The sequence below is a fragment of the Echeneis naucrates genome, chromosome 5, assembly GCF_900963305.1.
Source record: "Echeneis naucrates chromosome 5, fEcheNa1.1, whole genome shotgun sequence".
NCBI lineage: Eukaryota > Metazoa > Chordata > Actinopteri > Carangiformes > Echeneidae > Echeneis > Echeneis naucrates.
The window spans coordinates 19,470,850-19,539,689 of NC_042515.1; the positions used below are offsets into that span (position 1 = coordinate 19,470,850).

General features: G+C 42.3%; 8 protein-coding genes and 2 non-coding genes across 16 annotated transcripts in view; 7 read left to right on the plus strand and 3 right to left on the minus strand.

The window, feature by feature from the left end:
• gata2a (GATA binding protein 2a) overlaps positions 1-1,063 on the minus strand; it is a 13,098-nt gene extending 12,035 nt beyond the window's left edge. The window contains exon 1 of the mRNA XM_029501874.1: positions 791-1,063. The gene's annotated coding sequence lies outside the window, so the exon portion shown is untranslated. The remainder of the gene's footprint in view (positions 1-790) is intronic.
• A 9,006-nt stretch (positions 1,064-10,069) lies between these two features.
• rpn1 (ribophorin I) lies at positions 10,070-15,628 on the minus strand. Its single transcript, XM_029502299.1, has 10 exons — positions 15,285-15,628; positions 14,518-14,582; positions 13,738-14,044; positions 13,436-13,645; positions 13,142-13,334; positions 12,843-12,942; positions 12,612-12,750; positions 12,099-12,218; positions 11,435-11,680; positions 10,070-11,346 (listed from the first exon to the last, which is right to left on the minus strand). Exons 1-10 carry the CDS (start codon positions 15,522-15,524, stop codon positions 11,164-11,166), a joined length of 1,803 nt encoding a protein of 600 aa, XP_029358159.1. The 5' UTR covers positions 15,525-15,628; the 3' UTR covers positions 10,070-11,163.
• Positions 15,629-15,864: 236 nt separating this feature from the next.
• On the plus strand, positions 15,865-15,937 carry trnaf-gaa (transfer RNA phenylalanine (anticodon GAA)). Its single transcript has one exon. It is a non-coding gene; the product is annotated as a tRNA-Phe (tRNA).
• A 3,241-nt stretch (positions 15,938-19,178) lies between these two features.
• LOC115043052 (ras-related protein rab7) lies at positions 19,179-24,321 on the plus strand. Of its 2 annotated transcripts, none has more exons than XM_029501127.1 (6): positions 19,179-19,495; positions 21,082-21,144; positions 21,410-21,536; positions 22,204-22,422; positions 22,579-22,707; positions 22,860-24,321. In XM_029501127.1, exons 2-6 carry the CDS (start codon positions 21,092-21,094, stop codon positions 22,953-22,955), a joined length of 624 nt encoding a protein of 207 aa, XP_029356987.1. In that variant the 5' UTR covers positions 19,179-19,495; positions 21,082-21,091; the 3' UTR covers positions 22,956-24,321. The 2 variants fall into 2 exon arrangements, with proteins under 2 accessions (XP_029356987.1, XP_029356988.1); XM_029501128.1 differs by having other exon boundaries at positions 22,863-24,321.
• Positions 24,322-25,014: 693 nt separating this feature from the next.
• Positions 25,015-31,817, minus strand: hmces (5-hydroxymethylcytosine binding, ES cell specific). The gene is given in 8 exon segments (XM_029501126.1): positions 25,015-29,343; positions 29,470-29,561; positions 29,564-29,661; positions 29,758-29,912; positions 30,271-30,438; positions 30,525-30,668; positions 30,978-31,315; positions 31,670-31,817. Coding segments are annotated over 7 exon segments (1,035 nt in total). The 5' UTR covers positions 31,167-31,315; positions 31,670-31,817; the 3' UTR covers positions 25,015-29,154.
• Positions 30,691-39,026, plus strand: LOC115043048 (tubulin monoglycylase TTLL3-like). 5 transcript variants are annotated; one of them, XM_029501123.1, is made up of 16 exons: positions 30,691-30,748; positions 30,918-31,836; positions 32,297-32,444; positions 33,250-33,324; positions 33,496-33,599; positions 33,706-33,877; positions 33,979-34,025; positions 34,111-34,239; positions 34,325-34,439; positions 34,516-34,617; positions 34,697-34,895; positions 34,986-35,134; positions 35,213-35,456; positions 36,208-36,467; positions 36,663-36,838; positions 36,944-39,026. In XM_029501123.1, exons 3-16 carry the CDS (start codon positions 32,354-32,356, stop codon positions 37,373-37,375), a joined length of 2,295 nt encoding a protein of 764 aa, XP_029356983.1. In that variant the 5' UTR covers positions 30,691-30,748; positions 30,918-31,836; positions 32,297-32,353; the 3' UTR covers positions 37,376-39,026. The 5 variants fall into 5 exon arrangements, with proteins under 5 accessions (XP_029356983.1, XP_029356982.1, XP_029356984.1 ...); XM_029501122.1 differs by having other exon boundaries at positions 30,696-30,748; positions 30,943-31,836; XM_029501124.1 differs by having other exon boundaries at positions 30,696-30,748; positions 30,943-31,836; positions 32,300-32,444.
• A 221-nt stretch (positions 39,027-39,247) lies between these two features.
• Positions 39,248-43,997, plus strand: uqcrc1 (ubiquinol-cytochrome c reductase core protein 1). The gene is made up of 13 exons (XM_029502287.1): positions 39,248-39,368; positions 40,357-40,497; positions 40,617-40,703; positions 40,783-40,912; positions 41,102-41,300; positions 41,433-41,512; positions 41,627-41,742; positions 41,982-42,125; positions 42,566-42,726; positions 42,959-43,044; positions 43,131-43,219; positions 43,333-43,408; positions 43,497-43,997. The coding sequence occupies exons 1-13, from the start codon at positions 39,306-39,308 to the stop codon at positions 43,559-43,561; spliced, it is 1,437 nt and encodes a 478-aa protein (XP_029358147.1). The 5' UTR covers positions 39,248-39,305; the 3' UTR covers positions 43,562-43,997.
• Positions 42,230-42,350, plus strand: LOC115044353 (small nucleolar RNA SNORA26). The gene has a single exon (XR_003840819.1). It is a non-coding gene; the product is annotated as a small nucleolar RNA SNORA26 (small nucleolar RNA).
• A 5,853-nt stretch (positions 43,998-49,850) lies between the features above and the next one.
• On the plus strand, positions 49,851-56,056 carry cidec (cell death inducing DFFA like effector c). 2 transcript variants are annotated; one of them, XM_029502686.1, is made up of 6 exons: positions 49,851-49,916; positions 52,198-52,250; positions 52,346-52,499; positions 52,813-52,962; positions 53,557-53,747; positions 54,669-56,056. In XM_029502686.1, the coding sequence occupies exons 1-6, from the start codon at positions 49,854-49,856 to the stop codon at positions 54,847-54,849; spliced, it is 792 nt and encodes a 263-aa protein (XP_029358546.1). In that variant the 5' UTR covers positions 49,851-49,853; the 3' UTR covers positions 54,850-56,056. The 2 variants fall into 2 exon arrangements, with proteins under 2 accessions (XP_029358546.1, XP_029358547.1); XM_029502687.1 differs by lacking the exon at positions 49,851-49,916 and adding an exon at positions 51,891-51,969.
• A 1,436-nt stretch (positions 56,057-57,492) lies between these two features.
• The window catches only part of LOC115043872 (G-protein coupled receptor 22-like), an 11,391-nt gene continuing 43 nt past the window's right edge, over positions 57,493-68,840 (plus strand). The window contains exons 1-2 of the mRNA XM_029502632.1: positions 57,493-57,524; positions 66,431-68,840. The exon at positions 66,431-68,840 is cut by the window's right edge and continues 43 nt beyond it. Of these exons, the coding sequence (XP_029358492.1) occupies positions 66,542-68,089 (1,548 nt within the window). The 5' untranslated portion in view covers positions 57,493-57,524; positions 66,431-66,541 and the 3' untranslated portion in view covers positions 68,090-68,840. The remainder of the gene's footprint in view (positions 57,525-66,430) is intronic.

The window sequence follows — 68,840 nt, forward strand, 5'->3', positions numbered from 1 at the left end:
GAGAGGTTGGTATAAAAAGGTTGCCATGTATTGACTCCAGCTCCTTAATGTGTGTGGAGACCCCAGCCTGCCCCTGTCGCCGCTCCACCATTGTGGTGATGTGACTGCTCTTTCTACAGATGAAAGAGGATTGCTCTACTCATTATGCATTTTAAAGCCGTGACAATTGAATACTTTTGTCGTCACTAATATCATGCTGATGATACACTAATCCATTTCGTGATCGAGGGTTTATTCCTGGAATACTGCACCTTGCCCAAGGCAACACAAAGCGGGGCACATAAAAACTGATTGTTGATGTGACTGCGTGAAAAGAACTACTCTATTCTGGTGGGCACAGTAAAAATATTAGTCCGTGCCGGGTTTTTTTTTATTGGTTGCTCGTTATAATTATAAATAATGCTGTTTCCAAAAATAAGATCTTACAAAAAATTAAACAGTGAGGCTGGCTGCTCCCTGATGCTTCGCACAGTTAGGTCCATAATGTGCGGCTGTGAAATCAGTTATTATCTGCACAGCTTAACCGAGAGTAAAACCCGCGTTTTTCTATTTCGTTTATAAAGGGTATCTCAAGCAGTGGTACAGAATATAATCTTTTATTTCTTTGTTGTCAACAAATTAATGTTCATAACAATCTATGGGGGTCTTGACTTTTAAAAATTAAATTGTAAAAATTATTATCGCATACACCTCAGGATCATGACCACATTTTTACTGTCTTAAAAAACATTTTCTACACGATATATTTAATAACAGATGAAAAAATGTATTAATATAAACACTGACTGACCTGCTTCGGTCTTAGTACATGTGAGTTCAGGGGACTTTCACAGTCCAGCCGGTGAAAGTGGCTCCGTCTGCCTCGCTGCGCAGCTTCGGGGACTTCTCTCCAAAATAACGGCGCAGAAATGAAGGAGCGCTGTGCAGGGGAGAAATGTCCAGACAGACGAGTCCTGTGTGTTACAGCCTCTGTCCAGACACCGGGAAAGAGCCGGGGTGATCACCTGACAGGGAGCGGAGCCTGTGTGCGCTCGGTGTCTGCCTCCCCTCTCGCTGTATCCAAACCTCAGTGAATATGAGCTGAAACTTCAGTGGCCGTAAGAGGCTGCAGCTGCCCACCAACGTAATGGCACGTCAGCCAGCAGCAGCCCATCTTCCGGGTCCCGGTTAAATAGACAGATAGTGGGCAGCAATACCTGTTCCCAAAAAGTGATCAGTAGAGTGCAGTCTGCCCATTACAAAAGCTCCCAGCATTTTATCTTTTTTTTTTTTGTTTGTTTGTTTGTTTGTTTGTGTGTGTGTTTTGTTTTGAAAGACAGTGCTCGTTTCCTCAGCTGCTCAGATCTTTACATCCAACAGACTTTTAGTGCTGGTTATTATTTAATGCATAATAACAGCCCAAACATGTTCGTGCTGGCAGCACGAAGAGAAACTATAACATTTTTATTTCTCCAGACTGTGAATTAACGAAGAAGCTTAATAGCTGATCATTTTTATTTGAACTTCTTGCCTCAGATGCAAAACAACACAAGCACATGCAGCATGTACAGGCTTTGCGTTATTAACCGGCTACACGTGTAAAAGCGTCATCTGTCGTCAGTGACAATGGTCCGGTTCCGTGTATGTCGGTGAAAGGCCCAGGTAACCTCCGCTACATTTCTGTTTCCCCCCTTCATGTCCCCTTTCTCTCTCTCATGTTTGTAAGGAAAATTAGACAGACTGACTCGCTCCTAATTGACTTACTGAGACTCTGCCCCACCCCCTCCTCGTGCTTTCTGTCCCACAACACAACAACAACTTTGTAACACATGCAAAGCCCCTAAAATCTCCTGCACGCGACCCGGGCTCGTGCGCGTCGCAGGAGCCGGGCAGGTGCAAGAGGCGCGAGGATCTCTGCAACTCGGGGCTCGTGCTCCCCAGAGTGCACACGCACACAAAAAGAAGAGAAAGAAAAGGGACGTGAAGTCTGACAGGATTAATAGCACTTTGTTTCAGTGTTTAAAATCACCAGAGCAAAGATGTGAGAGCTAAGCATGTTGATATTTTGAGCATAATGGTCACCATTGGAAACACAGGTTAATTTTGTGTCAATAACGAATACACACAAAAAAAAAAAAAAAAAAAAAACCCAAAAAAACAACAGTCCCTGAAAACAAAAGTCTCCTAAAGCTTACAGGTAGCGTGAAGATTTTTTTTAGATAAAATCTCACGCTTTTTATTTAGGCCGTTATTTTCTTGTGTGGTCGGCGAAGGAAAGAAAAAAACACGGTCTTCCAAAATAGCACTATTAGTGTGTTGCAGTTATATTAGGTTTACCTTACAAAACGTACAATAGTTTATAATTAAAATAAAATTGACTGGCTATGCGAGTATAATACACAAGTGTCAAAATTCATGTCGTTAGAATTGGAACTAGAGATGAGAATTAAGAAAATATGATCTGACAGCATTTTACGAGATTATATTTTTTTATCACGTTAAGAGCGGATGGCCAAACAAATAAATAACAGTTTTGAATCAAGAGTTTTATTACAGGCAGCAACAGGAAATAATTATTAGACCCAATTGAAATGGCAATCACAACATGTACGCTATTATCATTATTATTGTTGTTGTTATTAGTATGAGTGTTAGTAATATTACTATTGTGTTAACAACAGACAGATTATCTCTAACAATAAATCAAATTCCCAGCAGTATATCTTGGTGTCATATTTGTGTACATTTGTACTTGTTTTGTTAATCAATTTTCTGTATTTTCTGCACGAGACAGTGTGCGCGCGCACGGTTTTGGTCAGGGATAATATTATATGCACACTGCATTAGATGCCAGGGCCCTTCTCCTTCTGATTATTACCAGGGGTAATATTTCATCGGCACCACGCAATCTTTGTTCTCTGTGAAGATAATAAATGGCCTAATCGTTATCAGCAAACTGCTGGGGGTGTCAGCACCGACCGAGGCTGGAAGCGGGGTCCAAAGTGCTGCTGAATAAATTGGTGTTCCTTATCTCTCACTCCCAGATTATCGCCGCCTTTTCAAACTTGCACAACAAATACATTCAATGCATCTAATGCATCATTTGTGGGGAGGGGGGGCTTGGGGGAGGGGGGGGAGCTTTGGGAGGGGGCGATCCCGCAGGTTGATAGAGACAGATAGGCGCAGCGAGTGAGAAATATTTACACGTTTTACGCGCTGCAGCGGTGCAGCCAATATAGGCTGTATTTGGGACAGGAGGGAGTCTACTGGCCAGGGCACTGGTACACACACTTTACATATCAATACAAGCTAAATTAAACATATATCACTGTGATGTGATGACTATCTGTCTGATTAGTCCCATTTACAGCTCCAGGATAGCTGAAGCCAGGTTTAAATTTAGGCCGTCTTTTGGGAACTCATATGTCTTGTGATGTAAGATAAAGACACAGCGGTGTCGCCCTTTACAAACTTAGAAAACTTTCAGTTGCTAAGGATATGATTTTTTAAGTATGATTTTAATAATTTTAGGTTATCTCCATTTTAGCGGCATAAATTACAGATAACGCGATAAGACCAATTTCCATCTATAATTGTACATGCGAAAGTGTTTCCCCTCCTAATAAACACGTCGAAACATGATACCATTGTCTTCAGTTCTTCAACCGCTTTTCACGCACCGTTAGTTTTGTCTGGTCAGTAAAGGCCTGTGGGACTGTCCCCAGGACCAACGGGCCCACATAGGCCTGTGTTATTATGGGAGCGGATTGGTCCGGAGGTCTGCGTCAGCTATTATTCAGTCCGTAAAGGAGCCACTACATTTTATAATTTATGTCAGACCGATGGAGGTCATTTACGAATAAGGCGACTGAACAAGAGTGGCCCTTATTCACCTTTCTTTTCACTGACCTTTTCGCATGTCTTCAAAATTGAATTTATATATTCAACAGGCCCTATAAGGTAACGGTGCTGCAGGACGAACGTGGCAGGAACATAAAATAGTTGTATGTCTATAACTGAGCACGAGTTATAATTCAGTATTTAAGAGTGACACTTACCACAAAAAAGAAAACATTTTCTGTCACACACACACACACACACACACCCTTTTTAATAGCGTGGCATCTCCACCGGCCCCGGTGCTCTGATGGTCTCCTAGACAACCGAGATAACGGTGCAGCAGTTTTCCATATCGGTCCCGGAGTCTATTATAGCTCGGGATTAGCTCTCTTTCCGAAAAGGTCACATACAAAGTCACCAAAGCTGGCTTTTTTATTCCATGTGAGCACACACCTCCGCCGAGGTACATAATAAACATGTATGCGCTGTTTCTTTTAATGTCATTAGACTAATAGCACTGCGCATTCCCCGCGCCAAAAAACACCAGTAATATAAATGAGCGTCTTCTGTGGATTTAGAGGAGCCCAGCACCTCAGGACTAGGAGGGAGAGTTTCACCCTGCAGGAGAGGCGCAGTCAGGAAATTGTGCTGTTATGTAGCGACCTCTGGCGATGAGGAGATGCTGTAGCACCACAAGAGCAGTCCTGCAGGGCGTGTGTGTGTTTGCGTGCGTGTTTGCGTGCGCATGACACATTTGCACTAGGATCTCCGAGGGATTCAGCAACTAAGAAACTGTAATAATCACACAGCCCAGAAAGGGAGGGAGACTTAGCGCACAGCTGGAATGTTCCAGCTGGGATTCCCGGTGGTTGGACAGGAAGTTAGAGAGCCCTGACAGGAAGTGTGTCCTCAGCCAGGGCCAGCATCAGATGGAGAGAGAGAGGGGGATGTTTCCTGTTGGCTCTCTACGTGTTTAGACGCCTCGATTATGCCTCACTCTTTTTCGGCTTAAGTCACACCCAACATGGCCACATTCTATAATACAAAAAATGCTTTTTAGAGCGTCTGCCTTTGCTCACAGTATTAAATTATAGGAATGCTCGTAGAGGACAGTGGTAAGCCAAGACAGTAGATCATGCACGCAGGCCAGGATTGTGTCACAGGATGCAGATGTCACCACATAAAGTGGAACTTCCTGCCCATCAAAGCAGTTAGTGCCACTTTAATGGACTCACAATCTGCAGCCCGCAACAGAAAAAGAGTATGGGTCCATGGAAATAAGGCAAAAAAATTCAAGAGGGAGAGATGGCAGAGGACAAAGCAAGTAGAGAGGCAGATTGTAGGTAGAGATGTGATGGAGCGATATGTGGATTGCAGGAGGAAAAATCTCTTTGTCTCTCCTGAGCTCAGTGGACAATCAAAGTTTCCTATCAGCTCTGGAGTAGGGGAAATTGGCTGCCCTGGGAAGGAGAGGGCCACTCTCACAGCCAATGGGAAGTGCCCCTGTCACTCTAATCAGGTCCGACAGAGAAAGTAGGAAACGTGTGTGTGTGTGTGTGTGTGTACACTCAGAAGAGAGTGCTTTTTAACAGAGCAGCTTTGTTTCACTTGCCTTCATGTGATTCAAGATGATACAAAGTCTTAAGTAGTGTTAAACCTTCATCTGCTGCTGATCCTCTGCACTGACGGGCATATTTGAGCCACTTGGGTGCGTTTTCTGGCAAAACTTGCCCTGAGAGGCATGACCATCAGTGCTTTGATGGAGTGCCATGTGGCAGAGATCAGTGGGTCTTAGTGGGAGCTGTGGACAGTTGCACACAAGAGCAGCAAGGGAAGAGGATTACTGTCTCATCGATACAAATCCATACAGGGAGGGAGGTTGACATCAATATGCAGAGATATAGGCAGACTACAGAGGCTTCGAGCAGAAGTGTGTGTGTGATGTAAACATCCACACAACACTAACATCACAGTGGACTTTGATGCTTGCCTTCTTTTATGCCATCCGTCTTTCCTGCTCTCCCTCCGTCCCCACCTCCTCCATGCCAGACAAGAATGCATCTCTCTGCACCCAGGGCCCAATCCTCTGTTTGAAGTCCCATCAGCATCTTTGCTCTCACTGCACTGTCTTTCCCTTCCTCCCTCTGTCTGTCCGTCTGTCTGTCTCACTGTCTTATCTGTCAGCCCCGCTCCTCTCCGCCTCCTGCAGCTGCAGTAAGGGCCACAGACGCCTTCATTGTCCTTCTCTTCCTCACCCTCACGCTTCTGCACCCGGCCAGATCACACCTGCCACCTGCACAGGACGCAGGGTCCCGGGACCTGAGCCGCAGGGCTTTCATCCACCCCTCACTTCACCCCATCAGAGGTCACATCCCAGCACCCTGTCATTGAGGAATGGCTGGTGCAGAGGTCTAGGCCAGAAGGGGACAGAGCTGCTGTTGTAAAGTTATGTGTTTAAAGCAGAGCCAGAGCAAATCAGTACAGGTGAGGTGTGTTTGAGGGCGAGTTTTTATTCTGGATTTGCCTCATATTTCTACGTTTCAATCATATCCCTTTATGGCTGGGAAGCAGGAATGACTGAATTGAATGAATGTATGCTGTGAGGCACGTGGACCTGAGTGTGTGTCCGTATATGTGTGTGCATGTGTGTGCGCACACATAATAACATGCTGACAGTGAGGGTGGTGGCTCTGTCGCAGTGATTTATGAGAGTGTGCTGTGAAGGGTCTTCTGAGCAGGATATTGTTCTGTGACTGGTGACTTCTGCCTCTCTCTTTGTGTGTGTGTGTGTGACTGTGTGTATTTTAGAGCAAGAAAGATTAAGAGGAAGAGCGCTGCAGGTGAGCCCTCAATGTAATCAATCACCGCCAAGTCACAAGGCCCAGGGCTTGTGGATTACCCCCTCAACTGATAGCTAGTTTGACTCCACATTTTTTTTTTTTTTTTTTTTGCATATTCATTATTCTTCTGGCAGATAAAAGAAAGAACATCCTCTGCATCATAACTATACTTCAGGAAAGGAAGATAATAATCAACTTCATGTCTGAGGGGGGTGGGGGTATGACAGCTCAACCACATGGCCCAACCAGTCCAACTCCCTGCACATACCCCACCATCCACCTCAAACACACACACGGTTTGCCACATCAGGATACAGTGCTGCGCATGAATTCCGGTTTAAACAGTATTTTGCTCGGCTTACACCAACAGATAAACCGCAGTTCTTCTGCGACCAGTAATCACATCCTGGGCCAGAGGACAGGGCTGGAACTGAAAAGAGTGGAAGGCCCACAACATCACGCCAGACAATGTGCACACCGAGAGACAGCAGCCATGCAGGGATGCAAATGCATCAGCAATAATTAGGGATGGGATGATTAATAAAGTTCAGTAATATTAATTAATGTGTCCTACTTGGCAACAGCTCTATTCACTCACCAAGCACACCTTTATTTTGTTTAAACAAACACTCAGTGAACAGCAAGTCTGTAGATGGAAGCAGCTTGTTGATGAGAAAAATCACTGACTGGTTGGAGCTGAGACAAAGCAAACAACAACTCACTCTTTACAACTGTGCTGACTGTGCTGACAAGAAAATCATCTGAGGAAGATCACCATGTCCACCCCTTAGGTGGCTGAGATATAACAGCAGAAGAGTACATCAGGTTTTACTGCTGCAGCCAAAAACCGAAATCTGAGGTTGTAGTGGACACAGGCAATAAGTTTCCCTTCACAGCCGCATTTTACCATCTTGTAAAGGCTACGTCCAATATGGCAATCTACCATGTGACGAAAGACATGTCTTCTCCCTGACAACTGACCAGAGGTCAGCAGACAGCTTTTGGGGTGTAACAGAACAGGAGATTGCCCATTTATGCTGCGAAAGGAAGTTTTTAATATCTTGTGAAGTCTCTGGCACCAAGAACTGAACTTTTTTAAGAGCAAAGAGAGGCCATACATAGCGTTAATAAAGTGCTCTGTCAGTGTCCAATCTATTAGGGTTTCAAAGGCTTGTTGAAATTTAAGGGGCCAAATCAGACCTCTCCGAGTCTTCAGTTTGGCATGTCGAAGGAATTTCTCTTCAGCCAAAATCCAAATAAAAATTAAGTTGAGTATGTATCCGTGAATATAAAACGCAGATATAGAATCAATTCCAGTTGCCCTCAGTTTTCTTTGGATAACTGACCTGGTTGAATGAGAACATTTACAGACACTTTGGCCAAAATCAACAGCCAATTTAGTAGTTGTAATGTTTAAAAAGTGAAGAATGAGAAACATTAGTCAGGAGATTTCATCCTAATGATTACATGATAACTGACATGAGCAGGAGTTTCCAATCCTAGAGGCAACAGCCTCAGAAACCGCTTGAAAATTTTAAGCAAACAATGTCATGGCTTTAAAAGTTTCTGACTCATGAAAACGTGAAGGGGAACCTGTTGAAGAAGGCAAAGGGCTGTTTTCAAATTCTGCCTGTTCACTTGATGTCAAGGCAACGTCAAGAGAAATCAGCCAAATTATAAGAACAAAAATCCTCATCCTTCAAAATCATCCAGGGGAGCTATTTCAACTGACGTTGATAAGGTTCAACATGCATCCATGCAAACAATATTATACAAGAATTAAAACCCTGGTTCAGTCTCCATGAAATGACTGTGGTGCAAAATGTCAAAGAACAACATCAACAGCCTTGGAAATAAGGTGAAGTAATCAGTTTGAGAAGTACCAAAAAAAAAAAAAAAAAATCCTATATTAACATAAATTAAAACATAAAGTATAGTGCGTATATTAATAAAATAAAATAAAAAAGGCTAGATCAAAAAAAGAATGCACGTCACAACTGCGTATGGGGGCAGACATATTTCTGTAAGAAATGTTCTGTAGTCTGAGGAAACAACAACACTACAGCTGCAATAACCATCATATGTTAGGAGCAAAAAAAAAAAAGCTTGCAAGCAGCAGAACATAGTCCCAGCATGAGCATGGGCTGGCAGTGTGACTTTGCTGCAATAAGGGCCGATGTTCTACACAAAAAGCAGCATTTCCACAAAAATTATGTGGATAGGTTAAAACATCATATAACATGCTGACAGTGAAGGACACTAGCAAAATTTCAGTGCAGGAGTAGTAAATATTAAAACTATGAAATAAGTGCAGGAAATAGGAGACTGCCAGGATTCAGGATTTAGCATCAACTAGTTAAACCTTGGCTTCCCATGGGTCTTCCAAATGAGTAGTGTCCCGACAAAAAAAAAAATTCAAGAAAATTATGCATATATAAACATTTCACACATCTGCAAATGTGATGAAAGGAATAAAAGCTGAAGTAAATCTCTCAACCATTATTTGTCATAATAAAGCTGTGAGCCTAACCGATCTGGGATGAGGAACATTCATTTGGATTAAACATCGGGTATGGTGCAAAACTGAGTTTAAATGAATTTGAGTGATGTGTAAACTACAGACTTTATTTGGTTAAAACAGAGTTAAGATCAGAAGCAGACTTTTGACATCTGTTATACCATATGAACTAAATGTTAAAATCCTGGTGATGCATTTGGGTGTTTACTCTGAAAGATGTGTGAAAGGTGGGGGGTTTAGGATGGAAAGCAGGCCAGCAAGCTCTGCCTTACTGAGAACATCCAGTTCAAGAAAAAGTATTCCCAAATGCAACAATCTATTCCCCAAAACCTCAAATGTTTTGATTCAATTTGAGCAAATCCACATATTTGCCACTCTCGTAATCTTTCCATCTTGCTCGTCTAAAATTCAAATTTGCAGACGTGAGGTCAGTGGCTCACGCCACACAGTCCGTGAGGAGGACGTGAGTGAGCAGCAGCAAACTGCCCTCTGTGTGCAACTGTGAGAATGAGACTGAGCGGCTCTCCACTGCCTCAACTCTCAGGCACAAACACACAAACAAAAAGAAAGTCATTGTGTGGCCTTTCACCAGCATTGAGCATCAGTGCTAACAGACATTGTCTTTGCTTTCCCCTGCTGTGTATTTTCAGAATGATTATTGTATAGCACATACAATATGTTAACATTATCATTGTGAGGGGAACAGGGTCTGTTATTATGGAACAGGAAATGACCTGCCAAGACCCTTGATGACCTCAGAGGGAAAGTGATGACCTTGGACTGACCCTTATGTTTGTCCTGAGTTCAGACTGTAATCGAAGCAGGTCAGTTGTCACAGAGTGCTGGAAATTCCCTGTGAGGTGCCAGACTTAAAAGGAACACTAGTCATAGCACACATGTGGCCTCTTTTTATTTTGGGATGCTACAATGACATACTTTAATTCTCACGTATCAGCAGCATTTTTAACGGCATTAACAAAAGTTCAAATGCAGGGTGGTATTGTTGATGACGGTTGGTGATGGTTAAGTAGTGGCTTTTGATACAAGTGTGCCCTCTTTTGATGAGCCATGGGTACTGTCCCTACACAGAAAAAAATCCTATCCATCCATATATACCCAGTGTCTAATCTGAACAAACATTTTCCATGTCTAGTTTCTTCACTTTTTATTTGAAAGTTGAAAATTTTCCACATTATTGCCCATTTTACAAACATTTGTGTCTCATTTCTCATGTCTTCGCTCACATATCACCTAATCTCATGTATTCACTAATCTCATGGTTAAAAAAATATGCCACTTACAAAAACAGAGTCATACAAAATATATCAAATATGACTAAGGGAAATCAAAAACAAGCATTTGTGTCATTTTTAGATGACACAGAATCAGAGCTTTTTTCAAATATAAACATTAGTAAGGGCGAGTATAAAAAAATGCTTTGTAAGTGCAAGAGCGCTAAGATTGGAAAATGGAAAATCACCTCAATCCTTAAGAATTAGAGATGCTCAATCAGAATATGGAATATCTGAGTAAAGACATGAGACTGAAAACACTTGGGCCTCCCAGCTATTTATAAAAAAAAAAAAAAAAAAAAAAAAAAACAGTCATACATACTTCAAAATGAGGAGGACAAAAAAAAAAAAAAGCACAGTCCAGATCTGAACATGAAAATGAAGAGTCATGTCTGAGCAAAGTGTAGCTCAACAGAAACAAAAAATCTGAACTTTGTGATGTAGCTGCAGTGGAACTGAACATGCAGTGACCTCAAGTTTATCACAAGGCACGAAGGCACAAGTGTTTGGACAAACCCTTCCCTACTGAAAGATGAGATGTTAATAGTCCATGTCTGGATTTAAAGATGGTACAACAAAAATTATGTTTCAAGAATTGTGTCACATTTGTTTTAATTCTTACACATACAAACAGCTGGTGATGTAGCAGATGCTGTATGTTTGTGTTTTGGTGTGCTAGTGTGGCAGGAGTAATTTAGAGAGCGTCCAGCAGACTGTCGATACGGCTGACGAGTTCCTGTCTCCTGCTGGTCAGAGTCTTCTCACTCTCAATATAAGCCTCCTTCTTCACCTTGCCTCCCACCAGACGCTCTGCCTCAAGGCAGGAACGACAAACAAGTTCCTTCACCTGGCCGTCCAGCTTCTGCACCTCCCCAACCTGGCAACAAGTAAAAGAGTAAATAAGTGAGCAGAAATCTTCTAACTTCTTTTGGCATTACAATATTGAAAACACAAAAGCCATTCACCTTATCAGCCAAGTCAGAGCCCTCAGCTTTGAGGCGGGCCTGCAGGGTGCTGATTTCATTAGTCAGAGTACGATGGTCAGCCTCAAGCGTCTTCCGGCCGCTGTTAAGTGCACCAGTATCACGGGACTGCTTGTAGCGATTGACCACTTCGTCCATGTGTCTGTACAGACCCAGGCGTTTGTTAACCAGAGTCAGCACCTGCTCTGTAATGGAGGCCACCTTCATGCGCACCTCAGCAGCAGGGTCCTGAACAAAGAAGAATTAAAATATAAGAGTCAAATTTGACCAAAAACATATTTGGCTGATATGAAAAGTAAACATTCACAATAGCAGCTAATAAACTGAAGATGAGGATGCCAACTGCAGCCAATCTCCTTAAAGCAGTGTTTTTCAACCACTGTGCCACGAGATACTGTCTGGTGTGCTGTGGGAAATTATCCAAAAAGACGGTTAGCAAAGTCTTAGGCACAAGGCAATACAGCAAAAGCTATCTTTCATTTGGATATACTTTCACCAGGGATGCAATGAAAAAACTCAGTTGTGCTTGGTGTGTGGTGAAAAGAACGTTAGTTATATCAAAGTTATATCAAAATTATAAAATAAAAGCTATATTTTATTTTCTTCAAAAAAAATGCCTTATAGAGACACTTTAACACTGTCATACCTTTGTAATGGCAAAGTCAAGGCGAACATAGATGATGACAGTGAAGAAGAGAATGTAGAAGGCCCCAACAACCAACAGAGGCTCCTGCAGCATCAGAATCTTATTGAAGTTATAATGAACCTGAACAAAGGAGAAGAAATATATTAATTTCACTACAGGAAATGTTTTTTTTATATGAATTGTAAAATAAATTGTAACATCTAGACTTGATGACCTAATGTCTAGTGCTGAAAAAGACACTGTTCCAAATCAAAGCTCTAAACTTATTGGGTACTGGATTGGTGTGTACTGAACAAATTCATAAATCCCTCAAGGCAAATTCAGGGTGAGTTCTCACCCACATAGAAACAAAAAATAGCTAGTTCCAACTTGTCAAATGTGAGGAGTGGGTGAGCTTTGAAGGTCGAGGGTAGCTATGCAGTTAATACTAGCTAAAATACTAAAAATACTCCTGAAAAAAAAAAGAAAAAAAAAAAAAAGAAAAAAAACATGCATCGTCACTGGTAGCCTTACCACAACATCCTGAATGTGCTGCTCCACCAGGTTGTTCTTGGTGGCGACAAGAACAGGTCGGCCAAAGGTATCCAGATATGTATAGTGCAGCTGATTTGGCATACGATCGATTCTGTAAGGTGTGTCCACATGGATGTGTCTGATCGGACAAGACAGAATTTGGAGAAATTACCAATTGTAGAAACATGCCACTCTTTCTGTTATATTGTAGACTTCCTTAAAAACACTGACCTTGCACCCTCTGGCAGAATGATTTTTACAGTCAGGGAGTCAATGACCTGGTCATCATACACATGGTCAACTAGTCTCATCTTCAGCGCATATTGATCACCTAGGAGATGAATTGATGCTTAAGATTACCACACACCCTAAGATACAGTGGTTAGCAGGGATCAGTCTCTTAATCAGGAAGGACATTATAGTTTAAATCACAATGATATCAGTCATCAGCAATGTTGCTTCTCTACACTGACACACCAGAATTCAAAGTTTCCATTTTTGTTTGTTTAAGTTCTCAACAATCGGCTCACCAAGGGTGTAGAGGTACTCATAGCTGGGCAGATTGTAGCCAATGATGTAGTGGGTCTTCCAGCCTCCAAACAAGGGGAAGCGAGGCCTGACCTCCACTTCCACTGAGTCATCCAGAACCTGAAGGTGGGACGTGGAGATATTTCCAATCTCATCTCTATAGTAGACATCCTGAGCTGAGGCAGGAAGGATCGTCTGTGGAGGACAAAAGACAAATTTAACATTGATATCACATAAATAGCAAAAAAAAAAAAAAAAAAATGGGCATAAAACAAGGTTTGCGATTTATAAAACACCTTAAAGGATTTGACAGATGAGATGCCGCTGTCTGACTGACGCTGGTAATCATAACGTGAAAAGGGGCCCTTCAGAATGGCTCCTGTGTGCCTCAGGTCAATTGTTTCTTCCACAGCAATGTTGCCCCAGTGAGACACCTCAATGGTGCGAGTGATGCTGCTGATGGTGAGGAAGGGTGTGTTGTTTTCATAATGGATCTTCATTGTGTCCTGAACAGTAGGGAACACAAAGGACATGTAATGTTTTGGCAACTATGCTTACAGTTTCACCTGAAGCCCATCAAATCTGGTCAGAGGTGTACCTCACTGAACGGGGCCACATCACGGAAGGGTCCGTACTCAATGATCTCATCAGACTTGGTGGGATTACCCAGCTTGGTGTAGCTCTCAACAGTCTTTGATGCAAGGCGGACACGTGTGGTCTGGCTGCGGGTGGGGTACGGTGAATACAGGTAGTGGTTTCCCTGAAATACCACCAGCTGGCGCTCGGCCTGTGTGATGTGTGTGGGAAATGGCTTCAGGACATGGCTGAAAGTCATCTCCACCTTTGCTTTGAGCTGGGCACCAGCTGCCAGACTGGAGGGAAGCTGCACTTTGTAAAAGTCCCCACTGTACAGGAGCAGATTACAAACACAAGAGTGTATTAGTTAAGATGATCTTCATAATTCTGCGGTAACATGTCAACAAGTCATTTTTTATTTTATTCACATACACATAAGAAAACTTGTGATTCTGTAACCAAGTATGATCATTATCTATATTCCCTATAAATGATTGCTCTCTGATCCGACTGGTTGTGAAGCATAGTAGTATAATCACTGATATACTATATTCTCTCTCTCATGATATGATAAAAATGGATTTGTTTAACTCTTGATTTTGTGTGTGCCAGTCTTAAGGCAACAGTGGAGGGCTGACGAGGAATCCCTCAGTAACTAGACTAATATAGAAAAAGTGATCGCCACGGACACAATAGACTAAATGCGCTCAAACAAAACATTCCAAATACACTGAGGTATGTTTAGTGTCTGTTTGTTTAGTTAAGAATCTGAGAGATGATTTTTTTTGGGAAACTCTCTCACCTTTGACCCTGGATCGTTGTTTGCTGGAGTTCAAGTATGCCATCCTCCTCTTCCTCACCCTTCACCTGTGAAGACATGGTTGTCAGAGCGCACCTTCGTTAAAATGAATACATTTTGGGGTAATGTGCAGACTATGCGAGTGCTTTGTAATGTTATTAAAAAACGACCCTTCCGAATGATCATATTGTATATTGTTGTGCACGCACACAGCAGCGCTGCCGTCTCATTCATAAAGGGGCAGGCCTGCGCAGTCAAACGCGGAAGTGAGCTCTGCAGCGCATACGTGTCATTCAGCCACTGAGAGAGCGTGCAGGACTGCGGAAGTCAACGTTTTTATATCCACAGGCTGCCATTCAAATGATTTTCTCTCATCAGAGCTGTTTGGGTCATGCATTTCTGCTCACAGCTGCAGTGCTGCGCTGAAAGCCTTGCACTAAGCAGTAAACGCGTCGAGGTAGTGGCTAAACTGTAGCTTTAGCTCTAAGTGCCCACTGACTGACGGCAGCTTTACAATGAATCATGTCCGTGTGGCTGTGATTGAGCTCTTTCACTCAAGATTGTTTCACCGCATGGTAGCGTGCCTTTATTCACCCCTGCACCACCTGTTCTCCCCCCAAAGCAAAACAAATAAACTCGACAGCTGATTTATCAAAGGATTTAGCAAAGCTAAAGTCCGTGTAGTTGCTAGCAGCTAACAGGCTACAGCTAGCTAGCCGGCGACAGGCAGCGGTGTCGGTGTCGTATAATTCCCTGGTGTTTAGGCTCACCGAGGCTCCAATGTAGGCCAGGTTTGGGGCCAGATCCGCCTCTACCGCCAGGACAAAGCTGTGGACGGCAGCGTGTCCCTGGTTGGACAGCACGATCTCCGCGGTGATCTTAGCCAGATGGGTGCTCAGGTCCACCGTCCTCTTCACCTCCTCGTTCACCAAACTGTCCGCTGAGACCCCGGAGCCGGCGGCAGCCACAAGCAGCAGACAGGCGGCGAGAAGTAGCGCCTTCAAAGCCATGACCAAAGAAAATGGTGCTGGAATTCCTGGACTTCGGTGGAAAGACGAGGGTAAAATGTAGAGCAGCAAAGAAAGGCCGCCGTGCCGCTCTACATCAGAAAGGATGACGCCTCATTCGGCCCGACGCGATGACGTAACGGCGCGCGCTTTACGACGCGCTGTACGTCCGGAGACACGAAACGATCAGTTATTTTTTTGGAGAGGGCAAAACGATAAAGGTATTCATCCACGTTCAGTCTTTTCCCGCAGATGTGTCTGTTAGTTTGTCCTCAACATTAAGTGGAGCTAATCACGCAACGCAACTGACTAATCGTGAACAAGTTTAGGCACTTTCTATCTGGCCGAAATAGCTCAGTTGGGAGAGCGTTAGACTGAAGATCTAAAGGTCCCTGGTTCGATCCCGGGTTTCGGCAGAAGTCGGTGACATTTTAACTTGAACGGCGTTTTTTGCCATATCACACTTTACAGCAGAGCTGAAAACCTGCAGCCTAGCTACTGCTCACCTTCTGCTGAAGTTCATGTGAAGTTGGATCAACTTCGCACTTGATTCATCACACCAGTAAACAATTTCTTACTAAGTTCAGTGTCTCTATTTCCAGATCATATCAAATGCAACATGATCGTTTTTAAATTGTGCTCCCGTTTATAAGAAAACAGAGCAGAAAGTGGTGTGTAGTGACAGATTGTTCCACTCATGCCGGCCTGGCTGACAGTCAGGATAGAGTCCAGGACAGGTCAAATCCGCCAGTCACGACTCCTGCACTACCACCTTCTCCTCCAAATATCGTTTCTTCAAGTTTCAAAAAACCAAGATGATGGTGGAAAACTGAAAACTCTACCAAAGAATTGTTTCCAAATTTGTAAGCAAATATTATCAAGGCCATAATTGTATAAAACCAACATTCACAATAAATATTTTGCCAAAAAGTGCAGAAATATAAAATGACCTTCAGATTGTATAAAGGTTACTTTTTGAAAAAATGTCTGGAAGAAGTTGCCGCATCAGCAAGGCTACATGGAACATAGAGTGTAATCAGAGCTACTGATTACACATTAAAGGCAAGTGATTTGAACCTGATACAGTTTTTCATACTCAGATAGCTGTTCAGTGTGGGCTAAAAAAATTTTTTGGTGCTCCTATGCAGTTGTTTATGCTCATGAACAGGACGAGAGAGAAAAAAAGGGGAGATGACATTTGCACATATTAGCAAATGTCATATATAGCAAAATGATTAAAAAAGGACAATTTCTTTGTGAAGGGGAAAAGGCCCAGTGAGGAGACAGAAGAAGAGCCTGTGACTTCCATGAAAAAGAAAGCTGCATTTAGGTTCGGGGTTAGGGGGCAGAGAGGATGTTACTCGTGTTATGTTGTTGGCGTGATGTTACGAGGACGCTGCTAATAAAGTTGCATATGAGTGCACGATGGATTCACGTTTATTATGATATTTAGAAAATAGCACAGTTTTTATGCCGATCGTATCATTTTATCTTGTTGCATTTGTCCGCCACACCTTAAAGGCCGGTCTGAGGAAATATTGTCTGACATTAAACCGGTCTGTGGCGCAAAAAAGGTTGGGGACCGCTGCCTTAAAGCATTTGACCACAGTGAATATAAAATGTATGAGATTGACAATGACCACTTTTATAACCAAATAAATAGGAACTGTAAATACTACACAGATGAACAATGTTGCTCTACTGTTAAGACAGGAGGGTCCTTTTAACTTCACTTCAATAGTAGAAGCCTGCATAGAAATTATTTCAAAATGAAGGACTATTTAAGCAAATTCAATAAATTTAATGTAATAGCAATGTCTGAGACCTGATTAGATAATCAAATGGATGAGTTGTTTACAACTAATAGGAACAATAGAAAAGGGGGAGGCGTTGCCTTGTATGTGGACAATACTCTAAGATGCAGATCAATCAAAAGCATGTTCAATACTGTAGAAAATGTTGTTGAATATCTAACAATTGTAATCGCTGAGGAGACGCTGAGGAGACGATATAAATATTGATCTATTAAACCCACATGGTAACACAAAAACAACAGATTTCATCAGCAATAGTCTTTCTCCTGTCACCTTAAAACTAAGTAGAATAACAACTGATCCTGCTACATTAGTAGAAAATATATTTACAAATACACTCTGAAATAACTGCTGGGTTACTGATGAATTACATAACTGATCACCTTCCTGTGTTTGTTATTTTTCACCATCTCTTATGGACCAAAAAAGACAGTAGTGTCAACACTTGTAAGGCATTTTGACACAAAACATTGGGTGTGGTTGCTGCTCTCAACCAAAGCTGGAATGAGGTCTATGCTAATGATGATCCAAATAAATCACATGATGTCTTTCTAACCCCATTACTTGAATTATATGACAAACATTGCCTTCTAAAAGAGATGAGTAGGGAAAAATAACAGAAAAAACTTGGATTACCAAGGGAATTGCGAATGCATCCAAAAAGAAAAATAGCATATGAACTGTTTTTAAAACATAGAACTAAAGAAGCAGAAAATAGATATAAGACTAATAAAAATAATTTAATAACTATAATTATTGGAACCGCTTCTGAGTGCAGTGGAAAAAGAGCTGAAAGTTCTTAAAAATGTATTTGATATCAACAACTAAACATTTTGTGTTTGGCAGCCAAAAGTAGCTTGTTGAGTTAAGCTCAAAATTAATGATGTTGAAATCGAATGAGTGTGTCAAACATATACTGCCTAAGGGCTGTTGACCCACATATTCATGAATTTGGAGGGTTGCGAGTCTAACGGAGCACTGCATTTTTAATTTGAATTGTATTGTTTTTAATGTTGAGTGCTGTTGCAGTATGATTATTGTGGGCAAATTAAATGTGATACAAAACAAAAATGTAAGAATTCAGTTTGGATTTGTAGGATGTAGTTTAGAACACATGGCTCAAAACTGAACAATTTAAAGAGCACGATAAGGAGGCAAGCAGGACTACAGCATCAAATGACCTACTTCAAAAACAAATATATTTATTTATTACAAAGAAAGGAATTCCAGAAGAAATACATTTGCCATAGTGGTTGCCAGCAAATACCCAGCTTGTGAGATAAACTGGCGAAAAGAGATGAAAACTGCTGATACATCAGAGGATACCTGAGTAGTGTGGATCCCAAAGATCAGCTAAGATATCAGCACAGCTGCAGACCAGACATGCAGTGTTAACTGAGAGCAGGCAGAGCTGCCAGAGCAAAGTCAGGACTTATTCTTGGGTGGCACCGCAGGGAGACTGCAAAGATGGCTGATGTAAAGCAATGTAGTAAATGTCTGGAGTGAGGGACAGCAGTGAGCAGCAGGGGGAAGAGGGGGGCAGGTCACAGATTAGCACACAGAGCTACATACTTGCAGCAGCAGGCCTGGATATTAGCTATTGTGTGATCATCAGATTGAGAGCTTTATTTTTCTGTATAATTCATAACATCATTGCTGTAGTTTGTGGAGCAAAAATTCAGCATTTGATCTTTGCGCACTGTAAAGGTCCTTCTGTGAATACAATCTGGCATGAAGAAATAAGTAATTGGAGACAGTTGTGTTTGGCCGAATCCTGCGCAGCCAGGCGTGTCCTGCGCGTGACGTCAGCGCTCGGCAGCAGAGCTTGTTTTGGAGGAAGTGGCTGGTAGCAGTTAGCTGTTAGCTCGGCATCGTCAACGGGAGCGCGGCGGCACAGACAGCTGTAGGGAAGCGCTCTTCTGGCACAAAGGGAGATACACATCTGCTGTGGCAGTGTTGACTTCGATGGTCGGAGATAGTGGCGAGGCGAGCTGCCGGGGATAAATTAGCTGTCGTCGCTCGAAACCTGTTGTTTTGTCCACGGCAGACATTCATAGGAGCCGTTAGCCTGTTAGCTAGCCTGCGCCTTAGCTAACGACCCGACCGAGGCAGAGGAAAAGTCCCCGTTTGAGGTTTCTTCCCCACAGGATCTTCGCCCAGGTTGGTGTGTTGCGACTTTTACTTTAGTTTTTCCCCAAGATGTAAGTTAACGATCCGGTTGTCGTTCATTTAGTTCCGCATTTATTAATGCACCCTGTTTTGCTAAACGTTAGCTTAAATTAAGAAGTGTCACTGTAGGTATGTGTTGCTATTGGAGGAGTTCGAAACCTTTAATGTCAAAACATACTAAATAATGTCACTGTGTCAACCAAACTACCTTTCACTGTGTTCAGACATTCACTCGGCGCCTCTTTGGGATTTGGTGCCCAGGTCCACTGCTCATTCTCCTTTGCTAACCACTTGCAAGTGTATTCCGTATCTTTGATATTGTTGGATAAAATGCTGGGACGGGACACTGCACAGGTCATCCAGTCCACCAATGAATATTACATGTCGACAAATCGTTCCCGTCTATGGGTTGTTCCTACATGTGTGTTGAATTTTGTAACTATTGTGGTCGCCGTGCTATTCATGCTTGCCAAGTCATGGTTCCGTTAGTCCTGTGTTTTTAAACCATGTGATCAGTCCCTGACACAGTGTCATGGGGTGCAGATTATGGAAGCCAACCGACAGCCTTCTGCTTTCTGCCTGATAATACCTGTGATTTTCGGTCAGTGGCTCTCTGACCACGTAAGACGGGTTCAACGTTAAATGTTTTGTGGATATGGCTGTTGAATTTTATTTTTTTTTTTATTTCCAATGCAGCTTTTCCAAGGTCTAACCTTATTGGACTGATGGCTTAAGTCCCTTAGCAATAGAATTTGGACTTTGGTCATTACAGCTGTATGAGGTGGTTTATTATTGCAAAGCTCACTCAGCCAAAGTCAGAAAGCCTCAGTGATGTCCTGGGCAGCTGCAACGATGCAAAAGTTTGATCAGCCATGGAATTTAGCCATAATGTTTAGTGATTTCAGAAGATTTGCATTCATGAAAACAGACACATTTCTTCATGGCATTTGGTGAAATACATGAAAATCTTCTGGGGATAAAGTTAGAGAGATGTTTATCACACATCTTGCACTTTTCTCAGTTTATTCAAATTAGTTGAGTGGGGGAAAGAAAAATTGTATTTGAAAAAGAGTTGAAAATAGCTAAGACCTATAATGAGAGCATTCAATGTAAGAGTCATCATGACATATTACCTTATAGGATTGTAATCATTAACCCAATTTATGGACCAATTCACTGTATTATAGGGTAAGTGAGTGAGTTCCATTTTATAATCCATTGCAATGTTCATCTTTATTCGTACAAAAGCTGTGAAACAATATCGTTTTTCCCTTGTCAAAAGCTCAAATATGACAAAAGCACTGATTGGTATAGCAATTAAAGCACATACAAAATGAGTTCAACAGCTCTGGCACAGCATTGTTCCCTGCGCTTTGACAAAAAAAATCATGCATTGTTTGTTTCAAAAATTGTGTTCATTCTTGTGGAATGATCATCTTTGATACATACCAAAAGGGTCATAACTGGGACAATGCTATTCTCCTTGACTTTGGGCAATTCCAGTATTGTGGTGCTTAAATTAGGATAATTTGTTCCCCCCTCTAATCTAGCTTTTTGCCCTTTTTTTTTTTTTGAAGGTGTGGCATAATGACGTCAAGGAAGAAAGTACTACTCAAAGTTATCATCCTTGGAGACTCTGGGTAAGTGATGCTGAACCTCTGATGCTGCCTCTAAGTTAAATGGATCAGATGACAATCAGTGACACTGCCTGATAGCTCATTGTGAAGAAGGAACTTTAGTTTAGGTCTTGAATGTTTTCTGACAGTGACATGCTCACTCAAAAACAGACCAGGAACATTGTTCTCTACTTTATCAATCAATTAATCACAGTGACACTTTCTGTTTCACTTGTTTCTGCCCAGTGTAAACTCTGAACCTTGTCTTGTGATTTATTTATTTCTATAGAGTTGGAAAGACCTCACTGATGAACCAGTATGTGAATAAGAAGTTCAGTAACCAGTACAAAGCCACAATAGGGGCTGATTTCCTGACAAAAGAAGTCATGGTTGATGACAGACTTGTCACAATGCAGGTAAGTAATCAGTTACTGATTCCCAAAGGAATGTCACACTGATATTGTCTCTCTCTTTGGAACAATGTAATGTATTCGATGTAATGCTGTGTTACTTAATAAAAACAATCTGTTTTTATTTGCAGTCAATTATTGGCTTGCAAATGTTTTAGAGTTCTTGCAAAATTACAAATTTCTTTAACTTTTCAATTAAAAATGTTTATTCAAATATATCCTTAACTTGACTGCACTAATTGTCTTCCTCATAAGTCTTTTATATTATTTGAGGGAATAGATCTCTTCAGGATGTATGTTTTTATCTCTTTGCACTCAGTCATTTTATAATCACAGTTAGATTAAATTAATCGTGGCCTGGACATTAGCAGCAGCTCTATCTCAATGCATTTACATTGTAATGTAAATTGAGGGGTAACTGATCAAAATCAGTTTCTCAATAACTCATCAGTCTCACTTGTTGACAAACAAGATCAAAGATGAGTGAGTGTTGCTCCACACGTGCTCACACTTCAAATAAATGGTGTAAACACAGGAGATGATGGAAGTCTGGTTGATGTGAACCATCTAAGCAATCAAGTCAAAAGGTGATGACATTATTTTGTGCATGTAATCCTTTATCCTTACTGCTCCTTCACAGTGTCTCTCTGTCTCTCTTATCTTTGCACAATAGATTTGGGACACAGCGGGTCAGGAGAGGTTCCAGTCCTTAGGTGTTGCCTTCTATCGTGGAGCAGATTGTTGCGTCCTGGTGTTTGACGTGACAGCACCCAACACCTTTAAGACCCTAGACAGCTGGAGGGACGAGTTCTTGATCCAGGCCAGCCCTCGAGACCCTGAGAATTTCCCCTTTGTGGTGCTGGGCAACAAGATTGATTTGGAGAACAGACAGGTGTGGATTTGGAAAGTCTGGTTTATGTTTATTTGCACTGTTCATGTTTTTATAATAGGAATAAGGAGCCTAAAGAGCAGTTCCGGAGTCTTTAAATAATTAGTTAATGGGTGTAACAGCAATTTCTATGAGCTTAACAACTCTTTTATGTTCCAGGTAACAACCAAGCGGGCACAGGCTTGGTGTCAGAGCAAGAACAACATCCCATATTTTGAAACCAGCGCCAAGGAGGCAATCAATGTGGAACAGGCCTTCCAAACTATTGCACGCAACGCTCTTAAACAGGTAACAGGATGCCAGCAAGATATTCTAATAGGCATGGTGGCTCAGTCTCCTGAGCATTCAGAAATAAGGTTTTTTTTTTCCCAGCATCCATTTCCATGGAGCCCGGCCCTCACAGCACCATGTACTCATTCAGATATATTGTCTGATTTCAGGAGACCGAAGTGGAGTTGTACAATGAGTTTCCTGAGCCAATAAAACTGGACAGGAACGAGCGAGCCAAGCCATCGGCAGAGACCTGCAGCTGCTGAGGACTCCGAGGATCATCCGGGGAGGGTGGGGTGGCGTGGGACACACACACACACACACAATCCTGTCTTGCCTTGTCTAAATATCCCCCAAACCCCTTTTCCTATGGCCCACTGTGTTGATCCCTAAAGCCCAATAAACAAGCAGCATCCCACTCATAGAGTATACTACAACACACAAACATGCTGCGCTCACCTCTTTATGTATACAAAATACAAACATTTTCTATAAAATGAGTCTTCTAGCCCAAAGAACACCTGAAGGAAACATGGCATTTACTTGTATGATGCTTACTTCCCAGTGTTTCTCCGTGTATTTTTTCATAGTGGTGGTGGTTTGGGCTAATCTCAATTTCAGTTTCATGTATATCGCTGCTTTCACACCCAGTTTTGCTTATCTCTTTTCTCTTTACATGTTTTTGTTTATGAGTAAAGTTGGACAAAATGGGTTTTTTTTTTTTTTGGTTTGTTTTAGTTTTTTAACATTCAGTTTCTGAAGCAGTGGTGGTTGTCTTCTTTCTTTCACAGCCCGCCACTGCTGCATGATTAGAGCAAACACTGCCCCCCCTCATTTTACTTACTTGTTTTATGGCTGAGTATGTTTCAGTCATGAGCATTTGTTACTCTGGTTTCATTTTACCTCATGCAACATTTAAAATGAGTGTGTGATGGTGCATCTGTGGTTCACACTAATGTGCTGCATGCTGGTTCTCTAACCTGCATAGAGCTGAAATCAAGATCAGTGAAAAGCCCATCTGAAAGTGTACAGTTTTTTTTTTTTTTTTTGTTTGTTTTACAACAACTGAAGACTTGTTCAGACATCTCATTTTGGAGCCACAGTGAATACAGTTGTAGCTCAGGTTGAGGACCTGAACCCAGACTCAGCTCCTTGATGTAAGTGCTGTACTCAGCATTCTATTTGCTGTTCCTCTATTAGAGTTGTGCAGAGGAGAGAGAATTTCCTCAATCACAAATATCATTCAGAACAGAGAACTATCAGCTAGGACATTTATTTTACTGTCAACTAGCAAGACATTTGCAGACTTCTCAATCATTGTGTGGGGAAGCCAAACAGCTGTGTTGTAAATCTCCATATCTGACTGCCAGTTGCTCGTGTTGGCAAACAGTTTAAGTGCTTGATATTTCTTTTAACCAATCAGATTTTTAACTGTCAGTTTGAATTATGTTTAAACTTTGAAATGCATTATAGATTACAAGATAGCATACATACTGTAACTTTGAAAATAAAAATGTGGGGGGTGAGAGTTTTGGCATTCATCATTATGTAATTAATATGATAAATGCATAGCATCTACATTGTTTCAAAATGTCTGCGTTTCAAGTAATAAGGGTAATAAAAATCTTGAATAAAGCATTCTGTGCTTCTTTCTGACATTTATTCACAAAATCTCAAACACTGAAGATTTCTATTCCATTTAAGACACTTATACAAGCAAACAGGAAAATACAATGTGTAGCGCTTAACTATAAAAGCAGTTATGTAGAAATAAGGCCAAAATGGTTGTCAGTACTTAAGTGCTGTTGAAGAAAAAAACAATCTGAGTCTAGTTCCAGGTTGGCTGAGGTGGTGTGAGTTTATTGAAGTTCCAGGTCATGGTGAGCCTACCGACACAGAGTGGGTCCGGTAACAGAGATTGACCGACACTGGCCGACCGACAGACTGACCGACAGAGACTGACAGAGACTGACAGAGACTCACAGAGAGACTGACAGAGGGACTGACCCAATGTAGGGCCAGCTAACAGATATACCCTGTCCCCGGGTGTGGTCACAGACAGTTCATGCATGGATCGTATAGTGGGATGTGTATTACCGATTACCACAGGAGGGTGAACTCAGTAGGGGGCAGGGATGGTTCCCAGACAAGGCCACAGACAAAGGAACAAAAGGACAAAGGAATGACACTCAGGTAGACACTGATCAGCAGGGGAGCGAAGACAGGAGGAAATATCATTTGGTTGGGTTTGCCCCAGACGTGTAATGGCAAGTCCCTTTTCAAAGGAAATGTATCTAAGTTTGTAAATTCTTCTTCAGTCCACCCTTTTTTTTTTTTTTTTTTTTTTAGCAATAACAAAAGGTGAACACAATAAACAATAAACAATAAGATGAACAATAGAATTAAGGCGGTTTTCCTGTTCAGTCGAAATCAATGTCAATCATATACAAAAAATCTGAATTGTCATCTTCTAGGTGCGGGGTAGATTCGGTTGTGTTGGAAGCAGAATACATGATCATTGTAGTTGTTTGAGTAACCAGTGATTTGCAAATAGATTTGATGCAGGTAACTAAAAGGCTGAGAATGAGCAATGTACTAAATCCAAGGAGTGTAAATTCAAAAATTAAGTAGCCCAAAGATCCCAATTTCCCTTTGAGCCAATCAAATAAACTGGTGTCAACAGGATGATGTAAAGTCTTGGCAATGTGGATCATGTGGCTGGTTATTTCTTGGATGGTAGCGTTATGATCAGGAATGAACGTGCAGCACTCAGTTCCAACAATGGCACATGTTCCTCCTTGTGAGGCCAATAGATAGTCCAGTGCGGCTCGATTCTGTAGTGACATCATTCTGATGGCAGTCATTTCTTGTGAGAGTGTGTCTATGCCCACTGCAGTAGAATTTGCGAGGTCTTCAACTGCATGAGAGAGGTCTCTTATCTGGTCTAAAGCTGACATGACTCCGTAACTTGGAATGGCTGCCCCAAAAAATCTTGTCCATGGTGTTTGGGTATGCGTGAGTAAGTCTCTCTTTACAATGTGGACCTCAGGGGGCAGAGTAAGAACTCGCATGGCTGGTGTCACATGACCAAGACCACACACTCCGGACCATCCCTTTGGCAAGTACTCATAGGCTTTCATGCCACAAATCCAATATATGCCTTTCGGTAAAGGTGTGGAACACTGATTTGCTCTGATAGCAGGGTGGTGACGATCCTCATCTGAAACTGATGATTCTGGGGAAGTCCTTGGTTTTTCTGGAGTGTAAATGGGGTCACATTTGGATATTCCCAGGTGAATATTCCCTTCACCTTTGGTACACCACTTTAATGCTTCTGGAACAAATGTGAGGATCAGAGGGCTAGGGGGTTTACAAGCTCTATAGATTTGTTCATGGTGTAACTCTCTGGTTCTTTGTGGGTTAGGACAGTTGCAGCGTTCCCGAGTGGAGTTAGGATCCTGTATGTGGCAATAGTCACATGGGGAAATTGGTAGAGCCATCAAAGGGAGTCCTTCTTTTGTGCTATGTGGGATGAATCCGCATACATAACAGTTCTTAGGAGTTGGACTATTCTCGGCTACCAATCTAGCTAATTGGAGATATGTATTCATTGAGGATTGTGACATTATCTTCTGGTTTACAGAAGGGTTCCATCTAGTTGGGTGTAATCCATTCGGGTTGAATCCAGGTCTCTGGAGATGTACTTCTCCCTCTTCTTCTGGGATTCCGGTGCCAGCTTTATCCTGTGGGGGAGGGGGTCCTTCTATCAACTCGATGGCGATGAGGAGGAGGGTCCACCGGAGGAGGAGGGATCTCGCTGGTTTCTGCTGCATGGTGGTGGGGGTGTTTTCTTGCAGTGGGATGCGTGGATCCACGTAGGACGACCTTCGCACTTAACAGCTGTGTTGGTGGTCAGCAGGACGAGATGTGGTTTGGACCAGCGAGGTTCAAGGGCGTTCTTCCGTCGGAACTCTCTGATGCACACCCAATCCCCTGGTTGGATGTCGTGGCAGGACTGGTCGCATGAGATGTCATGTATGGGCAATCTCTTATCCAATGGTCTGTCTCACCACAACAGAAACAGCTGCCTTTGTGGACTTGTCGTCTCGGCCCTGGCCTTCGATTCCATTCCTTCCGTCTGAAGGGTCTGTATCTGCCACCTCCTTTGGTTGCCCCGCCTGTGTAGTGTGACACTTGGGCCAACATTAGCATTTCATGCATTTCACAGTCCTTTTGTTCACAGTTATCCCAGTGATGCTGGGCTATCTCCATAAGCTCGGACATAGATTTCCCTGTCCAACCAACAGTTAACTGTACTTTACTCCTGATCTTTGGCTGAAGGCTGTTTACAAATGTGGTTTGCAGGTAACCAGGTGGAAGTCCATCAATTTGACTTTGAGACAGGCCACAGTTATCTTTTGCCACCGTGTGTAATCTTTCGCACAGTTCTCGAGGGTTCTCGTTCTTTCCTTGTCGGATTTTGTTGAGAGGAGTATAGTCGATCTGCTGTGTTACCTCCTTCTCAACAGCTGCAGCTCTTATGCTGTAGAATCTATGAGCCTGTTCTGGTGCAATGTCTGCAAGTTCAGTGGGGTCACGGGGAATTTTACAAACATCTATCACCTTTTGTTTCACGTCAGCTGGCAAAGTCAATTTTAACAGTTGGACCAGGTCAGGAAGGTGAGGACTGTATATGGCACATACAGACTCCCATTCGTCAAACCACTTTTGCTTGCTTTTCCTGACATCTTTTGGGAAATCTCCCACAATCTCCTTGAGCTCCCGTCGGCTCCAAGGCTTGTAAACGATGTCCTTTCCTATGGTAATGAGTGGGGCAAGCTTTGTTGGAACTGCTTTCTTTTGCTTTCCCCCTTTTCTCATTGTGGTTAATCCCTCTGCATTGTCCTGGCCAGATGGTTTGCCCATTCTGTACAATAAACAATCATCATCATCGGCATCATCGGTACTGCAGTCTTTTAGGCTTTTTAAAGGATAAAGACTTTGGACTTCGGTATCGGTGGTCGGCAGCTCATCTTCTCTGAGATCTGGGTTACCTTTAGCTTTGCTTTCTTCTAATTGGGCCCGTAACTTTTTATTTTGGTCGATGAGGGCAGCTACTTGGGATTCAACATGGCGGCGTCTGCTTTCATCCCTCCAGAGTCTCAGGGAGGCAATATGCTTATTTCTGTCTCTACGACAACTCAGTCTGTCTCTCAAGTTCTTTAACCTCGATTGATCAAAAGTGCCATTCAGGGGAAATTTTAAGTGGCCATCATCAGCAGTTATCTCGGCCCATGTCATTACAAATTTTAAACTGTTTCTACCGTAATTGTCGAACATATATTTGGCTGGACCACTCAGCTCTCTCTCTGACCTTCCGCTGACACAACCTCCCATTGTCTGTATGTAAGTTCAAAACTTAAAATCACTCGCAATTGCTCACACTCCAAGCTCTGCTAAAACTCCACAGGTCAAATCAGTTTACACAAAACTGGCCGAACAAATCAGGCCCACAACTTTAGTTTCAATAGTCCCTCTCTGGACTAAACTCAAAGTGTTCCAAACACTTAGGACCTCGTCCAAACACAATCACAGATTCAGCTACCTGGAATATTTGACCTTCTTAAGAGCAGAAAGATTCTATCACGCAATGCAAACAAGCTTACAATCCAGTTACTTATACAGACATGGTTACCCTATCAGCACTCTTACTCACAACCACACAGCAAACCTACTCAAAATCACAGATGGCGTCAACTTCTTTGGGATTCCAACTTCACAGACTTTCCAACAACACACAGTAGCATTAAATGGGTTCTCAAGAAGCTCCTTACCAATTCAGAATTTCTCAATTCAATGGCGTGTCTTTGGTCTGGAAGAAGGAATCTCCTTGGAAGTATGTTGCCATCCGGGTCACGGCACCATATTGTTGAAGAAAAAACAATCTGAGTCTAATTCCAGGTTGGCTGAGGTGGTGTGAGTTTATTGAAGTTCCAGGTCATGGTGAGCCTACCGACACAGAGTGGGTCCGGTAACAGAGATTGACCGACACTGGCCGACCGACAGATTGACCGACAGAGACTGACAGAGACCCACAGAGAGACTCACAGAGGGACTGACAGAGGGACTGACCCAATGTAGGGCCAGCTAACAGATATACCCTGTCCCCGGGTGTGGTCACAGACAGTTCATGCATGGATCGTATAGTGGGATGTGTATTACCGATTACCACAGGAGGGTGAACTCAGTAGGGGGCAGGGATGGTTCCCAGACAAGGCCACAGACAAAGGAACAAAAGGACAAAGGAATGACACTCAGGTAGACACTGATCAGCAGGGGAGCGAAGACAGGAGGAAATATCATTTGGTTGGGTTTGCCCCAGACGTGTAATGGCAAGTCCCTTTTCAAAGGAAATGTATCTAAGTTTGTAAATTCTTCTTCAGTGCTAAGTTCTACTTCATGGCTTCACTTGGTTCTTGGTTTCTTGCTGGCTACCTGAAGCCAATGCTGAAGTGTGCCTGTAGACTTGCGCTTGTTCACATAATTGCTCTCTCCCTCTCCTTTAGTCTTGCATGTGTCAGACTCCCTCCTCTTCAAGGGTGAACTTGTCAGCCAGCTAGTCATCATCTTACTGCTGGCGGTGGGCTTGGGCTTCTAAAAGTGAAAGGGTCAGATTTGTCAACTTTAAGTTCTCAACTTTCTGAGGAATTTCAGAACTTAAGAGTGAGTAAATTAAAAAAAAAAAAGAAAAAAAAAAAAAGCAAAACATAAATTTAATACCTTTTTGCTGCCAAGGTCCACTGGCTGAATGCACTCTGGAGTGTTATTGCGCGTGTTGTTGACAATGGAAGAGACCGGATGAAAAGTCAAATGTTTTTAGACTGAAGCAATTTAAGGGCATCTAGACACTTCACTTCCCCAAAGTCAAGCCATTTTCTCACTTCTTCCTCTCCATCCAGGATTGCTGGCATCCTTACAAAAAAAAAAAAAAAAAGAAAGCAACTTGTGGTGAGTTATGATTTCACACATAAATGAACATATGAGGGCTTTCTTAACAACCGAACTTACCTGTCATGGATGTTCTCTAGGTTTGGGGAAGCATTAATGGTGATTACAGTGTAAGTGTACAGGGGTTCTCCACCACCTGGAGGAGTCCAGCAGTCAAAGACTCCAGCGATTGTCAGCAACCTCCACCCAGTCCATTCACCTGATGTTTCCCCTTTCTGTCCAGCACAAATAACAGTCATATTCATTTTGAAATGGGAAAATATCACAGACTTTGTGAAAATAATGCCAAATTTATTATTTTATCACTTATCAAAAACATGAAAATGACAGTAAACTTGAGGCATTATCGATATATTGCATAAAATGTTTTTTGCTAAATGAACAGCCGGTGGACACATGCACTATTTTGCCCAGGCTCTATTCCGACACAGGAAATTTTCAGCCATGGTATTTTCCCCTACAGCTGCATTCTCTCAGGCTTAGTTCTGAACAAAAGTCAAATTTTATTAATGTTACAGGAAACCCAGCACAAACCTCTGTGAAGCCAAGGGAGGCCTCTTCTGCAGGGCACACTGTCCCTGAGTTCTCCTTATTGCGGGCTGAGGTCATGGGGTTATCCTGATTGTCTGCCTTAGTCTGAGGGAAGTAGATGAAGAAAGGCTGCTTGTTTTTCTCCTGCCTCTTCCACTCATAAAAACCATCAGCCACGACAACACAGCGCTGTCCTTTTGTCAGGGCGTACTTTGGGGAGAAAATAAAATAATCAGAGGCCACAACACTGAAGACATGCTGAGGAAAGGAGCGAATCTGCAGATTCTTGTACGCACCTTGTACGACTTCTTCTCCAGTATATTCTCACTGCGGCAGTTGCTGGTGCTGTAGTGCATCTTGCTCGGATCGCTCTCCTTAAACCAAGCAGGTACGAGACCCCAACGCATGTTGGCCAACACGCACTTATCCACAGGTGCATCCTGAGCACACACACAAGTGGAGTACACGTTAACATGACAGCACTGAATACTGCAATACATGGGTGCCGAAACCCTCCCAGGTATCACATTATTTTCACATTATTATTATTATTATTATTATTATTATTATGACAGTCATGCGACTCACTTAACGGTCATAAGAAACTGTGTCCCTAATTTTTTCACCAATAATGAGAAAATCGAGTTTCTTGGTGCTGCTGAGTGAAACCTTCACACGTCTGTGTTCAGAGCTGATCCTGAACCATTTCCGCAGCCTCCCTCAGTCTCTGGAGGATCTGGGGTTTTTACCTGATCGAAGTGTCTCTGGGACAGCAGGACGGGACCCATGGACTGGGGGCTCTTGTTGTAAGACGGCTGGTATTTGTCCGCATGTCCATCCCTCCAGCGGGGCCGTCTCCGCCGGCCTGCCCGGTCTCTGTAGGAGCAGGCCCGCCTCAGCTCGTCGGCAGCCAGCGTGCAGGCTGTTCTTCCGCACATCTCACGGCTGCAGCGGTTAGCACGTCACCGACCCAAAAGACTCCGTTCAAAAGCACTGCAAAGTCTACCTGCTCCCCCTGGTCTGACGTCTTTATCGCGAAGATGCTGGTTTGTGTGTGTGTGCGCTGAACTGAGTCGCGGGGATTTGCCTGGACACAAACAGAAGAGCTGATCATGTGACCTTGTAACGCAGAGGAACCCCCTCCACTGAGCGTTAATGAGCCAACATGGCGACCGGCAGGGACGAGCATCCACAACAGAAGTGAAATTAATATATTTCAGAGGTTCCACAAAATGAGAGACATGTATTTTGGATTCTCAACACTCCCATGAAACTGGCATTACTAAACTGTAGAAATAAAATCTCGCATTCAAATCTAAATTTTAGCCAACATCAGAAGTTATGTGTCAAAAGTAATTATAAACAGGACTGTATCCTGAAATCATCCATTCCAAAAGACAACGTGATTAATTTCAAACGGAGGTGAAAGCTTTCCACTCACAGACTGAAGGACAAAGGCGGCATTTCGTGTAAAAAATGGAATAGAATGTTTGCTTGTTCTCTGCAGAAGCCTTTTTCTCATGGGTTACCAGGGCAACGTCAAACGGCATCGCCCCTTCCAGGTGAAACAGATCCGGCCAGACGATAAACACACCTGAGCTTCAGCAGGTAGGATGGACCCACACCAGACCAACATGTCTGCTCTGCTGTCTAATCCTCCAGTAGAGGGAGTCAGGTGGCTGCTCTGCCAGCTCACTTTTGAAAGAAAACAGCATTGCTTTTAGCCAGTGAGTGATAATAGCGAGCCTAAAGAAACGTGACCTTTAACGTGTGGTGGCTGTATCGAAAGATATAAAGAATTCAGGCATTTTATTTGTGCTGAGGTTAGGCCAATGCGAGGATCTCTTCGAGCCAGCTTCGTTTCAGCAGGTAACAAAAGGAAATCAGAGTATCACATCCTGTCTGGAGCGTGAGGCACAAAGCTGACAGCTCCAACCCGACCTACTTTACAGTCCACTGCACCTGGAAAGACACCTGCAGCTCTTTACAGCATTTCACTCACTCTCTGGAAATGTGCCATTTGTCTAACATTTCTGCACGCTAATTTCTATATGATCATTTCTTACAGAAGTTTGTGTCTGCTCTAGCCATTGCGTTGAGCTAAAATAAAGGTTCCCCTGAGCTGATGGAGCCCACTGAGTCGGAACAGTCTGTCCAACCGGGCCAGGAGGGAGACCGGGTTCCTGATGGATGCTGCAAACACTGCCTAGGCAATGGTGAGAGACAACAAGCTGCAGACAAAACACTGTCCCTGTCTGAGCATCCGAAATAGCACACAAATATTACTGAAAATCAAACATTTTCCTAAAATGCATTCATAATCCCAAGGTCCTGGACTTAATTACACATTCTTGTATAACACTGATAGTACTCGTGACACTAAATTTGATACTTTCAATCCTAAAGGGATGGGAGACAACAAGACTACAAGATGTTGATAAATTTTCCCAACTGTTTTGAATAATGTCATATTGTCAAAAAAGTAAGGATTGATGCCTGTTGTTACTTGCTGCTCAATGACTCATTTATGAAGTCACTACTGTGTGGCTCATGGAGTTGACTTATACATCACAAACACTAAATTAGTCATGAGGTCACACTCTGGACATGTTGCCAAATGTTTGAACTCAGTAGATATTAAAGTTTCATGACTCTGCTCATTTTGGCTCCAAGCTGAATATGTAAAGTCTTAAGATTTAGTTACACTGTCTTGACTTTGTAATTAGATTGGGGTTTCTATCATGTAGGCTATATTTTGTATATGTTTTAACCATAGTTTACATATTTCAGCATATTAGTGGAGTTTTATTTGTGTTGTTTTTGAAGAAACTTCTATGAAGGTTTTATTGAATGTTCCCCCACCTATTCTCCTTCATGCATTGGACTGCTCCCTGAAAACGACTATAAATGTTATGTCAAGCTTACAACATTTCTTTCTGGCACAGTTGGAAGACTTATTTACATGAGCCATTGTACTAATATACAGTATTCATGACAACCCTAATGTTACTGTTGCTGCAGGAGAAACTGGAGGCCCCTTCAAGGTTCACAGGGTAACAGCTGTGGACCATAATGAAGCCAAAAGCCTTCAAACCAGTAAGTATACCCTGCCAGTTGGCAAACAACACGCTTAAATGAGGGGGCTCATTCTTTGGACAGTATTCCATGAAAAGTATCATCATTAATGTTTAGAATGAGAACTAAAAGTATAAATTGCACGAGACAGTTTATTTTAATTTACTTCATGTGTGTATGTATGTGTGTCAGATTCACTTCTTGAGGGCAAAGTTCGCTGCATTTGTGCCAGCCGGCCTGTTCTTATCATAGACAAGCTGAGGACAGCCAAGGCTCTTGTGGAAAAAGTTGTCAAGGTGAATTAACCAGACTGGATACACGCAGTGTATTTATGGTCATGTACATTTTTGATTTCACCATAAAGTCTTCCATTGTTTAGGATTCTCTTATTATTCCTCTCAGATGCATAGGGTATTCTCTGTCCGAGGCCCTTACCCTGTTGTCAGAGAGGCACTGAGGGCCAGAGGTTGGCTTGAGCAGCGCAGACACTGCCATAAAACACATGCAGGCCAGCTTCATAGCTCTTGCAGCAGAGCCACGACTAATAATCATGGTGACAGACACAACGATGACAGTGAGCATGACAACAGTTTGACTGTCAGAGAAATCAGATTTCCTCTTTCCTCATAATATCTTTTTATCTCTGCATTGATTAATGTTGTCCCTTCTTTACAGGCAATGATGAAAAAGAAGATGATCCAGATGAACTATATGAGCTCATGGTAAAAATAAGCTTTAAGGTAACATGGGATTAAGTTCAAACTTTGGTTGCATTATTCTCATTCTTTCCCTCCTCTCATTTCATAGTGTCACATGGTGAGAAATGAAATGGTTTATTTTTACTGGACAAATCGTCAAGATGCCATTGACATCAACAGTTTACAGAAAACACAGGTTACCAACCATTTTGCAAAAGCAGGCAGTTTCACCACCAAGGTAGATTTATCTATTATCATTTTCAACAGATAGATATTTTCTGGGTCACAGCAACCACCATCATTGCCTCTTCTTCCTCTGACAGGTGGGGTTGTGCATGAACTTAAGGAACTTGCACTGGTTTGACTCAGCTGACCCCGACACCTTCTTCCCTCGCTGTTACAGACTAGGAGTGCAGGATGAAAAGAATGCTTTTGTCGGTCAGATCTTTTCACTTCAGCAAATTCTCTTTGATTTTTGCCACTGCTTTGCTCTATGTCTTTGTCCTCTCTGTAGAAGACTTTAGGAGGACAGCTTGCACAAATTTGTTGAAGTGCATTGTGGAGAAAGACCAGTGTATTCAGGACGAGGGACTGAGCAGCCATCGGCCTTTTCGGGGTATGACAATTTCTCACATGCCTGCTCAAGCTTCCAATGGTAGCTGAATAAAAGGGACAAATATGGTTTTGTTTTCCAGCTATAGATCATCGTAGAGAGAAAAGAAGGAAATCTGGACCCATGGCCCTTTCCCAAATGATTGAAACTGCACTAAAAGTATGTCAGGAGTTCCTGGACAATCTGGAGCACAATGACATAGAAATGAACATGGAGATGCCACAAATATTGACAAAGGAGGAGTGGGCACAGTTTATTGACAGTTATTATGCTGTTGTTCAGTAAGTACCATTTATGTGTGTGATGGATTTAAATCCAAAGTTCTCTTCTGTACCTCACCAAAGTACCCCACTTTTTGCTTCTTGGCTCAGTGGCGGTACAGAGATAGAGAACAATGATCTTTTTGTCAACTGCTGCAAAGACATGTTGCAGAGGCTCAGGGAGGTCAAGCCTCAGCTGGACATAGATGGAGTTCACAACATCTGGATCATCAAACCTGGAGCAAAGTCCAGGGGTCGAGGTGAGAAGTCAGACACTAAAATACCATTCAAGTAATATCAGGCAAAGTTCAGGCTGACCACTTTTGTCTGTCCTAAAGGCATCAAGTGTACAAAGTATCTGCATGAGATCCTCAAGCTGGTGGACGTCAATCCAACCCTCATCAAAGAAAACAAATGGGTGGTGCAAAAGTACCTGGAGCGGCCATTACTGGTCCACGGCACCAAATTTGATGTGCGGCAGTGGTTCCTGGTCACCAATTGGAACCCCCTGACTATTTGGTTTTATAAAAAGTGCTATTTGCGTTTCTCTACACAGCCTTACTCACTGGACACACTAGACAGGTAAGGGAGTCATAATGATAAGGGGATGTGAAACCCAAAGTTCATGAAAATAAAAAAGCAGAAGTGAGAGACCAAGAAAAAAGGCAATTGTACTTATGATATGACTATGCTGGGTTAGCATCATGTATATTTTGGCGGGAGATCTAATTTTGGATCCATGCTTGGCCTGAAAACGTCCACTAGCTATCTCCTTAGGGTATATTTAAATTTGTGTGTATTTCACTTTTTTGACATCTGCCATGCAAATGTTCATTCAACTCCCACAGAGCCAGCAGTTCTCCAACACTTTTACAAGACTATTTATTCTGCCACCATCGCTGAACAAACTCACAAATATGACAGAAAAAGGCAACAGTTATTTGGGGCAACAGTATTTGGACTATTTTCTTATATACATGGCCATTTATTCAAGTCTATACAAGAAAAAGCTCCCTGTGTGTATATCATAATACAGTATTGCAATCTGAATTAAACAAATCGAGTTTCTGCTAATGTTGTTTTGTTGCATAAAAACCTCTCTTTTGTCATTTTTATCAAATCTCAGCATAGAAAAACTGCAAATCTGAAAGATTTACAATTATGTGAGTTAAATCACTCAAACTGAAGAAAGGCAGTAGACGTGATAACTGAAACCAAGAGCTGTTATGGATTACAAGACATACAAGTTGTGACTCTATATCTGTTTATCCTTACTTCTCAACCATCCCTCAGCTAACTCACGCATCCCTAACCCTGTCCTGATTTTTTTCAGCTCTGTCCACCTGTGCAATAACTCCATCCAGAAGCACCTGAGGCCTTCCCAACAACGACATCAAGGCATCCCAACAGACAACATGTGGTCAGATGACCAGTTCAGGACCTTTCTGTCCAGCGAGGGCCAGGAAGCTCAGTGGCAGTCTGTGGTAGTTCCGGGGATGAAGAGGGCTATCATACATGCAGTACAAACAGCACAGGATCTGATGGAGTCACGCAAAAACTCCTTTGAGCTCTACGGGGCTGACTTCATGTTAGGTAGAAAAAAGTACACTGTCAGTGGCACGTATTCCACAGTACGCAACACTGTGTGATTCAACACACTTTGTCTCACTGTTTAAAAAAGCCCCTGGCACAAAATGCCATATGCTACTACAATAAACAGAAGACATGATATCTAGATAACCAAAGAAAAATCTTCATCATTTAGACATTTGGATCTGTGTTACACAGGACGTGACCTGCATCCGTGGTTGATTGAAATCAATGCTAGTCCCACAATGGCACCCTCCAGCCATGTGACCTCCAAACTCTGTGCTGCTGTTCAGGAGGACACGTTACGAGTCATCCTGGACTGGAGAGTTGACCATGCTGCAAGCACAGGAGACTTTCAGCTCATATATAGGCAGGTAAGGAAGAGTTTTTTTCTTCACATTCTCTCAACATTATTTTCTGCATTTAAGAGGCTGACACCGTGAGGGTGGCATATAGTGCTTATCACCTCTGTTCTCTAGGCAGCAATACAAGTACCACAGTTTGTCGGACTCAACCTTCTCGTAGAGGGTTTCAAGATCAAGAGCCCCTGCCTCCTTCCTCCACTGAGGTCCTCTGACATTACAGCACCAAAGAATTGCGGCTTGGCCAAGGAGAAGAAGCCAGCAGGAAAAAAACTGAAGCCACTGTCAAACAAGAAAGAGACCCAGCCTAGACACATTAGCAGCATGGTCCTGCCACCTCCTCCTCTCCCTCATGAGCCACCTATGCCCATCCCTGGTGAAACTGTCACACTTCATCTGCCAATGACTGTAAACAGGTCCATCCACTTGCTCCGCACTACTCAGCCACATTCTGTGATCACGTGTAACACAACAAAGTCAAAAGCCTGCTCAGGCAAGTTCCAACCCAGTCCAAGCAAACAAACACCAGTGCCTCAAGGGCCCAAATAACATCCTGGAGAATTATCTAAATGCTCATTCAGTTTGCACTTTCTTTTTTTGCAGGGACTTTTCACTTGTAGACTCAATAATTCAAATTAACATAACTTTGTCTTTGTTATTTTGATTTTAATCCACAAAAGAGGTTGTCAATAATAATAATGCTAATAACAATTACACTTACCACTTACATTTTAAGTCAAGTGCTGCAGTTCATGAGTGTGCAGCAAAGTGCAACATTTTAACATTAGTTCATTGAAGTGCAGAAGTGATGTGGCATTTTTGTATCCAGCCACTTCCATAATTTTGGCCTATAAATGACAAAGGCTAGATCTCAGAGTTTCTTTCAACTGTTGCTTGGGACTCTGTCCTCACTCACTTAGGTCAGTGTATATAAGGAGGAAAACCTTGCAGTGAATTGTAAATATAACAGGAAGTCAGTGCACAGCAACTAAAATGGGACTATTGTGTTGTCTCCTCTTGTTGCTGGTCAGTGGCTGAGTTGCAGATTTTCTCTGTATTTTTTATTTGGAAAGCCAGTAAAAAGATGAAAGAAGTGCACAGTCAATGCATGTGTCATTCATTCACTGGGTTGCTGTAGGACAGTGATCCTCACTCTTTTTTTCACAAGAGCCACATTGGCAGAGCAAAGTCAAGGGGAGAGCCACACCTAACGTTTGACTGCTCATCCCCTCTCCAGCGTCTTCATGCAGGTTCGTTTGCTGCTTTCTTTGACTCTTTAGCCTCACTATTCGCTACAACGCCGTTTGTCTGTCCGCCCGGTTTTTGCCCTTTTTAAAATTAGAAATCGACCAATGCTGTGCCCGCATCACACGCTGGATAGCGGCGCTACAGTGACGTCACCAAGTGTGACGGTGTTGTAAACAATGCCGTAAGCGCGCAGCGTTGCCAGGCTTGACAGTGAAAGAAGTATAATGCCGATGTCTGTGGTGCAGTGTTCATTGAATATTTATGTAGCACATTTGAAAAGCAATGTATTGGCTGGGTTACCATATTATAGGCTACCACATACCAAAGATTGACGAGCCGCGCAATGAGCATCTCTGTCATAGCACTTGAGGCTTAGATCCGAGCCTGTGGTGATGGATGGACCAGTGCTGATGGAGTTTGTAGCTGCAGCAGCGTATTTTTATACGTTGTGTCATGTAGATCCATTATTGTTCAGCGTGAAGTGCATCTTAATTTGAGCTGTTTCAGGAATTTGAATTTCTGCCAATTTCAGTGCTGAGAATATGATAAGCGAATCTCCGCATATTCCCATTAAAGTGTAGTTGAGTCAAACCCTAAATCCATGGTTTAGAGTAAGTGAGTGTGTATATTTGGTTTATGTGTAAGTGGGTGCACCAACCTTTTACTACAGTAGTTATCTAAGACAGCCATGATACTGAACCCATCATCTGACAATTTGAGTCAGGGCAAAAGTTTACAGTAGATATAATGTATAATGTGAACAACACTTACAAATTCAGGTCTTTGTGATGAGGTTCTCGTTTTTATTATTTTTCTTTGTTTCAGTGTAAAGTGGTCATAAATGAGAGAACTGTTTCATCTCAACCAATAGTAATAATGATAAAGAAGTGTGGTTGAAGCACTATAGACACGACAAAAGGACAACCATATTTATGTGAGTCAGTTGACAGTCCATTGTGGTTTACAGAGAATAATGCTCATGCAGAAAAGGAAGACAAGGAAGGAAGGAGAAAACATACGTGCTGATGAATTAAAGTAACTTTCTTAAAGGAGTCTGTGGTAATGTGTGTATGTTCTGAGTACAAAACACAAAATATAACAACTGACACCAGAGGGGACAGTGGGTGTAGTTTATAGAGGGGACAGTGGGTGGCGCTAACACACAGAGGGGAAGCCAGCTCCAGAGGAGACGAAGAAGAATAGCTACCTGTTTCTGTAACTCTGCTGAAAAATGGCGGCGTCCGTGTGCCGAGTCGGGAGCACGGTGGGTCGAGCCCTTGCCAAAAGCCGCAGTGTGAGTACAGATTTTAACATCCCTGAATACAAAACTTGTATATGACAAGAAACGAAAGACCCGGAAGCAAAACTATGTCGTTTTGGTCCCGCGGTCGTGAACACTAAGTGAGCTGCTGAGGGAAGTAGGAAGCTAACTAGTCGGCTAGCAGCAGCTAGCTAACGGTGAATGCAAGGTCACCTGACAAACGAGGGAGAGTCCGTAGTTACTATCAATTTATGTGTAACGTTCACGATGATTGTGTTATTCAGACCCACCCGTTGTCGTCCCAGTAGCTGCATTCCATTTACAAGGTCATCAACATTGAGACTTGTCCTCATTTGCTCCCCCGGACCGCAGCTAAGCTTCTTGGCTAACAGCGTTAGCACGGTGACTTTGTGAAGACGGATGCTGACGATGACAATCTGGGCTTTCAAAAGTCCTCAAAATGTCGATTGTTGAAGTGTCTCACAGCTGGTGGAATAATAATTTGAACGAGACGCAGTATCTACGTGTTCTGTGGGAACCTGAAAATCAGTACGCTACATGTCGTCCTTTTTCTTGTAGTGTATTTTGATGGACAGTGTTAGCTCGATTTTTACTCATTTGAACGGAATATATTTTGACGTCGTGTGCAGGTGTCGCCTGTCGTTAGTAATATGATTTGGTATATATGCTGAAGTTGGGGGTCTCAGTGCCAGCGGGCAGTCTTGAGGTTAGATTCTGTCCTCGGCCAAATATTCTCACCTTTGTTTTTTTTTTTTTATGTGAAGGTTTCAATAACAATCGAGTTGAAGGCAGAGGCAACAGTGGACTTTTAACATGAGCCTTAAAATCACTGCTTCCAGCGTTACTGTTCTTGATAGAAAATGTTTTGAACCGTCCATCAACAAGACAAGCAACATAGTAAAATAATAATAATAAAAAATCACTATATGACCATATCATGCAGTTAGTTGTTTCCAATGTGAACTGAAAGTAATGTTATTTTAAATGACTCCACTTGTAGCCCATCCTGTTGTCCCTGAGGCGGGGACAGGCCTCAGTCAGCTACGCTCAGAGCCTGTTAGGAGCCCCTGAGACTCGCCTCACTGCCCTCGACAATGGTTTAAGGGTTGCATCTGAAGAGACTGGACATGCCACTTGCACTGTAAGGACACAGCAACTGCCCATAAGGGGTTGTTGGCACACTTTGATTCAGTGATACTTAATCAGTAGGAGATGTAGATGAACATGTCTCTTATTCTCCACCTTTCTCTGCTCTTTTAGGTTGGACTGTGGATCAGTGCTGGTAGTCGCTATGAGAGTGAGAAGAACAATGGAGCGGGATTCTTCCTCGAGCATATGGCTTTCAAGGTAGACGTCAGTGACCTACCTCGTAATCAATGATCACCATTCCACAGTGTAATTTATTCACCTCTCTGATTTCCCCCAGGGGACAAAAAACCGCCCTCAGACAGAGCTGGAGCAGCAGGTGGAGTCAATGGGTGCTCACCTGAGTGCCTACACCTCTCGGGAGCACACTGCATACTACATGAAGACTCTGGCCCAAGATCTTCCTAAAGGTGACATGGCATGCACACAAGCAGATACATGAAATGCATGATTCTGTGTTTTTTTTCTTTTTGTTTTTTTTTTTCTTAACCTGATTTCAGAGGTGTCATTGTTTACTAACTAACTAACTAAATAAATAAACTGTTGTTGTTGGGGAGAGGAAGAAGTTAAGAATAATAATTTTCCTCTGTCATTCCCAGCTGTGGAGCTGCTTTCCGAGGTGGTGCAGAACTGCTCACTGAGTGAGGCGGAGATCGAACAGCAGAGGGGCGTGGTGCTGCGTGAGCTCGAAGAAGTTGAGAACAACTTACAAGATGTTTGCCTGGACATGCTGCACGCTACAGCCTTCCAGGGCACTCCGCTGGGGAACAGTGTGCTGGGACCCTCTGACAATGCCAGGTAGGAGGCACAGAGTAAATTCCAGCTCTATTCACAATTTGGGAACCAATCATTATACTGTATTTCTTCCATGTAATATTTATTGTACAGAGCTGTGTAAATTAAAGTGATGCTCAAATTCAATTCTTCCAGGACTTTGACCCGCCAGGACCTAGTGGACTATGTCAACAGTCACTACAAGGCACCTCGCATTGTGCTGGCTGCTGCAGGAGGTAGGTCCACTTCCTCACACACTAACAAACACTGAGGAGGTGTTGTGCTGAACTGTGGGTATCTGTCGTAGTTGGACTGACTTGCTCTTAATTTAGTATGCATCCTCTTTAAAGGTGTGAACCACGATGAGCTGGTCACGCTGGCCAAGTCTCACTTCAGTGGAGTGTCTTTCGAGTATGAGGGAGATGCCATCCCTGTACTTTCACCATGCAGATTTACCGGTAGTGAGGTGAGATGTTTATTTTTCATGATGATGTATTTTCACTATCGTTTTGGTATCTTTTACCACATGATAGATTATTGATGATGTGACTATGTATAGGATTAATGTAACAGTAAGAGTTATTTGTTGAACATCCGAGGCTAAATGTAATTGTTGTTTTTGTGACCTGTCATCATAAACAGAACATGGAGTATTCATTTACTGTCATAGTCATCTGTTTTGATGATCTGTTCGTTTTTCCTCAGGTTCGTATGCGTGATGATGGTTTACCTCTGGCACACATTGCCATCGCTGTGGAGGGTGCGGGTGCTGCCAGCCCAGACATCGTGCCTCTTATGGTGGCCAACTCCATCATCGGCAGCTATGACCTCACCTATGGCGGCGGAAAGGTTGGCATAATTTGTTTCAATACAGCTTAAACAACACTTGTGACCACTGAAAAAATGCTCAAGTAAATATATCTTATTGGTTTAGAATTGTCCCCCTTTAAGCTTTGCCCACTTGAGGTTGTCAGTGTCTTAAGTGGCCATAATTTGGGGGTAGATCACAATCCTCCTAGAAAACCTGGGTCAGGGTGCTCATCCCTGCTTCTGGAACTTTCAGGAGGAACATTACCTGAAATATAGCAGGGGACATTTGTGTCACCATAGAGTGCCCATGTTTCACTGGAAATGCAGCTGTCACAGTACAGTTGATCCCAACTATCTGATATTTAGATGTGGTTGGCCAAACAACCCAAAATATTTTTGACTACTTGACTATGGTGTGGTAAAATGGCACTGTTCTTGAAGCAGGTGAATGGATCTTTTCTTATTTCTCTTTCATGCAGCATCTTAGTAGCCGTCTGGCTCGTCTGGCAGTGGAAGAGAAACTGTGTCACAGCTTCCAGGCCTTCCACTCGTCCTACAGTGACACCGGTCTGATGGGCATTTACTTTGTGACTGACAAAGAGCGCATCGAGGACATGATGCACTGGTCCCAGAATGCCTGGTCAGTAATCCCTCTAGGAGACCTTGAGGTGGACACGCACATCACAGATTGTTCTTTTTTTTTTTTTTTTTTGTTAGACTATGGACCTTCACAACTTTATGAAACATTAATTTGCAATTATGACTTCACAGCATGGTTTTCAATTACAAATCAACAAAACAGAACGTGGACAGCTGATCTAGTTGTACATCTGTAAATAAATAAGACTTTCAACATTCTTCTTGTCCTGCAGGATGAACCTGTGTACCACAGTGACTGAGAGTGATGTGGCCAGAGGCAAGAATGCTCTGAAGGCCTCCCTGGTCGGACAGCTCAATGGTACATAAAGTGTCTATCTAGCTTTTACATAAAAACTCATAAAAAGTTATTAGAATCACAAATCGACACACCTGTTTGTCAATTAGGTACAACCCCAATTTGTGATGACATTGGCAGACACATCCTGAACTATGGCCGACGTATTCCTCTGGCTGAGTGGGACGCTCGGATCGATGTGAGTTGACTGATATGCAGCTGAAGGGAGAAAGTCATTTTGTTATATAGTTTAAACACAGACAAAATGTTTTATTTCAACCATTTTGACTTCTTCCCCATCTCTCTTTGCAGGCTGTGACCCCCAGAATGGTTCGTGACATCTGCACCAAATATATATATGATAAGTGTCCTGCTGTGGCAGCTGTTGGTGAGTTCTGCTGTTGTTTTGATCCTTTCGAAGAGGGAGACCAAAGAGTAATGATTTTCCCTAAATGCCTCTCTGTCTCTTCCCCCAGGACCCATTGAACAGCTACCAGACTACAATAGAATGCGCAGTGCCATGTATTGGCTCAGGTTTTAAGATGCATTGTTGTGTTGCTCCAAGTGTCCCATGTCTGCTTATCACCTTCCTCTTTACCCTCACCTTACTTTCTCCCCGTCACCACTGTAAAAGTGGTTTGTCGATCTGTTAACTTGACAACACGGCCATCCATCCATCCTCTTTCTCCTCCCTGGCTCCTTCTTTAACCTGCCCACTGATCACTCTTAGTCAAGGGGTGGGGCTGTCAGCCTGCACATGTTGCACGTGATTAAACTGCATCACCAGGTATTTAATTGCAGAGGGGAGGGGAAAGACAGCAGACTTGAATATCATCTGGACACAATACAGTCAATACTGAAAACATTCAGTTTGGAGCAAAAGTATATTTATAATTTCTGTAACATTTGTTTCTGTCTTCTATTGTACATAACAGAAGCTCTCATTCCGATGAAAATAAACGATTGTAAAACACTGATCTACACTGTGTTTTGTTATTATTAATCAGGAAGAGAACTGACTGAGTTCCTGGGGGTTAAAAACACATTCCAGGGCTGACATTTACATGAATAACATATGTCACAAAAGCTGGACAGAGCAGTAAAACCTTGTCTGCTCTCCTGCTGAACAGTTGTTTAGCCTTTTGACAACATTTTGGGTTAACCAGTGATCAACAGCTTGAGGTGCAGTTTCGATTGTAGAGTGCCTTCATGTGGTTCAATGCTGCAGTAGCGTCTTTTTTTTTTTCTTTTTTTCAATTCACTATCGTCCATTTGTCTCTGTAGTTGAGACCCAATTCTTTATATAGTTGAGAATCACACTTTTTCTATATAATAACACCATGTCCAGATTTAAAATATGGTTTATGTAGTCACTGCTCAGATGAGATAAAGTGATGAGACGCTCTGGGATACATTCAGTTTATTGTATAGCCTACGTCAGTATGCTACATGAGGGCTAAACCAGGACCTGCTATAATACATTGGGTAAATTTTTGCATGCTATAGATAACATCATCTCATGGTCGTGTAGTCCTGTGTGACACTAACAATAATGCCATTGCCACAACTAAGGACATCTCTGTTTGCTGCTGAATAACATCTACGTGACCCATGTTTGTTTTATGGGTAACTCTGTGAGCTCAGAATCGTGAAGGCCCCAGAGGGCCAGACCGTCATAATCAGGCAGTACTTGTAATATTCATATCATTAGTTAGATGAGGATAAATCATTTGATGGGTTGTACTGGAGGTGACTCAGGAAACAAGATAGGCTTTGTCTTGGTGAGTCTGACAGCTTCTTCCTCTGTATTGTTCCCTAGAGGGCTTTCTCTTTAGTTGCTCCCCATTTTTCCTCCTCTGTGCTCTGGCAGAGAGACAAGTGTACTCATACAATATGGCCCATTAGGTGGCAGCAATGTAGCGTCCAACATGTCATTTCTTGGTACCTAGTAATCTAAGTTTCCATGTAAGAAGGAGGTAAAGTCACAACGGCTGTCATACGTCAGATCTGAGAGGTTCAAATCAGTAAAAAGTCCTTTGGCTGGTTGTAACGTCCAATCAAGCATATCAAAACTGAAACACAATCCATATTTATATGGCCTCCAAGCTCTCAATGATGACACCATATTTACTGGCAACTGGTCCCAATGAAATGCCCCAGTACACTTTAATCACTGTCGCTGTAACATGGTAAGGTTTGGGCTGGCTTTTTTATATAGAGCTGCTTCTGTTTCTTTTTTTTTCTGTGTGACCAAGGCTGTTTTCAGTCTTAATGTTTTATCTGTAGATCTTAAACAAGTTTTGTTAAAACTACAAGGAAATCAAACTGTGCATGAACAGTGAACAGAGAATTCTTTGACTGAGCTTGATATATGTTACTCTACGCATGTATGTCTACTCTTTCTTCTTGATGGTGGAGGCATTATGCTGTGTTTGAGATGAGATAGGCCAGAGATCAATGTTTATACACGGATATAGGCATCAATCCCTTTTTGTTTTTGTGTCGTGCTATTAAACTAGTCACCTATTGTAACTGTTCAGCACTTAAGAAGTAAATCTACTCTTGTGTCCCATTCTGTGTGTTTAAGAGAATCAATAACAGAGAATTAGAAACTGCACACACAAAATAAAAACTAAAAAGGCAATGACAAAAAACATGAAATTGGTCATGATCAGGGACAGTGTTGTTTATATTCCCATTGGTTGTCTCTATTTCAATGTCATTTCCTACATCTTTACTGAACAATTTGAGTCTCAGCTTGCTGGCACTTAACTCTTGAGTGGAAGTGACGACTTTTACTTGTGCTTTGATAGGAAATTGAAGCAAAGCAACTATCCTAATTCATTAAAGTCAAACTATTGTGATTATCTTGTGTTATTTTTAGAAAGACAAAGATGGCAATGTGTGGAGGAAATGAGATGAAATGAGGGGAGGGCGATGGGCTCTAGAAATGTAAAAGATAAACAGAGAGTGGAGAGGGCAGTGTCACAACGAAGACTGATGGGGTAAAGACAAAGTCGTGGACGAGCAGGCAGAAGTCCAGTTGAACATCTGAACGCCTGACACACAGGACACTCCTCCAGTACCTCAGGAACGAAGAAGCTTAGAGGCAGAAGACAGGATATCTGACAGTCAAAGACAAGAGATCATCATCAAAGCCCCGCTGTAGCCCTGAGGAGGGAGAAGTGCCTTTTTGTCAAATTACTAATATTTCACAGTGGTGACACTGAGTAAGTATGGACTGGGATTATCACACTTGATAGTGACAGACACAGATAATCAGAAATTATTGCATAATATATTACAAAGTTGGATAAAAATTGGTTGATGTTTGGTATAAGAAGATAAAAAAATGTGAATTCATTATTTTCTGTAGAACTGTTGACTGAGCTTGAAGATTGTTTTATAACTACAATATTGTAGTTATATTGTTTTATAACTATAATATATAACTATAATATATATGACAGCTACTGCTCAGCTGCTGGGTGTGTTTTTGCTTTTTTTAATCTCCATTTATGATCGAATATCCTTTTTGATTCAACATCAGTAATGGAGAACCATTAAAAAATGTTGGTCCATGCCATCACTGAGCAGAGCCCACACAGTCACAGTTGTGTAATTTTTAAACATTGTGTTGTTCTTCTTTCCCAGCAGACAGCTCTGACCATGAGACGTGTATGTGTGTGTTTCTGTCTGGCTCTGCTGTTGCCTTGGTGCGTACAGAGTCAGAGGAGAAGTCCTGCTCTTGCCAAACTTGATGATAGCACACAGAAGGACTTGCTGGCTGTCGACATACCTAATCGCAGTGGTGTGTTGAACTCATTGCTCCATCCAGAGCATCACATGGTGCTCAGGGGAGCACGAGCTCCACGTCCAGCATCCCAGGTGCCAAAGAGAGCCCAGCAGGGATCCCGCTTTGCTCTGTCTCTTGACGTTCCTACGAGCATTCTCAGCGTCCTCATAGACCTGGCCAAGAACCAGGACATGAGGACCAAGGCTGCAGCAAATGCAGAACTGATGGCACGAATTGGCAGGAGGAAATGAGCTGCTGGGAACAGTCTGGGGGCACGATGAAGAAAACCTATCCTTGTAGTGGAGTCAACAAATTGTGGCATTGGCACCTGCTTAGAAACAATTAATAATTAAGGTGCAAGCAGTCATTGCCGTCAGTATGTGTCCTTTAGAGCTTAATTATATTATAATTACATTATTTCATTATACACAAAACCATCCAAGGATGCACCCTGGAAATACTAATAAGTAGAAAGAAAGATATAAAACATAATCGCACAAAAGGACAATGCAAACAATGTCAGACAATGTAAGATGAAGCTGGTCTTTTGTCTCAAAGATTATTCACCCATGGTTCAGGTTGTGAGATCTGTGTCTTGTGTTTGCATGTGTAATCTTGAATTCAAAGAACGGGTTCTTCAATTAAATCCATTATGATAATGATGTTTTTTTCTCAAGTCTAATTCATTTCACTCTGCACTGATATCACACATACTTAGTATAATTACAAGCATCAGCAACCCATAAAGCACAAATGAATGAGACTGATTCCAATGAGCCTGCGTCAGCCACAGCAGAGTCTGATGTGTGATAACAAGACAAAGACGTGGGCAGGATATTGACCTCTGAAAGAAGAGCAATCCCTTCTATAGACCTTTGTCCAATAACATTCGATAAATTTGGAAAACAAAGTGGCAGCTATTTTAAGTTTGATGCATTATCTGCCCGGCATTAGACTAGTATCTGTGGCATGATTCATCTGTGCTCCTGCACTGTGCATGAAATGAGAAGCAACAGAGTGAAATAAACTGCTCATCTGATTTCCATGAGTTTGTTCCATTTTTACACTGGTCGTGACTTTGACTTATTTCATGTGTCACTTGAAGCTACTGCACTTTTAACACTCAATGCTGCGCAAACAAGGTAGAAAGTAAATTAAATAGGCAACAATTAAGGTCACAAACACAGATATTACCACTATTATTCTGGTGATAACAATAAATGCAATGTGAGGATCACAGAAGTGAGCTAAGAAATTGTATATGTGACTCACTAGTTACATGGATAGCTGTGATGATTTTTAAAGCTTTTCTCAAGCTTCTTTTGCAACAATGTATGCAATTAGTGAAACACCACAATCCTCATTGAGCCTCATCAGTTTGAGTTTAAAGTTGCTTCACAGATGGGCCTGTACAAGTGTATTTCTCCTACAGTAGTTGCTAATGATGTAGAAAATAAATTATGTTTAGTGGCAGCGTAAGAAAAAACTCATTGCAAGTGTTTGACTTAAATACAGATTTTACAGTATCTACTTTTATTTACTTTACAGTCTAATAGACCAAATTGTTTTTCACTCAACGTTTGAGTCATTGTTCGCAGAGTAGTACTTCCATCAAATGAAATGTGGCACATTGCATTCAGTAAAACAGCCAAACACTAAAAACAAAACCGCAAAATAATCTCCACTTTGACCAAATTTTATATCAAAATACCTCTAGACATGAATTCCTCAACAGGGACAGGAGATTTTCTCAGATCCTTTAGTTCTGTAAAATTATACACAATTCCAAGTACAAGTCCTGCAGGCAACCCACTAAGAGAAAGAAGTACCAGAAATGTATGGGATACAAAATCATTTGTTCTGTAAGAAAGGTGGCCCCATTTGACACACTATCATACAAATATTCCACAATATTCTAAGCGGTACATGAAATGGTTAATATCTCAAACAGATGAGTCTGGCTGGTCCTGAGATGGTTTACTGAACTCAATTTTAGCACATATTTGTTGTCCTCCTGGTGCTTTTTGTGCAATATTGGTAAATTGATGTCTGCTCTCAAGCAGTTATGTGTTGGCTGGAGGCTGTTGACACTCTTGACTGTTGATGGTCTCAAGAGCAAAGACCTATGGGAGTGTTTGTTACCATGTCCTGGATGCGGTCTGATTAAAGCGGTTTTCAGCTTTTGAGTCATGCCAATTTGTTATGGTTGTTTGGAGTAGCTGTCCATCCTAATCTGATCACATGTATGTTAATTAACACACCACCATGGATATGAAAGCTGTATTGGTCAATAGCTTCGAGCAAATGTTTGTGTTCTATGCACAGTTTCCATATATTCTGTATCCATGTAGTGCACTGATGCACAGGTCTAACTAAAATAATGAAAACAAGCAGGTTGTCCTTTGACATGTGCCACAGAAATAACATAAAACCATCTGGGACATTTAGAGGGGAACGTTTTCTGGAATTGCCAACTCATTGACAGTTAAAGCTATGACTTAAATATCAGTGTTGCTTCGTGTGTGTGTGTTTGTGTGTATGTGTGTGTGTGTGTGTGTAAGCTTTATCTACTGTTGTGGGATGAAACAGAAATAAACAGTAACTGTTGTGTGCAACATAGAAGAGAAACATACGAGCAAAGAACATGTACTTTATTTAGAGTACCGATAAGGAGGGTTTATACTTGTACTTAAATAAATAGCATTCATTTTTCTTCGATGGTGTCATTGTCAGTGCTGCTAACGCACTAAGGAGATGTCAGACTCCAGGTTATCCCCGTGACGATGAAAATGAACATTTCTTCTCCCTCCATCTCTCCGCTGTGTCCTACCGGCCGGAGCTCTCCTGTCCAGCAGATGTCCTCGTTGTTTCTCCTCCATGCTTCTGGCCATTGAATGGACTCACTGAGCCACAAATCCAATCATTTATGTTCAGGCGGCTCCGGTCCAATGATCCATCATGTTCGCGGAGAGACGGACGGACGGTGGCCCGGAGGAGACAGACACGCGGACACAAACAAGCAGACAAATGGCGCCTAATGAGCCAGCCAGGTGTCGCTAATTATCGTGCAGTCGCCTCCCAGCAGGAGCAGAGGACAGAGGTGAGTCCGTGTTTCCGCTTTTAAACCGCCATTTATCATCTTTATTATTTAACACAATTGACTACAGTTTATTTATGAGCCGAGGGTTAAAAGCCTTTAGTTTGGGTTGGAGCCCAAAAGCAGGGTAAAAGACACAGAAAACAAAATGGGTGTAACACGCAGCTGTCTAACTGTCTCTCTCCGGGCAGCAGCCTGTGGAGGTAAGAGTCTAATCTGCTCTCTTCCTGGTTAGTTCTCCTTCTCTCAGTCTAGTCCAAGAAACTTTGTTGAAGCAGTTTCTGGTGACAGGTTTTTTTTTTTTTGTTTTTTTTTTGTAAATTCCAATACATTTTAGACATTGTGTCATTCTGTTTTAACTCAGAACATCTTATTTTTTTCCACACTAGGTTTCCTCTTAGCTGTTTGGGTTGAAATGCCCTGATTTGTTTGTGTGTGTGTGTGTGTGTGTGTGTGTGTGTGTGTGTCCCTTTCCACCGGTTTTCACAGTTTTGGTTTGACATTTTAGGGACAAAACAGCTAAACTCAAAAGATTATGGTCTCTCCAGTAAGCATATAAGAAAATACATATTGATGTCCGATCTGAGGTGCTCTCTGGATGATAAAAGATTAATTTTCACTGTAAACCTGTTTCCTCTCGTGATGCTGCAGGAGTGTGCTGAATGTGAATGACGTTTCTCAGTTGAGTGTAAAGTTCAGACTGTGTGAAATACAGCTGCTGGATGTGACATCTGAATTGTGTAAGAGGCCAAAGGTGAAACTAGTCTGCATTGTCTGGCCTTTCACCTGAGTTTTTTTTTGTTTGGTTTTTTTTTTTTTTGGTACACTTGAGCGTGGCTCCCATTGCTTTAGCAGGTGTGTGTATGATGAGGGATATGTTTGGACTCTTTAACAACTCCATAAAGAGTTTGGTCTCGACTTGCTGTTTTGTATAAGGTGTCTTGGTGCTATATAAATAAATTTGATCTGATTTTATGTGAAATCAGACCTGGTCACTTAATTTCTAATTGAATGTGGTTTTAAGCAAGGAAGGAGAAACCTTAGTTGTCGTAAGTAACTGTAAGTTGATTTATAAGTAAAACAGCAAATTCAAAGTTTTATCAGGGTGACATTACTGGAGCGACAATTTTCAAATCAAGAATCGTGATGAGTTGTCATCACTGGTGTGTATCCAGTTCATCTCGGGCTATCTATAGCTTTAGTTGTGTAACATGATGTGATAAAACTGAGAAGTCACGACACACCTTACTCGCCTAATCTTACACTTTTAAGATAACATGGTGAACATTGACCAATGACCTAATGTTGAAATTAGCATTTTGCCTTGCTTCATATGAATTTGTTTGAGAAAGGTTATGTTTTTCCTTTATATAAAAAACTGTTAAGTGAATACTGCACCCAAATGTTGTTTTCTTTTCTATAATCACACTTTATTTTTATACTACAGTCAAGGCAAAAATCCAACTACATCATTGTACATATCACCTGTGTCTCGTCATGTCTATTAACATTTTTAACTCCTGACATCAGATTTACCTCTGCTGCAAAAACAGATTTTCACCACAGACAAATCTCCCCCGAAAAACCAAAAAACCATGCTCATACTTGTGCAATGTGTCTGCTAACCCTTAAAAAAAAGTTTGTTGTTTTTTTTTGTTTTTTTTTTTTTTTTAAAGTCAGTCCAACCACAGACAAATGTATTTCAGATGTCTCAAACCTCAACATTTTAAACCAAAACCTGATACAACCTGAGGGTAAGTGGGGGGGGAAATTATTCTATTAATGTCACTGTTTTTGTACATAACAAGCTGGGATCCAGGGCAGTCTTTGGGAGGGTAAGTGGGAGTGTTCATGGAGAATTACTCCATAAAGCTTTGTGGTTTGCAACTAACTCAACAGTCATTGGTTTAAAGTTCATTGACCAAGTGGTGCAATAATTGCCAACAAGAGGGGAGCCACAGAGGTTCACTGGCCCAAACGGAGTGAGGGGAAAAAAGGATTATATTCAAAGGAACACAGGACCACAGCTGAGAAAGTGTCATCTTGCTGAAACTCTGTAAGATTGTTTGTTTTCCTTTGTGTTGTACTTATTAGGAACATGTGAAATCTGTGCTGATTATTGGGAAAGAGCAATTATTTTAACAAGCTAGCAATGCGACACGTCTAAACATAAATACTGTCAAATTTAGATGAGGTTAATTGCCTTCATTTACAAAGGAAAATGTGCTAACTTTCAGGGTAATATTTACTCAAAGTTGTTAAATTGATCCTGCCCAAATCGCAGATGGATTATGCTATGAAGTCTCTCAGCCTTCTGACACCAACCTCCCTCTCCAAGTAAGTGCCCAGCTTCACAGGCTTTATCACATGTTCAGAACTATCATTGGTTTTAGAAATGTTTTAGCTTCCTTATTTATTTTTTTCCTCCCCAGGTGTGTGACAGCCAGCATGTCTGCCAGTGCTACTATGACCCAGCAACTACTGTCGGGTCGAGCTCCTCGGCCAAAGCCCTTCAGAGTCACAAATGCTGACCGCAGTGTGAAGAAAGGAATAACTGCGGATTCACTAGAAGACTTGATGAACAAGGTAAGAGTGTGTGTGTGTGTGTGTACAGAGTCTGAAGTAACAGTACTATTAAAAGGCATAGTGATAAACTGGGACACATCCTGATGTGTAAAAATTATTACATTTACCACAGACTGGCCTGTCACTCTTACTGTTGCACCATCTGTGGTACTCAGGCACATATGTGGCTCATGCAGGGAAAAGTTCATAAACCAGGTGTGACTGGCTCCGTGTCATGTCTTTATATAGACAAACAAGTTTTGGTGCCTGAGTAATGTGACACATTTACTCTCTGTGATGTCTTTCTGCACTGTTTTCATCCCTTCTGCCTCAGGTCAGTGAGTCTCTAAGCACACCATGCATCAGTGCGTTGGTGCTGGATGAAGATGGCACAGGTGTGGACATGGAGGAGTTCTTCCTGACGCTCCCTGATAACACTGTCCTTATGGTCCTGGTGGAAGGACAGAAGTGGACCCCACATCCAGTATGACTCTTTTCTCTTTATCCACTAGGTGACACTGTTGATTACACACTAATGCCTCCCTTTTGTTTCTTCAATGGGGTGACCAAACCGATAGAGAAGTCTCGTGTTTCATTAATAAGGCAGCCACGAATAGGAATGATACACAAGTCTGTGGTTTTGATGAAGAATACGTCGACTATTCAGTGAAATTTAATAACTGCAAATATTTTACCCTTCAAACTGAATGAGTAATATGTCGGTTAATGTGCAAAGGCAGAACATATGCAAATGCTCGCGATTAGTTTCTTTGTTCATAATGTGTGGAAGAAAAATGAAAGGCTGGTTTTGAATATTAATCAGACCCTGGGGTATCATCAAATATGAATTGTGTTCCAAAGAAATTAATTTCTTTTGAACTTGATGCATGGGATGTTTTGCATCCGCTCCTAAATATTTGTTCTGGTGACCGACATGGAACTCATGTAATAGTCATTTGTCTTTCCAGCTATCATCATCTTCAGGAGCTGCTTTGGTCTGTGATCTAAATGTTTGCTGGCACATCAGTAAAATGTGTATTTTGAACTGCCTTATGTTTCCCATCATGTCCCCTTTCAGAGAAGCTCCTCCAGGGATAATCTCAGTGAGCTGCAGCCTGTATGCCGGACAGATGTGGCCAAGCTCACCTTTGACCTGTACAAGAACAACCCAAAGGATTTCATTGGCTGCTTGAACGTTAAGGCGACGCTGTATGGTGTTTATTCTGTGTCCTATGACCTGCGTTGTTACGCTGCCAAAAATATGTTGAAGTAAGTGAAAGAGCCTGCCAAATGTAAGCCCTTCTGATTATTTTTATGCTTTTTGTGTTGAACTGTTATGTAACTGATGGTTTTCTCAAAGCAACTCTCCAAAGGCTGCACAAAAAACACTGTTTGGATCCTATGTAATAATTCAATGCAGTTAGACACAATTTGATCAATTTTAATGTTTCTAATTTATAATTTACCAAGCATATCATCACCTTTCATCAGCTCAACAACCCACTAACAATTCAGTTATATTCTATTTCATTCCCTGCTGTATGTGAGCCACTTCCACAACACATCAGCACTAGTCAGTGATCTGTGTACGACGATTAACATGTAAAACCACAAGTCATATTGTATTCTGTGTGGGTGGCAGAGTTAAATGGTCAGATCGCAGAAGAAGGCTGACTAGATTTCATTGAGATTAATTTTGGTAGGGGTTATGTCACTGCTGCTCAGATGCTTTAGTCAGGATTAAATTTTGCAGATTTTTCAGACTTTTATGCTCAAACTGCAGTGGAGGAGGTGAATTCCTTATGTTAAATTACCATCTGAGTGTGAATATTCTCTGTAATTTTCGAGTCTACTTTTGCGGGCTCTTTCATGACACTTGAGAAATAACATTTCAACATGTTTGACCTCCACCACATGATGATAATGTGTTCAGCCAAAGCTCAGGTGGTAGAGTGCACTGACTGCTGATCTTTAGGTCAGTGGTTTGATCTTTGGGGTCATCCAGAGTATAAGTATCCAGAGATGCATAAGTCTGTGTGGAGTCATGACAAAAATGTGTGTATGCACATAACCATTAAAATATACATGTGCATTCTCCTCAGTGTGTCTGTGTAGGGGTCGTCTCAGATGGGTGTGCACTATTTCTGACACCTCTTAAACTTTGTCTGTCTCTCTGTGTCACACTTGTAGGGAAGCTCTGCGATGGACCGTCTTCTCCATGCAGGTTACAGGCCACATCCTGCTGGGCTCCTCCTGTTATATTGAGCAGCTGCTAGAGGAGGATGAGCAAGCGGAAAAGGGCCTTATGTTGCCACAGGCAAGCAGGATCAAGCAGCTGCAGAGCATGCTGCTGGGAAAGATCGCCTACTAATGACAGACATGAACTGATGATTGGAGTGCACATGATATCCACTCTTATATAAGAACACAGATGAAACGGCTGGTCTCTGCCTGTTCATGTCACTGTTTTCCTGTCCAGTTTGGACACTCTTCAGATATTCTCAGTCACTGTTACAGTATTATGCCCCATATGTAGGGGACAACACTAAAAGTACTTTTATGCTCTACATTTTGTTCTTTGAAGATAAATAAACCAAATCTTTTTCTTTTTTTAATTTTTCATTCCAGAAAGTCTGAAGTCAACTTGTATTATGTTCACAAGTGGTCCTAAATGTGCAGTGTGGGCCCATTAGACTGGGCTATGTGTGGGGTGACAGTCATTGTTATTGGCAACAGGTCCAGCTGTCTATCCCACGCTTCACTAATTGTCCCCTGGCCTGTACTGTCCTGTCAGCTGCAGCCTGCCTCTGCTTCAGGGAGCCGCAGGGAAAGAACAAGCAGCTGGGGGGGTGCAGAGTATGCAAGATAACCATTATAATGAGGAAACAGGTGCCACTTCTTTCATCTTCTTGAGAAAGGTAGTAGCAAAATGTTGGACAGATTTCAACCAAATGGCTCTCTGATTACATCATGAAGAGGAAATGTCAGGAGAAGATGCAGTAGGTCAATATTTTGAGGGTTAGCTACTTTGGCTGGATTTGCTGCTTAAATAGAAGGTTATGGGCAGAAAGATAAACAGGGCCTTCTCTGGTAAATTCTGTTTCACTTCATGGTCATACAGTACAACACCAGATGGCTCATTGTTTGTTGTAAAGAAAGGCATAGATGCTGTTAAAATGTAGTGAATCGTGGACAAATCAAGTTTTTATTTCGGTGTTGGGTCAACTAATTTGCATCACGCCAGTCTTTCTAAATCGCACTAGTCGTGGTGAATTGAAACTACACAAGTCTGTACTATGAGCTGTTTGACTTGTTTCCCTGCCCAGACTGTTGATGCTTCATCTGAAAATATTTAGCTGGCCTGCTGTTTTCCTGGTTGATCTTGAGGTTTGAGTTTCAGATTTGTTGCTGAAGTAAATGTAGTGAGGTCACAGTCACAAGTTCACAATTTGTGTAAACAAAAACAACTGTAAAAATGGCAAGATTTTCTGATAGTGATTAGTTTTTTCTACATTGCCCATTGAGGAGCATTAAACTATTTCTCTTAAAATAAGCCTAATGATTTGGCCTGTTAATCACACAAACAAAAATAAATGCACTTGTGTATTTGTGCCCATTTTTACTTTTTTTTTTTTTTTCCCCTCCACAAAACTAATTTTCTTGACATGTTTAATTCCTTCTCGTGGCTAAAATAATCCATCCACCTAACTGGCGTAGGACATCAAGATCCCGAGTGCACAGCGAGATTATTGCGCAGCTTTGCCTCAGGCTGGTCACAATAACGGGCCACTTAAAGTGTGCAGTTTTATTTTGAAAATATAAGTTTATTAGCTACTGAACTGTATGACTTTTTTTTTTTTTTTTTTTTAAGGGAGTGACACCTGTAATACCCACAATGCAGCTTGCCTGTCACCACAGAGATACAGTATGAGGAGGATTTTTATTTGTAATGTAAATTACATGTAAAATGAATAAATAAAATAATTACACTTCATCAAAGGTCCACTAAAACGTACAACTAGGTACACTAAATTTTTGTGCTTTCCCACTTCATGACTACTGTACAGGGCCAAACACACGTCTCATCAAACTTTATTAAGGTTTTACATCATTTGCTGGGTGTCTTTGGTTAACAGGTGGGGGCCACCACTGTCCAATAGCTGTATGCTAGTTATAACCATACTTAATTTAGGTGACTAAATGTGACCTCAGATTCGAACTATTTTGATTCCAAGAAGAGCATCTCCTTTACATTATATTTCATCCATCCACTCCAATTCAAAACTCAGGAAAATAAGTTGCATATCAGAAAATCAGACACAGCATACATGACACTTCACACCATCAAACAAGGAAACAAGCAGCAGTAGAGCAAGAAAATTAAAAATAAATCACCTTTTTTTTGTTTGTTCTTTAAATTGACAAAATTATTCAACATTTTAGCACGAATAAGCAGATGTCTGTCTGTACATGGCTTATTAAATGATCTTATTAGCTCACTTAATTTGTTTTACAGAAACAAACATGTGCTTGTATTGCATTAATTGCATTAATTAATAAAATGAATTAAACCTGCATACACTGACATCTCGGATTTGCTGGGAGAGCTATTCACTGCCAAGATGGCAACAGGGCAGCAGCTGACTCCCAGCTCAGAAACACTGACACAAGATCTGTGGCCGGAAGTGTCGCATTGATGGAGTTTCCATTTAAGTTAAAGACACCGATGAACAACATGAATGTCCACTTAGAACAAGAAGTGGAGCTGAGGTTTAACCACCAAGGGACGGGTAAAGCTCTGGTTTGATTTGAATGGCCTTAATAGCAGGATGTGCTCTCCGGTTACGGGCAGCGGGTTCATGCGTGGATCCAGCAGTGTGTCCATCCCCCTGAGCTGGAATGGATCAGTGGCCCCTGGTGGAGGCTCCTGTGCTGCTGCTGCTGAGGAGGAGAGTGCGCTCAGCTGACACTCAGCAGGAGGATCCCATCAACACGCTCACAGGTTGCGGACAAAGCTTCCCTGAGAGCTCGACGCCGACACAGGAGGTGAGAGCGCAGATTTATTTCCTCTCCGAAAGAATCCGCCCGTTATTTCATTTAACAAGTCAGTTCTTTTCCTCAGCAGCTGTTTGTCAGAAGAAGGCGTTTTGATGTGAAATGCTCGGCAGCATAAACTTTAATTGCCAATTCAAGAAGACCGTTCTTTCATTCTAGACAGACTCGCAGTTAGGATCTCACAGATAATGACATTTTCTCTATACTTGGAAATACTGTAAGTGCAACTTTTACGCAGTCACTGCTGCAGTGTAATCGTTTAACCAGTCGTGTCGGATAGTCACGGCTATCTTCATATATGGAAGCACTTTTTGTGTGTGTGTGTGTGTGTGAAATATATGTATCCAACTTTATTCCGTCCTGGATCTCCACTTGTGCCCCTGAGCGCGGCGCACAGCGCACCGCCCTTGTGCTCTTTGGCACGTTGAGCTCCGCGGAATATCGATTGAGCAGAGGAATCTGGCTTTTATTAGAAACCCCGGGCTGTGTGTGGGAGTAGGTGCTTGACACAGTCACGGGCTCTGAGGCTGTGTGTTTCTCCCACGCTCCCGTGGGAGTCCTCGCTGCAGCCCGCTGCATCCATCCATGCACGCTGCACATCAAAGTGTGCCCGTCTCCTCTGACTGTGCATGCGTTTCCATCTTTTGCATTTTTGTTTTGTTGTGTTGCCAGTCGCCTTGGGAACAAGCATGCTTTAAAATATGTTTGAAATGCCACAAACCTCTTACTGCTTATTACTGTCAATTCGTGGCTGGATTATGGCTCTAGCTTCCCTTTTAGGGAGACATCACCTGCATGCAGCTGAAAGTAAAGTCTTACATTCATTTATGGGCAAATGAGGGGCAAAACCAACATTAATTACAAAGGTCCCTCTTTTAATAATCAACTTAAATTTAGATATTTTTACAAATCTTCTAAATATTTCTGTCTACTCCTGAAGGGTTTTACTTGCTGTTTGTCTTTCTTGCCATCCAAAATCTTGTTCTCAAAATCAACAACCCCGCCCACTGACAGTAATTATTATTTTTTGGCTAATTCCCTCATGATTTAAATCATTTAAATCACCAGAAATTATCTGGTTCCAGTTTTGCAATTTTTTCTTCTTACTGCAAGTTGTAGCCCTCAACTGTTGGGCATTTCCACAATTTTCAGGACAAAATGATGGATTTACGCATTATTGGCATATTGGAAATTATCACTAGTTGCCCTTAGGTATTAGTATTCAAATGTTTTTGTTGGAGTTGTGTTCAGTAAGACATTTTCAGTTCAGTCCACCAAGATGAACAGTTTCCATTAGAGTTTTGTCACATGGGACAATATGCTGCTCAACATCTCAGTACTGCAATCTCCCCCAACAGAATCTCATTAATCATGTTTATGTTCTCATGCAGCCCACATGCTACATCGTGCAGTTTCTATTTCTGATGTTCTTGAAAAGCAACAGTTAGGTACAGACTACAACAACAAGAGAGAGGGATGAAGATTGAGACAGAAGGATATGAAAGTGAAAATAAACACAGCAGGTGACATGTGCAGTATAGGAGGTGAGGGTTAGTTGGATGGAGGGCGGTTCAGTTGTCGATATTGCGGAGATGGGGGGGGTTGGGGTTAGAGGAAGCAAAGAGAGAAAGGTAAAAGACTTGATAGACGTGTTTGATTCTGAGCTCTTTCTCCACTGCTCCGTCCCCATGTGCTCCCGTAGGCAGCTTTGATTCTGAACACAAAGGCAGGCAAATCAAATCCAAATGGACACATGAAATCAGGAGGCGTGTGTGTGTGTGTGTGTGTGTTTGTGAATACATCATCAGCACCACCTTCTCTGTCTTGCTGCCTCCAGCTGCACACAAAGGGATTAATTGTCTACTAATTGCCTCCTTCTGCAGTTAAGTAACCTCATAATTTTTTACCAAGTGGCTCGCTGTTCAGCATCTGTCATCTCTTCTATCACACCTTATCTCTTGTCTCTCTCTCTCACTCAACATTCCACACCCCGCCTCCTTTCTTCTCCGTGCATCTTCCCTGTGCGAAGATTTTCTATGGCTAGCTATTTCAGGTCCATATTTCTGCTGAGTGATAAATAATTCAGATAACAGGACAACAAAGAGGCCTGTTCTGATAGCCTGATGCCTGTTCACCATTTGGAAAGTCTGTCTAAATAATGGATTTCTTTCCCAAACCAAATGTTTTCTGGTCAGTGACTAAAGTGGCAATATGTGCAGTCATTTTCTATGTGCCTAACTTCAGAAGTTCCTGCAGAATTGCTTGATGATACAGATGATGTTTGTATTTCTCCATGTTTCACCCTGCTTTTGGGATAAAACTTGATTTCTACGAAGTGAAGCGTGAATGCAGCTGTGAGATCAGCTGCAATTAAGGGTTGTGAAATCCCTGGATGGTGTCATTGGACGAGTCAGAGTAAAGCAAGTCGGCTCTGCATTTTAATACACTGTATCGTACTGTACTAGGATACCGTATAAGCCTGCAATGTTACTCAGATAGAAGCACGTGAAGATTTTTGTTTTCATAACAAAACACTGTAAAAACATACCTGCCGGTATGACACAACCAATTATTTACATTTATAAAGTCCACTGCACTTGACCTGGTGATACTGATCTTGTAAACACAGGAGTGGTAGTTGTCCTGACTTTTGAAGGTCATTCTCTGTCTGAACAGGTTTAATGAACTAAACCGTTGGCATGTTAAGAAAATCAGCTGGAAGTCAGTTTTAAAGCGGAACACTGTAATTATTTTACATGCACTCCATGGACAAAGAAATAACTCCTTACATCTATAACCCTGTACCATATTCTACTGATGCATCGCATGAGGCTTTCATCCTCTAGCCCCTATTCACCTTCACCTAAAGCTGCAAGACCGCTAGACTCAGCAGGTGTCCTGCTGTACGTCTAACTGTGTGTGTGTGTCTTTGTGTATATATATATGCATGTTTGTCTTGGGCAAGTGTTTGGCTCTGACATGACATTCTGTCTTCATCATGGCGGGATGACTTGAGACAGCGCTCAAATAACAGCTTGATGTCTCAATAGGGAGTCTATCCAGACCCGTGTGCACACAAACTCAGACAAACACACACACCTATAGGCCAGTGGGCGTTCATTGTTTAGAGGAGTTCTGTGTTCTTAAAGCTTCAAGCCCTCCTTTGTTGTTACTCACCCCATTGCACCGCAGACTCTCTGTCTTTAATTCTGTCATTTCTATTCTAGCCCCTTGTCTGCTTTGTCTCAAGTAATTTCTTGCAAGAACTGAGCCTTTGTGTAGCTTTGTGATGGTATTGTCATCACAAGTGATGGAAGTTGCCTTTTTGACACCAAACCAGGAATGATCAGACTCTGTAAGGCCAGAAGAAAGATATTTACTTTCCAAAGCCCTTCCATTACCTTTTTGAGATCACCCTAAGAGGAGTGTAGCTGTAAAGGGACAATAGTCTCATTACACATAGGGTACATTAGAGATGTGTTAGCAGATGGCCATCCCATTCATATTCATTTTCTTCTGTCCTTCCACCAGGGTGACGTTTCCCATCACCACCCCATGACAGAAATGTTGTGCTTTCTACGCAAGCATCTCATGACATGTCTTTCTGTGCATAACTCTGCATCTTAATGAAGAAAACACTTCTCTAATCTGCTTCAACTCTCTGAGGCTTTAAGTGCTGGAGTTCACTACGTGTGTGAGAAACTTGCAGCTATGAGAAATCTATATTTAGCTGAATGATATGTTTGATGTTACCAGTATCGTTTCTAGCACCGTGGGTTCCGGGATGCTGGCCCTCGATGCACCTCACTAAACTTTGATGTTTTGAACATTACTGTGGTAGCACTGTCGTGGTGTACATGCTAGCATGCTGATATGAGCAACATTATACTGATGCATTAAGAGCTGTTAGCAGATTCCATTTTCCAACTAACACATTTTTATATCAGTGATCTCACACACGGTTGGTGTTAGGGTTCCACAGAAGATTTTCACACTCAACATGGGATGATTTAAGCATAAAAGTTTTGTAGTGCCATTGATAAAATTCTAATTTGCTATGTTAAAATATCTTCCCCATCACTATTCATGTTCTTTTCTTCTGCATGCCTGTCTTCTCGCTATATCACTTTGACAACCTGTTATATCAGCTTGTCTCACAGGAATAGCAAGATTATCTTTACTGCCATTCATCTTTTTAATCTCGGCGCTGCTGCTTCTGGGAGCAGAGTTTGGCTGTTCAATTATACATGCTATACAGTCTCTTGTAACCCATTTTATGGCCTCCTACACGAGAGGGGAAACAGTTGCAGTGCTTCACTTAGATCTGTGTGAGAAACGAGGCTCTGGATGTGGTGGCTCACCCGCCGCTAAACCTTTGATGCACCATTTGAGTAAAAATGTATCTATCATATCATCATGCCAGTCTGTGGCGCTCTGGAATTGTTTCGGGGTTTGCATCAATAAAACGTTTTATTTAGGTAGACAAAACAGTATTTAGCCAAATCAGAATAAATACAAAAGGGAATCAAGCTATCACCATAAAACTAGGTCTTGACAATATCACTATAGTGTAAGCAAAGTTTTTAATGAAAAACTGAATCGTGAGAAAGTTGCCTTTATAGGATCACAAAGTTACCAAACAAGCATGCATAAACAGATCACATAAGATAAAATAATAATCCTTTATTAGTCCCTCAGTGGGGAAATTTGCACATTACAGCAGCATCAGACATATGAGAGAATAATAAAAACATTAACACAATGTAAATATTTACATATAAATAGAGCCAAAAAGGCACATTGAATCTAAAACAAAGGATTATGGATTAAGAGCCAGATGCAATGTTAAGTGCTGTGAAGAATAAAATATAATATGTTGCAAATCTGTGCATTTTAAGCTTTTTGCATTAAAAAATAAGCCAAGGGTAGTAATAGTAGGAAAAAGGAAAAAGTTACATTTATTATATCAAAAAGTTTTGTTTCTGTCCTTGTTAATACCACTGAGTGTGTGTTTCTATACCAATCAAACAAAGATACTGTACCATGTTAATTAGTGAGCTTCAGAGCTCCTGCTAGGTGTATTACTTTTAGACAGGGCCATTGACAGTTCCTCCTGGACCAATCTATATGCTAAGACCAGATAATTGGCTTCTCATGGTAGTTTCACATTTACAGGCAAAATGCTAAGTGTCATATGTATATCTATCTAATGTAATTCTCTACAAGTAAATCTCTGGATTTCCTCTGTAAATCCTCAAATTAAAGCTCAAACGTGAGAATTAGATAGCAGTATTAAAATCACACAGGACGTTTTGGTTTTCCACAGTATCATCAGATATTCAGATCACAACGTGTAATCACTCTCACAGTCGACCTCATTACATGTATAGAGATTTAGAGAGGCCAGGTGTTGATGGGATGGCACAGCAACTGACACAACCTTGATGTGACCTTTTCCTGGTCTTCACTGTGTCACAGTGCAAGTGAGATTATTGCCTTCCCTTAAGATAGAAAAAAAAAAAAAGAAAAACTCTCTCTCTCTCTCACACACACACACACACACACACACACACCACACACTGTCACCGTCTTGGTGAGCTTTTCTCTCTCCTAGCTGAATTAATTAGGAAACCATCTCAAGAAATGTGCCTAGTTTCACAATGTGGACGCTGCCTTAAGTAGACATCATAAAAATAGATACCTCAGATTCAAGAGCGATGAACTCAAAATTTTTAATAACCAGCTTGTGGATAAAGTACATGCTTCATGTGACTGTCCTTTCCAAGCTGACTTTTTACTGTATAGAGATAAAAGGGTAGTATATGTAGAGGACCAATTATTAGTTTAAATGGGAAAACATATCCCAACGAGAAAGCACTGTATGAAAATCACACCAAGATTGGCAATATCTGTGGTGTATACCTTTCCTTCGCTATATGTCCAACGTGTCTGGCCATCATCAGCTTTTCACTCGGGCAATCATGAGGGGAGTCTTTTGGGACTGAAGCGGCCTGTTGGGGACTGGAGGCAACCAGGAAACCAGCAGCAGTAATGGGGAAGGCTGATGTAAGACCTTGGAGTGGAAAAAATGCTGCCACCTCTGCTCCCTGGGACATCTTGTTTATCACTGAGCCTGGCGCACCATGCTTTCTTACTTCCTTCCTCACTGCCATTTTCTGTAATCTGTGTCAGCGCTCCAGCAGATGTTTCAGATGCCCATCTTACAGGTGATGCCTACTCACTTCTAAACAAGACTCCATCTTTTTCTCCAAAAATTTACATTTCCATTTCTCCCCAGTTTCCATCCAAACCTCCCCTGCCCCCTTATCTGGCAATCAGACATTCTACTCACATTCTGACCAGCTGGAAACCTTCAACATGAGCTCAGCACAGTGCTCATGCACACCATAAATTCTTCACTTGTTCTTTCTGATCCTTTTTTTAATTCTACTTTCTGCAGCGACCGGCTTTTCATTTCCCCTTACATCCCAAGAGACATCTTTATTTAAACTAAACCATTATTCAGTAGCTTGCACAGTGTTGCAGAAGCATCATTCTTGCTTCCACAAAGTTGCTTGTATGACTAAAAGCTCTTCAAAGAAGAGTTAGTATTCTTGTCGGGGAATTTCCATGTCTTCCCACATTCTGCTGTTTACAAAGGCCAGGAAGGGCAAGACAACATGAAAACAGCAGACGAGTAGTTGATTTTGATATGGATTAGTGGAGGAAATATATCAATACAGCAAGGTTTTGTGGCAACACTTTCTTGGTGATATTTTGACTGAAATGACCACCAAGAGTGCACCAGTCTGTGACCTTTGTTGTCTCCTTTACCCTTGTTCAGCGGGACTGTACAATGTCATCGCGCTGTGTTTTCTAATGGAGAGATGTTTTAACTCCACTACTTGCTACTACTGTCATCCAACTGTCACTAACATGCTGTCACCAAAGAGCTGTAAATCAAATGAACACGCAAACACACTCACACACACACACTTCGATACTGTGGCACCTGTGCCCTCATTAATCTCGAGCCTTATAGTGTGGTTGCCGTGGAAACAGAAGCAGAGAGAAAATAAGACCATCACTCAAGCGAAAGTCTCGTTTACAGAGTGCAGTAGAGGTTCATAGTTGAGAGTTCATTTGTAGTGTTGTAATTTTGTCCCCTGGGCTCTTGACTTGTGGATTCATACCGATGCATTTTAAAGACTCCTGATGAATTCCTGGTTAAAGGAGGCCATGAATTTTATCATTCGGTTAATTTGCTGCAGGTACAATCAGTGGCTGCTCTGCAATCAATGTGATTCGGTTTCTCAAACTGCCTTTAATCATGTGGCTATCAGTGTAATAGGTAGATAATGTCTGTGTGAAGATCAGCATGAAGAAGCTGGATTTAACAGCTAGATGAAAAAAAAAAAAAACGTAATAAAGGTCCTTAATGACTGATGAACTGTAGCACTGAGCACAGCAGCTAATACTCTTCATCATCACCATCAACTTTCTGCTTCCAGCTATCTTCCCCAAACAACAGTTGGTCCCTTTATGAAAACTAAAGTTAAAAAGGCCAACTTGATGGATCTATTTGTAATCACATTAATATCACTGCAATTTGCATCTTGGTTGATATTTACTCTTTGGTTATCCTGGGACTGTTCCCTGAGGCCCCTCTACTCAACATTTCAGTGTGGCACAAGGTGTGGTACAAGTGCTAAAGTAAATTAACTAAGTGATCATTAGATTGGCTTAAGCTTTCTAACAATAAATAATTATGCTGCTTGGCTAGTAAAAGTACTTAAATAAATTATGCAATCTGCTTCAAGTTACACAGCAAAGATCACAACCAGTGAGTTGCTGAATGTGCTGCTTTTTTTTTTGCCCATTCCTCTGAGCCCCAGTGCACCTTAGGGACATAGGGACATTATGGTTGTCCTGCAGTTGGGCTGAGATTGGGCTGAGGTTGTCCTGTGGTTATCCTGTGGTTGTCCTGTGGTTGTCCTGTGGTTGTCCCGTGGTTGTCCCGTGGTTGGGCTGTGGTTGGGCTGTGGTTGTCCCGTGGTTGGGCTGTGGTTGGGCTGTGGTTTTCCTGTTGTTGTCCTGTGGTTGTCCTTTGGTTGCCCTGCGGTTGTCCTGTGGTTGGCCTGTGGTTGTCCTGTGGTTGGCCTGTAGTTGGGCTGTGGTTGTCCTTTGGTTGTCCTGTAGTTGGGCTGTGGTTGTCCTGTGGTTGTCCCGTGGTTGTCCTGTGGTTGGGCTGTAGTTGTCCTGTGGTTGTCCTGTGGTTGTCCTGTGGTTGTCCTGTTGTTGGGCTGAGGTTGGCTGAGGTTGGCTGTGGTTTTCCTGTGGTTGTCCTGTGGTTGTCCTGTGGTTGTCCTGTTGTTGGGCTGAGGTTGGCTGAGGTTGGCTGTGGTTTTCCTGTGGTTGTCCTGTGGTTGTCCTGTGTTTGTCCTGTGGTTGCCCTGTGGTTGTCCTGTGGTTGGGCTGTGGTTGTCCTAAAGTTGGCCTGTGGTTGTCCTGTGGTTGGCCTGTGGTTGTCCTGTGGTTGGGATGAGGTTGGCTGAGGTTGGCTGTGGTTGTCCTGTGGTTGTCCTGTGTTTGTCCTGTGGTTGTCCTGTGGTTGTCCTGTGGTTGGCCTGTGGTTAGGGTTAAGGTAGGTCACAGGTAATCAAAGATACTGAGAGGACACAGATTGAAGGCTGCATTGATGCATAATGCAGCAACTGTTCTGTCTGCAGATGCTGGGGTTGATATAGGCATGTACATTAGATAGGTAGATAGATCAATATATCGATATATAGTTGGGTCTCTGCATTAAATATATCTGACTGCTATGAGAATGTGTTTTGACTCTCTCCTCCACAGCTCATTTCTCAGCTGTCTGCCTTGTGTTCCTGTCTCCCCAGTGCTGTCATTCAGCTGTTATTCATATCAGCATCATGAAGACTCAGTCTGGTGCATCATGGGAACTCATCAATGGTGTGACCAATAAGATATATGAAGACTGAAAGGTTGTCATGGAGACTGACAGCTACACCTTCGGCCTGGACACAACTGACTGGGTTGGGACAGTAGCCGGCCTGGAAGGCGGGGGAGCCCCTCAGGAGCAGGGAGGAGGGGCCTCGTCCAGCAGCCCTGTGTCATGGTACGTGCCATACTCACTGGGCTTCCAGGTATCGCTCACAGCCTTCCTCATGCTCGAGCTGGTGCTGGGTTTCAGCAGCAACCTGACAGTGCTGGTGCTCTACTGCTCTCAGTCCAATTTAGTGGATTCAGTGAGCAATATGGTGACTGTCAATTTGCACGTGCTGGACGTGGTGTTGTGTGTGCTATGTCTGCCTCTCACTCTGGTGGTCGTACTGCTGCCACCAGGACCAAACCTGGCTCTGCTCTGTTGCTTCCATGAAGCCTGCGTCACCTTTGCCAGCATCGCCACAGCCATCAACATCCTGGTTATCAGTCTAGACCGATATGACATTTCAGTGCGGCCAGCCAACAGACTGCTAACAACACGCAGGGCAGCGTTGCTCCTCTTTGCCGTTTGGGTCACTTCCATAGCTGTTTTTTTTATCCCATTCTTAGAGGAGCAGTGGCCCAGTCGAGAAGGATCAGAGGAAAAAGGGCAGGTGGCACCCTTTTCTCTGTCCTCATATGGCATCAGTACCACAGTGGTGCCACCGTGGCGAAACAGGACGTTGCTCTGTATTGGTGGACAGGGCTATAACACAGGGCAGGGTATGTATTACCATCTTATCCTGCAGATACCCATCTTCTTCACCACTGTGGCAGTGATGCTGTTCACCTACTCCAGAATACTGAGAGCTTTAAACATCCGAATTGGTTCCCACATGAAGAAGAACCAGCGGTTCAAGGGTCCCCCCTGGAGCAAGCACCCTAAGAAACAGAAAAAAAAGAAAGCAGGGCTCCGAATGCGTGATGGTAGGGAGGTAGGAGGGGAACAGTGCCCCATTGACAGCACCAAACAGCTCAGCCACCCTCCACTGATCTCTTCCCCCTCCCCTACCCCCACAGCTACCTCCCCCCCTGCCTTGTCCTCAACTGCCCCTCTGGTCATCTCTGACACTAATGCGGCCACCCCCGTGCCTGCAAGCATGGGTGTTCAGGCCTCTGTGTCAGCCATCATTGCCTTGCGCAGAGCGGTGCGGCGACATAGGGATAGGAGAGAGCGGCAGAGGCGAGTGTTCAGGATGTCCCTCATCATCATCACCACCTTCCTGGTTTGTTGGGCACCACTCTCTGTGGCCAACGTGCTAATCCTTGGTATTGGCCCCACCGATGGCCTGATCAGCCTGCGCCTCTGGTTCCAAGCCCTCGCTTATGGCACCACTGTCTCCCACCCTCTGCTCTATGCTTTCACCCGTCAGAAGCTTCGTCGCGCTCTGCGTGCCAAGGTTAAAAAAAGAGTGGTGTCCCTACTCCAAGTAGACCCTTCACCAGGGGGCACTGTCATACACAACTCTTGGGTGGAAAACAGAAAAACCAGCCGGCAGGTGCGGCTGGAAGCAAGTGAAGGTACTGACCGCTGCCTGGCAGAGGCCCTGTGAGCCTGAGTGTAAATTGTTTTATTTGGGAACTCACTGGTATGTTAAGCCAGTGTAAGAAATGTGAAAAACACATTCCACCTCTGGGAGATGTTTTAACATAACCACCAGCAGTAGGCCCATGCTAAACGCAGCTCAGTCTCACCTCAGGCAGCATTGAAGCAAGATGCTGTCCCCAGTGTAGTACAAACAGCATTTACAATTTAAGACAGTCTTTCCACAACAATCACACATTGTATATAATTTGTACTTTGTTAAATCATGAAACCTGTTTACATATGGAATTGTATGATAGTTTTTTTCACAGTGGTTATTTCATAACTGCTCCAAAGAATGAGTTCAGCCAGTACATGAACTGCCTCCTGCTCAAATATTCCAAGGTCTTGTCTAATGTTGAATATTGTTTTTGCCTTAATTCTGCTCTGAACATTTTGCTGATGATGCTACGTTATGTAGTCTGAACAAAAAGGGGAAAATGCACACAAGACATTCACCAATTGCCACAAGACCTACCGTATAATGATGAGACAGAGAACAGATGAGGCACATGCTTAAGGACAAGTAAATTGTGAAAATATTAAATGTAGTTTTGCTGTAACTTTAGTTATTATATATTCAAATGTTCCTTGATATATGCCACTCTTTTTGCCCCAGTTTATAACAAATTATATCATATTTTGTTTATGTTTTGCTTTTACTAAAGGGATAAGCACATTATTGAAAATAATAGCTTGACAGTTTATATATATATATA

Bases quoted from the DNA above. Each gene is read 5' to 3' on its own strand.
- LOC115043048 (XM_029501123.1), top strand. From the start codon at position 32,354: ATGGAGCCCACTGAGTCGGAACAGTCTGTCCAACCGGGCCAGGAGGGA. The intron at 33,325-33,495 runs GTAAGTATACCC...TATGTGTGTCAG, and splicing joins AGCCAAAAGCCTTCAAACCA to ATTCACTTCTTGAGGGCAAA. The intron at 34,026-34,110 runs GTAAAAATAAGC...CTCATTTCATAG, and splicing joins ATGAACTATATGAGCTCATG to TGTCACATGGTGAGAAATGA.
- rpn1 (XM_029502299.1), bottom strand. From the start codon at position 15,524: ATGGCTTTGAAGGCGCTACTTCTCGCCGCCTGTCTGCTGCTTGTGGCT. The intron at 13,646-13,737 runs GTACACCTCTGA...CCTACTGTTCAG, and splicing joins ATGTGGCCCCGTTCAGTGAG to GACACAATGAAGATCCATTA. The intron at 13,335-13,435 runs GTGTTTTATAAA...TGTCCTCCACAG, and splicing joins CATCTGTCAAATCCTTTAAG to ACGATCCTTCCTGCCTCAGC.
- LOC115043052 (XM_029501127.1), top strand. From the start codon at position 21,092: ATGACGTCAAGGAAGAAAGTACTACTCAAAGTTATCATCCTTGGAGAC. The intron at 22,423-22,578 runs GTGTGGATTTGG...TTTATGTTCCAG, and splicing joins TTGATTTGGAGAACAGACAG to GTAACAACCAAGCGGGCACA. The intron at 22,708-22,859 runs GTAACAGGATGC...GTCTGATTTCAG, and splicing joins CACGCAACGCTCTTAAACAG to GAGACCGAAGTGGAGTTGTA.
- uqcrc1 (XM_029502287.1), top strand. From the start codon at position 39,306: ATGGCGGCGTCCGTGTGCCGAGTCGGGAGCACGGTGGGTCGAGCCCTT. The intron at 40,704-40,782 runs GTAGACGTCAGT...GATTTCCCCCAG, and splicing joins TCGAGCATATGGCTTTCAAG to GGGACAAAAAACCGCCCTCA. The intron at 42,126-42,565 runs GTTGGCATAATT...TCTTTCATGCAG, and splicing joins TCACCTATGGCGGCGGAAAG to CATCTTAGTAGCCGTCTGGC.
- cidec (XM_029502686.1), top strand. From the start codon at position 49,854: ATGAGCCAGCCAGGTGTCGCTAATTATCGTGCAGTCGCCTCCCAGCAG. The intron at 49,917-52,197 runs GTGAGTCCGTGT...CCCAAATCGCAG, and splicing joins AGCAGGAGCAGAGGACAGAG to ATGGATTATGCTATGAAGTC. The intron at 52,500-52,812 runs GTAAGAGTGTGT...CTTCTGCCTCAG, and splicing joins TAGAAGACTTGATGAACAAG to GTCAGTGAGTCTCTAAGCAC.